The sequence below is a fragment of the Schistocerca gregaria genome, chromosome 3 (genome assembly GCF_023897955.1).
Source record: "Schistocerca gregaria isolate iqSchGreg1 chromosome 3, iqSchGreg1.2, whole genome shotgun sequence".
NCBI lineage: Eukaryota > Metazoa > Arthropoda > Insecta > Orthoptera > Acrididae > Schistocerca > Schistocerca gregaria.
In genome coordinates, this window is record NC_064922.1 from 338,167,661 (window position 1) to 338,239,749 (window position 72,089).

Here is a 72,089-nt window from a genome sequence, read left to right on the forward strand (position 1 = left end):
CTAAATCCTAAAAATACATATGCGATGACCTCTAATACACGACCACTCGCTTCTTCTCCGTCAGGTTGTTTTTCGTCGGCTGTGTGGGTTGAATTATTATCATGACTGGCTTGCGGCAAACTGACTTCATCTGAATCCCCTGTGTCCTCTAATAAATCACCTTTTAGCTCCCGTGGCCCATCTACGCAAAATTACTTGTCCCCCTTGCTTCCTACTAAATTAATTGTACCCTCAGTGCTCCTGCACAGTAATTCATGTGCGGACAACGTCGCCTTTGAATATCCACCTGTAACACAAATGGCCTTGTATACGAGGCCACGTTGTGGCTGGCAAGAATTGTGCTCTGAAAGGTTTTGTAGCTTGCTGGAGATTCTGTTGGGCTGTATGTGACAAATACATTCATGTAAAAACATCGCAACACCGGCTGTATGTGACAAATACATTCATGTAAAAACATCGCAACAGCAAGAAGAAATTGTGTGATATAAGCGAAAGTTCTACATGTAAAAGATAATGTCTATTAATGTTTCGAACCACTTGCGTGATAGTGTGACACTATAAGGATGCAAATCAAGTTTCCTTTACATATGCGTTATCATGGTCGTGAGTGTTAGTTACCTCTGATGTTGGAGGTGATGAGTGATGTTAGTCAAGAATGCCTTTAAGGAGACAAAGAGGGCATTATCAGCACCTCATTGGGTTGGAATGAGGTCGTGCATTAGGAATACGAGAAAATATTGCCGAAAGACTTGGCAGAAATGTAGCCACTGTGCTTGGTTGCTGCAAGCGGTGACCGCTAGAATGCACGGTCGCAAGAAGACAGGTCTTTGCACGGCCACGTGGCACTAGCGAAAGGGAGACCATCGTGTTCGGATTATGGCTCTGGCGCATCGTACTGCATCTGCAGCAGCAATTTAAGCACCAGTTGACACTAAAATGACACAACGAACTGTTACAAACCGATTACTTCGAGGACAACTTGCGAGCCAGACGCCCTGTGGTGTGCAGTCACCCCATGACGCCGCCATTTGCAACCTTAGTGGTGTCAGGAGAGAGATCACTGGAGAGAGGGCGGAGGTTAGGCCGATATTATACTATCAGATTTCTTTGTCAAAGATTTGATCAAAGATGTGATCAAATATTCCGTCAAATATATTTGACGAAGATCTTTGACGTAGGGCTAGCATATTTTTCGTCGAAGTTCAAGATGGCTGACAACAACAACTTGTTATTAACCGCAGCAATTGCATGTACCACAATTGCACTGTGTGCACATGTGGAAGAGAAGCGGGGAAAAAAAAGGAAACACACCTGGGTGAAGCCGTGGGTTTTACGACGACACGATAAAAGCATTCACCTATACTTGTTACGTGAGTATATAGTGGAGGACGTCAAGTCGTACATCAATTACTTAAGAATGGATGAGCATACATTTCTGTATGTGCTCAATGAAGTATATCCTCATATCACAAAGGACAATATTCACTTAAGAACTGCTACATCTGCAGAAAACAGGCTCACTGTAACACTCTGATTCCTTACTACAGGAGAGGGTTGGGTTGGGTTAGGTTAGGGTAGGTCAGGTCCCCAATCTTCGTAATCTATTTTTGTATTCAGCGTGCCTCACGTTGTAAAGCGCCTCATCAGCTTCACACATCTCTATTAATTTTGTAGTTGTCGGCACACACCAATTGTATTTACCGGCAATGTTTATAAAAACACTACAGACGACAGAATGCAGCGATGCTAGCGCTCCATGTGGTAACATGGCACATTGCAGTAAACAGAAGACAAGCGACTTCTTTGATCAAATCTACAGCGAGGCTCTATATTTGGTCAAATATTGGACGACATTTGACAAAGTTCCCTATTACACCATCAAATATCTTTGAAAAAGATATTGGACAAAGATATTTGACAAAGAAATTTGATAGTGTAATACCGGCCTTAGTTATGTTTTGTGATGAAAGCGCAAACCGTACTCATGAAAGCGCGAACCGTACCGTCAACTCAGTGAGTTTGAAAAATTGCTCATCGTTGGCATGAGAGAATATGATACACTAATCAGGAAACTGATGCTTAGTGGGACTAAGTGTTTCGGAAGTGTAACAGATGTGTGCAGAATGGTTCACGGAAGGCCGCAGAACTCGACAAGATGGGTCATGATGCTATAAACAGAACCTGGAATTATCCGATAAAAAATGAAGCGTTGTCATTGTGCTCCCAGGTTCGTCGTTGAGTACACCATCGCAGGCGCTCCTGTCTGGGACAGAGCGTCAAGGGTAACCGCAGCCATGGTCTCCGAGCTGATAGTCCATGCTGCTGCAAACGCCGTCGAACTGTTCGTGCAGATGGTTGTTGTCTTGCAAACGTCCCCACCTGTTGACTCAGGTATCGAAACGTGGCTGCACGATCCGTCACAGCCACGCGGATAAGATGCCTGTCATCTCGACTGCTAGTGATACGAGGCCGTTGGGATCCAGCACGGCGTTCCGTATTATCCTCCTGAACCCACCGATTCCGTATTCTGCTAACAGTCATTGGATCTCGACCAACGCGAGGAGCAATGTCGCCATACGATAAACCGCAATCGCGATAATCTACAATCCGACCTTTATCAAAGTCGGAAACGTGATGGTACGAATATCTCCTCCTCACACGAGGCATCACAACAACGTTTCACCAGGCAATGCCGGTCAACTGCTGTTTGTGTATGAGAAGTCGGTTGGAAACTTTCCTCATGTCTGCACGTTGTAGGTGTCGCCACCGGCAGCAACCTTGTGTGAATGCTCTGAAAAGCTAGTCATTTGCATATCACAGGATCTTCTTCCTGTCGGTTAAATTTCGCGTCTGTAGCACATTATCTTCGTGGTGTAGCAACAATGGCCAGTAGTGTTCTCGTTGGCTTTCTTACCCGGCTGGACGTTCAGTTGGTTTGCAGGTAACATTGAGTGTTTGCTGCAGCGACTCTGGGCGGCTTCTGTCTGGGCACCGTGCTGGGCTGGACGTCGCCCGCAGGCCCCCTCCTGAAGAAAGAGCTGGAGCTGTCAGAAGAGACCGTCTCGTGGTTTGGCGGGATCATGCCGCTGGGCGCACTGGCTGCCATGGTGATGGGGTCCTTCACGCTGGACAGGGTGGGCAGGAGGTTGCCTCTGCTCTGCCTGGCGCCGCCCTTCGTGCTCGGCTGGATGGTGCTCTCCTTCTGCAAGGACGCGTGGGCTCTGCTCGTGGGCCGCTTCATCACCGGCTTCTGTGGCGGCGCCTTCTGCACAGCCTGTCCTGTCTACACTGGAGAGATCTCCGAGAAGGAAATCCGCGGCGCACTAGGCGTCTGTTTCCAGTTCATGGTCACTTCAGGTAAACCTAAACTTTGTAATACTGAAACGTCCCGTTAGAAAAATTATAAATGACTGTGTTGATAAACCCCTTACGTTATTTGAATAAAATGTTCCCGGGTTTCCAACCGCTTCAATTGGTTAAAACTACTCGAGCTTTCGGCCAAGCACTCCTTGGCCATTGTCAAGCGTTATGACTGCCAGTGGGCTGTTGGTGCGCCCTTTTATACACTGGCTGCCGGCTGTGACGTCACTGGTGCCCGTGACATTGCCATATATGGGCATGTTCTGAGTCGGCGTTGGATGTGCCCTCTTCAACTGCGCGATCGCTGGATCCCACGCAGCGCTGAGCTGTAAGCCACCCTCTCTATTCAGGGTGTTTGTTGTAATTTTTATTTTAATAGCTTCCTGTATTAAACTGTCCCAGAAGCCGTTAGTGCGAGCCACGACAGAGGTATCGTCAAATTTTATGTGGTGACCGTTTTCTAACGCATGCTCAGCGAACGCAGATTTCTCTGGATAATACCTCTCATGTTATTTCCTGGGTTGTTCCACAGTGCGTCTGAGTGTTATGTGTTGTCCCTAGGTTAGTTAGGTTTAAGTAGTTCTAAGTTCTAGGGGACTGATGACATCAGATGTTAAGTCCCATAGTGCTCAGAGCCATTTTAACCACAGTGTACACTGTTTGTCTGATGTACTTCTGGCCACACTCACGAGGTATTTCGTAGACTCCAGGTGTTCTGAGACCTACAGCATCTTTAACTGGTCTCAGTAATTGACGTATTTCCGTTGGAGGCCTGAAGATCGATTTGATCTTGTGTCTTTACGATATTTGATTTTCAAACAGCTGAGCAGAACTGAACGTAATCAGACATTTCGATCTTTACTTACTCTGATCATCACTAAACTGACACAATATTTTTTAGCGCAACGGAATCTGACTTTCAAAAATCCCTACAAAAGAATGGCTCTGACTAACATTAACCTATTCCTTTCACAAATCACTTACCTCACAAAAACCTTCGTTACTCGAACTACTGCAATACAGCGAGCGCCACTACTGCCACCTAAATAAAAGATTCAAACTACTGAAGGCACTAACTGCTGATAGGCATAGTTAGCAAATTAATGATTTTGATAAAGAACAAACAATGTATTTACCTTAATACTGTTCAAAAGTCATAATATATACATGGTGTTACAAAAAGGTACGGCCAAACTTTCAGGAAACATTCCTCACACACAAAGAAAGAAAATATATTATGCGGTCATGTGTCCGGAAATGCTTACTTTCCACGTTAGAGCTCATTTTATTACTTATCTTTAAATCACATTAATCATGCAATAGAAACACACAGCAACACAACGTACCGGCGTGAATTCAAATACTTTGTTACAGGAAATGTTCAAAATGTCCTCCATTAGCGAGGATACATGCATCCACCCTCCGTCACATGGAATCCCTGATGCGCTGATGCACCCCTGGAGAATGGCGTATTGTATCACAGCCGTCCACAATACGAGCACTAAGAGTCTCTACATTTGGTACCGGGGTTGCGTAGACAAGAGCTTTCAAATGCCCCCATAAATGAAAGTAAAGAGGCTAGAGGTCAGCAGAGCGTGGAGGCCATGGAATTGGTCCGCCTCTACCAATCCATCGGTCACCGAATCTGTTGTTGAGAAGCGTACGAACACTTCGACTGAAATGTGCAGGAGCTCAATCGTGCATCAACCACATGTTGTGCGTACTTGTAAAGGCACATGTTCTAGCAGCACAGGTAGAGTATCCCGTATGAAATCATGATAACGTGCTCCATTGAGCGTAGGTGGAAGAACATGGGGCCCAATCAAGACATCACCAACAATGCCTGCCCAAACGTTCACAGAACATCTGTGTTGATGACGTTATTGCACAATTGCGTGCGGATTCTCGTAAGCCCACACATGTTGATTGTGAAGATTTACAATTTGATCACGTTGGAATGAAGCCTCATTCGTAAAGACAACATTTGCACTGAAATGAGGATTGACACATTGTTGGATGAACCATTCGCAGAAGTGTACCCATGGAGGCCAGTCAGTTGCTGATAGTGCCTGCACACGCTGTACATGGTACGGAAACAACTGGTTCTCCCGTCGCACTCTCCAAAAAGTGACGTGGTCAACGTTACCTTGTACAACAGCAACTTCTCTGACGCTGACATTAGGGTTATCGTCAACTGCACGAAGAATTGCCTCGTTCATTGCAGGTGTTTTCGTCGTTCTAGGTCTTCCCCAGTCGCGAGTCATAGGCTGCAACGTTCCGTGCTCCCTAAGACGCCGATAAATTGCTTCGAACGTCTTCCTGTCAGGACACCTTCGTTCTGGATATGTCTCGATACAAACGTACCGCGCCACGGCTATTGTCCCGTGCTAATCCATACAGCAAATGGGGATCTGCCAACTCCGCATTTGTAAACATTGCACTGACTGCAAAACCACGTTCGTGATGAACACTAATCTGTTAATGCTACGTACTGATGTGCTTAATGCTAGTACTGTAGAGCAATGAGTCGCATGTCACCACAAGCACCGAAGTCAACATTACCTTCCTTCTATTGGGCCAACTGGCAATGAATCGAGAAAGTACAATACATACAGACGAAACTGAAATGAGCTCTAACATGGAAATTAAGCGTTTCCGGACACATGTCCACATAACATCGTTTCTTTATTTGTGTGTGAGGAATGTTTCCTGAAAGTATGGCCATAGCTTTTTGTAACACCCTGTATATCAGTTCATGACATCCAGTCTTACAAATTTACTGTCTCTGATGGACACATGTCCAGATCATCCACTCTTAAAACTCCGCCATCTCTCTCCCCACATCCACCACTGCTGGCGGCTCACCTCCAACTGCGCAACGCTACGCGCTGTTAACAGCCAACTGCCCAACACTATAATATCAAATTCCAACAATGATAACCAGCCACAGACTGCACACAGCACTGTCAGTGATTTCCATATAGAGCGCTACATGGCGTTACCAACATAAAAACCTAAACAGCCTACTTACATACACTAAGCGTCTCTTTCAAGTTCGTGGTCACTTCATGTAAACCTAAACTTTGTAACACGTGTCGCATACACAACATCCAAAATAGGGGTCCAGTCTGACGAGACGCATCTAGCATCATGTTAGTGTGCCTATCCAAATCTGTATCAATCATTTTAACCAGCGACAAGGAGGAAATCGAATTTCGAAGTAGGAGGTGTGGCTCTAAGATAATGCGACATTTACTGTAAAACATTTTGTTTCAGAAACCTACATATCCGAAGAGATCAGCTGCTGACAGGTGTTAAAATTACCGAACTGTCAGTCTAATAAGTCATTCTTTCAAAATGTTAACACAAATTCCATACGAAAGAATGGAAAAACTGGTAGAAGCCGACCTCGGAGAAAATTGTTTCGGATTTCGGAGGGATGTAGGAACACGTGAGGCAATACTGACCCTACGACATCTACAGCAAATAGGTTAAGGAAAGACAAACCTAAGGTTATAGCATTTGTAGACTTAGAGAAAGCTTTTGGAAATGTTGACTGAAATACTCTCTTTCAAATTCTAAAGGTGGCTGGGATAAACTACAGGGAGCGAAAGGCTATTTACGATTTGTACAGAAAACAGATGGCACTTATATGAGTCGAAGGGCATGAGTGGGAAGCAATGGTTGAGAAGTGAGTGAAACAGAGTTGTAGCCTATTCCGCATGTTATTCAGTATGTATATTGAGCAAGCAGTAAAGGAAACAAAAGAAAAATTTGGAATAGGAGTTAAAGTACAGGGAGAAAAAATAAAAACTTTAAGGGTTGCCGACGACACTGTAATCTGTCAAAGACAGCAACGGACTCGAACGCGCAGAGTGGGCAGTGCCTTGAAAGAAGGATATAAGGTGAACAACAACAAAAACAAAACGAGGATAATGGAATATAGTCGAATTAAATCAGGTGATGTCGAGGGAACTGGATTAGTAAACGAGACACTGAAAGTAGTAGATGAGTTTTGCTATTTGGGCAGTAAAATAAGTGATGCAGGCTGCAGGAGCGAGGACCCAAAATATAGACTGACAATGGCAGAAAGAGAAGAAGAGAAATTTGTTAACATCTAATACAGAGTTAAGCGCGAGGAAGTCTTTTCTCAAGCTATTTGTCTGGAGTGTAGCCATATATGGATGTTAAACACGGACGACCGACAAACAATTTAGAAAAGAAGAGAACAGACGTTTTTGAAGTGTCGCGACAAACAAGAATACTAAAGATGAAATGAGTGGACCACGTAACTACTGAGAAGGTGCTGAACAGAACTGGGGAGACAAGGAATTTCTGGCACGACTTGTTCGAAGAGGGATCGGTAGATGGGATACATTCTGAGATATCAAGGGATCATCCATTTACCGCTGGATGGAAACTCTGGAGCGGTGGGTGGAGAGACAAAGGAATGAATACACTAAGCAGATTCAGAAGGATGTAGGACGCAATAGTTATTCTGAGATGAAGAGGTTTGTTCAGGATAGAGTAACGTGGTGAGCAGCATAAAACCAGTCCATCACCACAACAACAACGTATTTATTTATTGTCACATTCACTATACTCCCCTCCTGTGTCCTTACAACGCTTCACGCGAATTTTTCATTGATGGAAACAGTGCTATGAGTTCCTCGATGGCGCGTGCCGCTTTTCGTTTCACTGTTTCAACGGACTGAAATCTTTTACCTTTTAACCCAGCCGGTGTGGCCGTGCGGTTCTAGGCGCTTCAGTATGGAACCGCGCGACCGCTACGGTCGCAGGTTCGGATCCTGCCTCAGCACTTCAGCACCAAGTGAATTTACACGCTCTCTACCTACGCCACTGAACCTTTAGCGTGGTTCATTTAACCTATTTGCTCCAAATGCTCGCTCACTGACAACCGATTCCTGAGAGTCAGTATCCAACAACATTTTACATAATTTATCCTCCACATAGCTCGTCAGAATAAAATCTGCCACTGCTTTCTTAGATGCGCTAAGTCTTACTGGGAGCCTGGCACAGTGGACAATCCGCTCCTTGCGCCGTTTAACTGTTGCACGTAAGATTTACCCTGAGACTGAAATTTCTGTTGTTGCTGATTTCTGTTACAGCATTGCCGGGCTAAGTGACCAAATTTTTTACAATGGCCGCAACGTTGATGTCTGAAATTTTTTTGTACGTAATCCCTTCGTCCACAGCGAAAACAAATTATGTCCATACTAAACAGTGTCCGGTGACGTAGCCAATGACTCAACTTCCTCTAATGAAAATGCAATATACCCTACTTCACTCAAACACTTAGGAAATTCCAAATGAAACTTTTCGGTTGTAGCCCCCTCAAAAATGCGTTATGAACCCTCTGCTCTGCTTCTCGCAAAATTACCGAGTTTGCCCTATCACCATCCGTGAGCTCATAGGTACCTACACTGACTTTTAGAATGCGGTCGGCGAAACCTTCAGTCGGTTAATTCTGTTTACAAAAACCCCTTGTAAGCTGTTTCCGACAATATCTTACCGTGTTCTTCTTCCGATATCTCTGTATTAACCCTTCCTAAAACTCGTAAAATATTTTAGCCTCCTTCAGATTCTCATTACACATGACATGTGCTCTAGCATCTACCGCTTACTTCAGTCTAGCAGCGCGTAATAAAGGCTCCTTAAACCCGTCCCCCCTCCCCAATTTGGTGACTGTACCCAAATTGTCAAAAAGGTAGCCGGCCGCTGTGGCCGTGCGGTTCTAGGCACTTCAGTCAGGACCCTCGTGACCGCTACGGTCGCAGGTTCGAATCCTGCCTCGGGCATTGGTGTGTGTGATGTCCTTAGGTTAGTTAGGTTTAATTAGTTCTAAGTTCTAGGCGAGTGATGGCCTCAGACATTAAGTCGCATAGTGCTCAGAGCCATTTGAACCATTTTTTCAAAAGGTAAAAACATCTTCCCTTTCCCGAGAACGAGGTAAACAGCAATACCATCCAAGGGGGTGGTTTGGGATGTGACTGTTCCTTCTCTGCCCCTCTGAGTTGATTTATCTCTATCTGTAATTTCTCTCTCTGATGCCTAAGTTATTCTATAGTATTAGCATCTGAAAGTTCCTTCTCCATAAGTACAATTTAATCAAGAGAAAAGTAACCGAAAGAATACAAAAGTGATCCATCAAAAGACAGGAAAAGGGACAACCCACCTGGCTCGAAACGAAAATAACTGTAATCGGCACTTACTTCCTTTGTTTCGTAGCACACCGTTGTTGTAGGTGCTCCAAACTGTTGACTCTTAATTCCTGCGAAGCCCGTCCTCCACGATGCTTCAACAGTTTTCATGATACCAGTGTAAACAGGCTTTGAGACTCCACTGTCCGTCACCAGATTCAAAGGTGGGTCTCTGCCGTCAGGAAATGTGGTTTCAGGATAATGGAGCACCACCTCACTTTTCACTGGCTATCCGGAGACATCTCAACAGACGGTATGGTGAAAGATGGATAGGCCTTGGTGGTCCAACCGCGAGGCCACCACAATTGCCGGATTTAACCCCTATGGACTACTTCTTGTGGTGTCGTATGAAGAGCCTAATTTATGGGACACCTGTAGAGACAGAGGAAGATCTGCTGGCACGAGTTCTGGCCGCTGCACAAGACCTTGATGAGACACCAGGTACTTACTTATTTTCCGTGTCCGGAACTAGACTTTAGACTTCCAAAAATCATCAGCCAATATGGCCGTGTCATTTGCCTCCCAAAAGTCATTCATTGTGCAGGGCTGGTCTAAATATGGACAGATAAGCAGATGTTGAGTATCCTGGTCAGAGAGTGTTCTCATTCCCTTTTAGGAGACCCCATTGCTGCTGGTTTATCTTGCACTTTGGCACTTCTACCCTCATACGGTTTAGGGTTCTCCAGATTGTGTATGGTAGGTGTCCACCGAGCGCCAGTTCTTCTTTTACATCTTTTTGGGGGGTTCTCAGGTCGATTTCCTACCTTTTCAAACGATGCTCTGCAGCCGACCCTTCCAGGACTCGGGTACGTGACAGGAAACTCTTCCTCGAACAAAGCCGTTGGTCAGCAGGCTGGTGTCCATATAAAGGATGACGCATGTCCTTTTTTTGCTTGAATTTTTCGGTTTCGGCAGCGATGTCACGTCGTATGTTGGGCGGTGCGATTCCCATGATTAAGGACATCTTGTGCACTGGGGTTGGCCTCAAGCATCCGGTAAAAATCCGTGTCATTTCATTCACCGCGACATCAAATTTTCTCGCGTGTGTTGATGTAGACCATACTGGAGCGGCGTATTCCGCCCTGAGCGCAAGGGCTGAAGTTCTCAGGACTTTTGGGTTTGCACCCGAGGATCCGCTGGTTAGTTTCCTGATGATGTTGTCTCTAGTTGAGACGTTTTCCCTTGTGGCATTATAATGATGTTTGTAGGTCAGTGTGCGATCCAGCGTGACACCAACATATTTGGGCGTTTTACAATGCTCGAGACGTTCACCTCTCCATATTACATTTAATTCACGATTTGCCTCCCTGTTCTTTAAATGGAATGCACAGGTGGGATGGAGAGAGTGTACCAGAACATGTTTCGGAGGTACAATGTGTGTAACAACGCTGGTGGTCGTCTCATCGAGCCGCTGTTGTAATGCATCGGTACGTTGCGGCTGGTGTCGTAGATGCTGGGTTCTTGTAGTTGTCGACTGATGTAAAGCATAAGGTGTACGGTGTAATGCAAATGCGTAAATAACAACGGAACGAGTCAGTATTCTTTTCAAATGGATTACAACAATTATACTCGATCACGCCTAAGTACATTCCTCACGTGGGTGTGGATGTGATAATCATCTGCATTGAAACTGTCATACAACGGAAACGACACGTTTCCGGACATGGGTTCCTATTCAACATGTTATGTACTCACTACTCTCTACATGTCCTAGAAGTTTGTAACGGGAATTTTCGACCATCCTGTATAAGAGAAAATCAGAAAAACATCATCCACTAAATCACAACGCCGACGGAAGTATATTCATATGGTTCAAATGGCTCTGTGCACTATGGGACTCAACTTCTGAGGTCATCAGTCTCCTAGAACTTAGAACTACTTAAACCTAACTAACCTAAGGACATCACAGATCCATGCCCGAAGCAGGATTCGAACCTGCGACCGTAGCGGTGGCGCGGTTCCGCACTGTAGCGCCTAGAACCGCCGGCTGGAAGTATGTGTTGAATAATACTGACGGATGGTCACGGAAAGGACTCCGACGAAAAATAAGAGGCCGATGGTTGCAAAAGTAATTGCAGAAGTGACTGTCGCTCTCGCCAGCCCTGACAGCACCAAACCAATACAAAAGGAGCTTTAAAAACAAGGAATTTCAGGAGCAGCTGGAATTTCAAAACCAGTCCTCAGTAATTCAACTGCATCTACCAGGAAAATGTGGTGTCGAAGCGATACAACCTGCAATAGGGAGCAAAGGAAGAAAGTGATTTTGTCGGATGAATCGTGTTTCACACACCAATTTCTGGCCGAGTTTGTGTCCCAAGAGTGAAATCTGATGAGGATTCGGTGATTGTTTAGACAGTCATATCGTGGCATTCCATGGGCCCCACTGCTGCTCTGCAAGATCGCATTACATTAAAGGACTTCGTGACCATTTTGACTCATCAGTTCGATGCCTTGGTTCAATGTTTGTCCCCCAGTCGTGATACTGTATGCTAAGACGCCCGCTGCCTGTTCTCACAGCTCGCGTCATTCAGAACTGGTCCTGTGTGCACGAGGATGAAGTTTCACATCTTCCTCGTCCACCATCCCGAGATGGCTAGAAGCTGTTTTAAACGCTAACGGTATTCCTACAGTGTATTGTGCTTTTGGTATTTCCCTATTTTTATGCACCTCCAGTATAATACCTTCCAGGTGCTGCCAGAGTTATACGGAGGGCACTAAAAAATGTATCCACTGTTTAAAAGTCCATAACTGGCAAACTAATTGACGGAATTCTCTCATCTTTGGTAGTGTAATAGTTTGTAGATCCGGCAATCGCCAGATAAGCGTTGTATTGTGTTGTTTTGTTTTGTCAGATGACAGTCGCCAGACAGTCAGTGTTTTGTATTTAGTTGCACCTAGTTACTCGAGTAAACATGGCTGGAACAAGACTTACATTCGATGAAAGGAAGTCAGTTTTGAAGTGGTATTTTAAGTACGAAAAGATTAATGAGTTTCAACGGCAATGGCGAAATGAGTATCAAACAGAGCCATCGACACGTTTAACGATTCGTCGCATTCGAGACAAATTCGAAGCCGAAAGCTGTGTTAAAGATGTACACAAACAACGATCTGGACGACCTGTAACAGTAACAAGTCCAGCTAACTCCCGTCGTGTGTTACAACAATTCACTCGCTCAACACAGAAGTCTGTGAGACAGTGTACCCGTGAAACTGGAGTGAGTCGCTCAAGTGTTCGGCGAATTTTGAAGACAGCAAAGTGGAAGTGCTACATCCCACGGTTGCTACAAGCAATGAACGAGGACGACCCAGATCGTAGAATGGAGTACTGCGAGTGGTTTACTAACATGGTGCGCAACGATGAAGAGTTTGCAAAGATGATTGTGTGGTCTGATGAGGCTCAGTTCAAATTCAATGGTACAGTAATTCGCCACAATTGCATTTACTGGGACGCCGAAAATACGAACGTCCATGTAGACAAAGCCAGGAATTGGCCAGGAGTAAATGTGTGGTGTGAATTGTCTTACCGGAGCTTGATTGGGCCATTCTTCTTTGACGGCACAGTTACCGGTGAGGTGTGCCTACAAAAGCTTCAGACTTCCATTTTACCTGCCATCCGAGACTTGCATGGAGATGAAAGAGTTTACTTTCAACAAGATGGTGCCCCAGCCCACTACCAAAATCGTGTTAGGGCGGATCTGGACGAATATCTACCAGGAAAATGGATAGGCCGTAGAGGTGCTGTCGAGTATCCACTACGTTCCCCAGACCTAACGCCTCTGGACTTTTACCTGTGGGAAACACTAAAGGACCTCGTTTATCGACAAAAGCCACGCGCATTAGATGAACTTCGAGAATTCATCGTACATTCATGTGTAAATATCCAACTGAGCACGTTGCTGTCAGTAGTTCGTGCTGCAGTTCGGTGGCATCGTTTGTGTGGATGTTAATGGTGACCATTTCGTACACCTACAGTGATATCTTTAAGTTGGACTTTAAGCTACACTTTCACCAAAAATGAGACAACTCCGTCAAATAGTTTGCAAGTTATGGACTTTTAAACAGTGGATACATTTTTTTGGACCATTCTGTATATGTATGTTTGGATGACTGTTGATGGAGTATAAAGTTGAAAGACTTTCATTAATGCCATACATCTTACATGAACAGATAAATGTCTAACTTGTAACAGTACCATGTTGACTATCCTGTCTGATTCACATACTAACTGCTCGTACCAGTGCGCAGGTAAGTGCTCTGTGGAGCACGTATTTTATTTCATTTCCCCATTATCGCTCTATATGATCAACGGCCAATAGTCCGTGCACATTCTGTACTCTACATGAAACACATGTTGTAAGCCTGGCAGTGGGCTGCGACTGTTTTCTTCCGTTTCTTTCTAGAGAAGGCGACGGAGAATTTCCATTAACCTTCTCGGCACAACAGCCGGAGGGATTAACCAAAAACATGTGCAAGCGGTATACCTGCACATTCTTAGGTGGCCTACACGGCGACTTCGGCGCACACGAGATGAAGCTTCAGCGGCAAAAGCGAAGTTTCCCACTTATTTGAACAGTGATACGTTACATTGGCTCCTCTAGATCTATTGTAAAAGCTTCGATATTTTCAATTTCTCTCTGTTCAGGAGGGAGGCTACGATGACATTCTTCCGCCCTTTCTCCCATATACTGATTTGGCCTGCGCGCCACTGTTTCGGAGCCAGACCGCGGACTGGCCACATAGTACCCACCAAAAAATTCAGCAGTTCTGTTTCACTGTGATGTAGGGCAGGAATTCTTCGCTCGGTCTCTGACTTTGAGTATTTTATCTGTGACGCTAAGCACTTTGGCCAACATGGCGGCGCCCATGGGCGCACGAGCCTTATTTTGACTATAATACAACATACAGTCACCATTGATCTTTATTTTACAATTGCCATTGCCGACTTTCGCCCATATAAACAGGTACTCATCAGCATTCAACTTATTCTTTCTGTTGGTAGACAAAACAAATGGCATACTAGGAACCCGAGTACCATAAGGCTTTTTAGCCAACAGTCCTGTAGTCTCAGCTATACTCCAGGTCTTCCAAGTAATAATATTTGCATCTGGAAACGGTTTAAGGCGACCATAGTCCTCGTGATTGCCCCAAACAACAGCCAACGTAACCCATGTACTGCCTTCAAACACTGCTTGTGCATCACAGGTGAAGTTCAGACGCAGTCCACAAAAAAAATTTGGTCCACCAATCAATTGCTGTTTATTAAACTGTCCGGCAAAGTCAATATCAATAGCTTTTAAGCTCCGATACACTGGTACACTGCGCCGCCAGTGACGACGGTAACCTAGGCGTCGCAGAGGCATTGTAGAGGCATTTATGAGGCATTGCTGAGGCATGTTTAGTAAACCAAAAGGATTTGATTGCCCTCGCAAAGTTTGGTCAAGTCGTAATCGCATCAGAATCAACTGTGGGAGATGCGCCGACTCCTTACACAGATGGGGTTAACTTCGGCCACTTTAGACTGTGGCGCTGAGAGTCAGACAGTCAAACACATTGTGCAGGAATGCCCACTAAGGCATATGCGGGTGACCCACAGGATTTCCTAATGGCGACCCAAGAGGCAATCGACTATATATTATCTAAGCAGAACGTTTGTTTGTGATTGCTCTTCTGTGAGTGTAAATTTACAATTGGAGGTGTCCTTATATACAAACTGTTATATATTGTTCTGTTTATACATGTGTGTTTTTTTTAATCGTGTTGTTTCTGTAATTTTTACTGTGATGTTATGAGCCATACGCTAAGTAAATAAATAAATTCAGTCGTGGCACGTAGCGTCTGCTGGACATTAGCTGAAGGCTGCTGGGAAGAGGACATAGGATGGAGTGATTGTGAAGAGAACTTCGGATGAAGCGGAAGTCGGGTCATGTGGGATATTATGACGCGCAAATTGCTGACGCCTTCAGTGCTTTCAGGAACAGGGGGTGTTAGTTTGGTATTCAAATTACCTTTGTGTGAGGGCTTAGACTTTCGAGTCAAACTTGATGCCATGACTTCAGTGTTCGAAAGGAGCCAGCGTCACTTGTGTCGAAAATCTTGATTCACGGAAGTCCGTCCTGACCTTAGTAGTAGACAGCTTGTATGATGAAACTCTAGCCTTTCGACTCCAGTTCGGTTCTGGGTTCGTTCTACTGTAAATGCAACCCAGATTAAACTCATCTTTCTTTACTCTGTTTAATGGAGAATTTTTTGCGCCTGACTAGCTAGGAACCGATTCGTTAGCAGATTATCCCTGAAATCACAGGGTATCCCAATGCTCAGCCATAAGCGAACTGTCTACGTTTTCCACAATATAAAGGAACGGGACAGTCATAGTTAAAAAAAAAACGAAAAATGGTATTCTTTAATTTTCTGTTCATCCTACGTTAATCAACTGTCAGCATCACTTTACCTTTATCATTTGTTACACCCATTCAGCTTATTAACATTCCTAACGTACCTTAGAATGTGGTATCTGAGATATTTTAGGTTTTGAACTGAATATATACCAAAGGAAGTCGTCAGCGTAAGGTCGTACCGATTAATCGGGCGTATATAATTTTAACTTCAGGATTAGATGCTTCATGAATATCTTATAGCTTGGCATGGCCATCGTATTTATAGTGAAATAGCAAACAGTGCAGTGCTTCCCAATTCCTTAACATGTATTGCAGTTGGATATGCATCATAATCTCCTTCTCCTCCCCTCTCTCTATCTAGCTCCTCCCCCTTTCTCTCTCTCCATCCCCTCCTCACACTGCCACGTAACCATTTTCTCCTGTCCTATCTCTCTCCTTCCATCTTCTTCCCCCCCCCCCTTCCTTTCCCTGTGCTCCTCCTCCCATCTGTCTCTGCTCGTACCCTCTTTCCCCCTCTGTCCATCTCCCCCCCCCCCCCACTCTCTCTCTGTCTTTGAGCCGTATACTGTTGCTACAGACAAAGCTTTGATTGGGGGCTGAAATCTCGAAAAACAAGTGGCTAAATCGGTTGGGATCATTGGTATGAGAAAGATCTCCCCACTTGCAGTATCTGTGAGGAGAGAAGCTTTCACGAAAATTTTCACACGTTTTTTAAATGTATGAACACGTGGGATTACAAAGTTTCGGATGATACTGATTCCTTAGTAATATTCTGATCATAAGTTGGCGGTCCATGAATATAACTATCCTATTTTCTGTTAAAACCGACTGTGAGGAAGAAAACAAAACAGCACTTTGTGTGAAATTGTATATAAGGAGAAAGAATATTCGGGAGAAACAGTTTGTCAAATGATTAAAATATCCTGCTATCGTAGTTAAAATTGACTTCAAGAAAGGAAGTTAAACCACACGTTTTCGCAGCACAGTGTTATTTTTCACAGTCGGTTTTAGCATAAAACCTTTAAGAGTTCTTGATGAAATATCGTGTCAATCGGTCTCTAACTATTTGAGATTATTGCTTATATATATATATATATATATATATATATATATATATATATATATATATATATATAAAACAGAAAGAAACTTCCACATGGGAAAAATATATTAAAAACAAAGATTCCAAGACTTACCAAGCGGGAAAGCGCCGGCAGACAGGCACATGAACAAAACACACAAACACACACACAGAATTACGAGCTTTCGCAACTGGCAGTTGCTTCGTCAGGAAAGAGGGAAGGAGAGGGAAAAATGAAAGGATGTGGGTTTTAAGGGAGAGGGTAAGGAGTCATTCCAATCCCGGGAGCGGAAAGACTTCCCTTAGGGGAAAAAAAGGACAGGTGTACACTCGCACACACACACACATATCCATCCGCACATACACCGACACAAGCAGACATATGTTGTTTTTAATATATATATATATATATATATATATATATATATATATATATATATATATATATATCCCATGTCCATCCAGATGTTTATTAAAGTATCACGTAAAAGTTTGAAGTAAAGCAATCAAGAACTTCCAGATTTTTGCTAACAACATTTGCCCTTCATGTATTGCATATGTATTTATGTACCCTATATATATTTAAAAAATATGTAGTCTGCGTCCATCCGAAATTTTCGACATTTTTGCTAACGACATTTGCGCTTGATACACCTACGGGGAAAAAAATCACAACACCAAGAACGAGTTGTATGACAGGACAGTTGGCAGCAGTGTTTCTACATCTTAAAGATGAAATTCAAATTTCGCGCTAGTAGCGCCAAAACGAGCGTGCAAATCAGGTTTGCTTTAAATACTCACTGTAATGGTCATGAGCGTTCGTTACCTATGAGAATGGACGTGGAGGGCTGCTATTGGTCGAGAACGCCTTTAAGACGTCAAGGAAGCTATTATCAACACTTCACTGAGTTTGAACGAGGTCGTGTAATAGGGCTACAAGAAGATGGATGTTCCTTCTGCGATACTGCAGAAAGGCTTGGTAGGAATGTAGCCACTATTCACGATTGCTGGCAGCTTTGTTCACGAGAATGTACGGTCACAGAATGGCCTGGCTCTGGCCGGCCACGTGGTATTATCGAGAGGAAAGACCATCATGTTATAGGCTCGCCGGTGGTCCCGGTCGCCTACGGTGGACTGGATGGCCGAGCGGTGACCTCTCCAGTTGTCAGGATGCTAGGAAATGGCTGTAGAAGCGTCAGAAACGCCAAATAAACATTATTAATTCATAAAACCTTTATTCCTGCCGAGTACAATGTGACTTGGTGATATCAACGACCTTCCCGAGTCCTCGCTGAGTCGTAGCGACGACACCAGCTCCGGGCCGCACAGTCTTGCTAGCGCAGCGCCGCATGCTGTGACGTAGTGGAGGAATGTCCTTACTTCGTACTTCGGCCGCGTGTGGCTGGTGGCGCCTGGCTGGCCAGCCGGCTCCGCTGCGGACAGCAAGCCACTGCGCGTAGGGTGTCCGGGTTGGAGTCCCGGCGCTGTCGGCAAGAGACGCATTCTCGTAGTGCAGAGTGTACTCTATCCCATCCCGTCTTCTTCCCTGCTCCTCCTGGTGACTCGACCGTGGTGACGGGCGGAACAGGCTGCAGTCCCCCAGCGTCGTCGGCTCACCCGGTTGTGACGGCGGATTCACAGGGCCTAGGCCCCGCACGATCTCGACGACGGCTCACTGATGAGGTCAGCATTGGCGGCGAGCGAGTCTGCCGCGATCTCTGCTAATCCTGGGTTGATGATTGACAGCGGCAGCACAGAGGACCAGAGCTGGTACTGTCCCCTCACGTCTGCTGCTGGATGGGCCGCCCTTACTGCAACATCTCCTTAATAAAGATTAAAATGTCGTTCACCGAGCTGAGCGCTACGCAGCGACCCAGTACACGTCTAACTGCAAGTCTAACTGTGTGTGTCTTGTTACTATCAAAGCTGGCGTATTTAAAGGAAGCACGAGCGACGTCCTGACGTCATGCTCGTTTGTAATGAACGCATTCGTCCCACTTATACTGCTGATTCATCTGTCGTACTCGCCCATTAGGTGTTCTTGCGACAGAGTAACGTGTTGTTACGGCAGACTTACGCGAAGTTGTGAAATGCAGTACAGCTGACGCTATACCTTTGTCTTGCATTCTACGAAAGTATCTGCCTAACACAAACCTGCGTGATAAGCAATTCTCTCTCGCCTGTTGTGTGTAACCAGGCCATTGCCCCTGCGTGACGACACATTCCGATATATGTGTAATCCTCCTACCTCTTGGCTAACTTACTGCCTCTGGCTCTAGGCATAGGCAACGAAACTTTGACAATACTCCACGTTTCCAACTCTTTACTATTCCGCGTCACTACAAAGTTCTGTATGTGGCTCTGTCGCATCATATTCATCTGCAGCAGCAATTTGGGCGGTAGTTGGCACCAGACAGAAAATGCATTGTTACAAATCGGTTACTTCAAGGATCGCTTCTAGCCAATTGATCTATAGCGTGCGTTCCACTAATCCCAAATTACTTTCATTTGTGACTTCAATGGTGTTAAACGGTAGCTCATTAGAGGGCAGGGGGTCGAGGTTTGTTGTGTTTTCTGGTGAAAGCAGCTGTGCTCAGTGCCAGTGATGGCCGCGTGTTGGTTAAAAGGAGGCAAGCAGAGGGACTGCAACCAACCTGTCTCCGTGATAGGCACACTGGACCTGCACCTGGACTTATGGTATACGATCCGATTTCGTCATACAGCAGGAGCACTCTCGTGATATAACACACACTCTGACTGAAAATTTATACGTCAGTCTGCTGATTCAATCAATTGCGATGCCATTCATGAACACCATTACAGCGGGGTATTTTCCAACAGCATTCCGCTCGCTCACATACCCCTTCTGTAACCCAACATTCACTACAGAGTGTCATCATGTCGCCTTGGCTTGCTCGATTACCAGATCTATAAGCAAATTGAGTACATATGGGACATCATCGAACAACAACTCCAGCGTCATCCACAAACTGCATTAACTGTTACTGTACTGACCGAAGAAATGTAACATGCAATGAGCTCCATACCAGAAACTGATATCCGGCATCTGTACAAAAGTACAACATTATGCATGAGTCTCTGCGTGGCGATCTTGCTGTGTTACAAACTTAAATGTATTCTCGAAATTACATTATTCTTCATTAATTACTTTTTGGTGTTTTTTGTGGCCATTAAAATTGCTACACCAACAAGAAATGCAGATGATAAACGGGTATTCATTCGACAGATATATTATAGTAGAACTGAGTTGTGATTATATTTTTATGCAATTAGGGTGCATAGATCCTGAGAAATCAGTACCAAGAACAACCACCTCTAGCCGTAATAACGGCCTTGATACGCCTGGGCATTGAATCAAAGCTTGGATGACGTGTACAGATACAGATGCCCATGCAGCTTCAACACGATACCAAAGTTCATCTAGAGTAGTGACTGGCGTATTGTGACGAGCCAGTTGCTCGGCCACCATTGACCAGACGTTTTCAATTGGTGAGAGATCTGGAGAATGTGCTGGCCAGGGCAGCAGTCGAACACTTTCCGTATCCAGAATGGCCCGTACAGGACCTGCAACATGCCGTCGTGCATTATACTGCTCAAATGTAGGGTTTCGAAGGTCCGAATGAAGCCTAGAGCCACGGGTCGTAACACATCTGAAATGTAACGTCAACTGCTCAAAGTGCCATCAATGCGAACAAGAGGTGACCGAGACGTGTAACCAATGGCACCCAATACCACCACGCCGGGTGATACGCCAATATGACGATGACGAATACACACTTCCAACGTGCGTTCGTCGCGATGTCGCCAAACACGGATGCGAGCATCATGATGCTGTAAACAGAACCTGGATTCATCCGAAAAAATGACGTTTTGCCATTCGTGCTCCCAGGTTCGTCGTTGAGTACACCATCGCAGGCGCTCCTGTCTCTGATGCAGCGTCAAGGGTAAGCGAGCTCATGGTCCATTCTGCGGCAAACGAGGTCGAACTGTTTGTGCAGATGGTTATTGTCTTGCAAACGTCCCCATCTCTGGACTCAGGGATCGAGACGTGGCTGCACGGTCCGTTACAGCCATGCGGATAAGATGCCTGTCATCTCGACTGCTAGTGATACGAGGGCGTTGGGGTCCATCGCGGCGTTCCGTATTAACTGCCTGGACCCACCGATCCATATTCTGCTAACAGTCATTGGATCTCGACCAACGCGCGCAACAATATCGTGACGCGATAAAACGCAAGATCGACAGGCTACAATCCGACGTTTATCAGAGTCGGAAACGTGATGGTACGCATTTCTCCTCCTTACACGAGGCATCACAACAACGTTTCACCAGGCAACGCCGATTAACTGCTGTTTCTGTATGAGAAATCGATTGGAAACTTTCCTCATGTCAGCACGTTGTAGGAGTCGCCACCGGCGCCAACCTTGTGTGAATGCAATTTTAATGGCCAGTAGTATATATAAAGTTTTGATTCACCACGGCTCCGACAGTTCCGGAACCTGTACAGAAAACTGGAATAGAGATCAAGATAAACATCATTTCCGCCCTTTTTATTGCTCATGAAAACCACACATTGCACGTTGTACCACCATACAGCGTGATCTACAGAGGTGGTGGTCCACATTGCTGTACACACCGGTGCCTCTAACACCCATTTATGTATGCCTGTATTCGTCGTGGCATACTATCCACAAGTTCATCAAGGCACTGTTGGTCTAGATTGTGCCACTCCTCAACGACGATACGGCGTAGATCCCTCAGTGTGGTTGGTGGATCACGTCGTCCATAAACAGCCCTTTTCAACCTATCCCAAGCATAGGGTTCGAGTCTTGTGAACATGCTGGCCACTCTAGTCCAGCGATGTCTTCATCCTGAAGAAAGTCATTAACAAGATCTGCACGATGGAGTGCGAATTATCGTCCATGAAGACGAATGCCTCCCCAATACGCTGCCGATATAGTTGCGCTATCGGTCGGAGAATGACATTCCCGTATCGTACAGCCGTTAAGGCGCTTTCCATCACCACCAGCGGCTTACGTCGGCCCAACATATTGCCGCCTCAAGGCATTAGTAAACCTCCACCTCCTGCACTCGCTGGACAGTGTGTCTAAGGCGTTCAGCCTGACCGGGTTGTCTCCAGACACGTCTCCGACGACTGTCTGATTGAAGGCGAATGCCACACCCATCGGTGAATGGTAGTGGTCATCCACTGCTGTAGTAGCCCTTGGACGGCCTGAGCGAGGCACGTCATCGACAGTTCCTGTCTCTGTGTATATCCTCCATGTCCGAACAACATCTCTTTGGTTCACTCTGAGACGCCTGGATACTTCCCTTGTTGAGAGCCCTTCCTGGCACAGAGTCACAATGCGGACGCGACCGAATCGCGATATTGACCGTCTAGGCATGCTCGAACTACAGATAACACGAGCCGTGTACCTCCTTCCTGGTGGAATGATTCGAAATGATCGGCTGTCGGACCCCCTCCGTCTTATAGGCGCTCCTCATGCATGGTTGTTTGTGTCGTTTAGTGACATCTCTGAACAGTCGAAGGGACTTTGTATGTCCACAGTCAACGTCTATCTTCGGGAGTTCTGGGAAATGGGATGATGCAAAACTTTTTTTGATATATATAATACAGGGTGGCCCATAGATAGTGACCGGGCCAAATATCTCACGAAATAAGCACCAAACGAAAAAACTACAAAGAACGAAACTCGTCTAGCTTGAAGGGGGAAACCAGATGGCGCTATGGTTGGCCCGCTGGATGGCACTTCCATCGGTCCAATGGATATCAACTGCTTTTTTTTAAAATGGGAATCCCCATTTTTATTACATATTCCTGTAGTACGTAAAGAAATATGAATGTTTTAGTTGGACCACTATTTTTCGCTTTGTGATAGATGGGGCTATAATAGTGATAAACGTATAAGTACGTGGTATCACGTAACATTCCGCCAGTGCGGACGGTATTTGCTTCGAGATGCATACCCGTGCGAAAATAGATCGTTTACCAATTGCGGAAAAGGTCGTTATCGTGTTGATGCATGGCTATTGTGATAGAAATGCCCAAGAGGCGTGTGCTATGTATGCTGCTCGGTATCCTGGACGACATCATCCAAGTGTCCGGACCGTTCGCTGGATAGTTACGTTATTTAAGGAAACAGGAGGTGTTCAGCCACATGAGAAACGTCAACCACGACCTGAAACAAACGATGATGCCCAAGTAAGTGTTTTAGCTGCTTTTGCGGCTAATCCGCACATCAGTAGCATAAAAATTGCTCGAGAATCGGGAATCTCAATAACGTCGGTGTTGAGAATGCTACATCAACATCGATTGTAACCGTACCATATTTCTACCCGGAATTACATGGGGACGACTTTGAACGTCGTGTACAGTTCTGCCACTGGGCACAAGAGAAATTACGGGACGATGACAGGTTTTTTGCACGCGTTCTACTTAGCGTCGAAGCTTCATTCACCAACAGCGGTAACGTAACCCGGCATAATATGCACTATTGGGCAACGGAAAATCCACGATGGTTGCGACACGTGGAACATAGCGATCTTGGGGGTTTAATGTATGGTGTGGCATTATGGGAGGAAGGATAATTGGCCCCCATTTTATCGACGGCAATCTAAATGGTGCAATGGGTGCTAATTTTGTACGTAATGTTCTACCGATGTTACTACAAGATGTTTCACCGCATGGCAAAACGGCAATGTACTTCCAACATGATGGATGTCCGGCATATAGCTCGCGTGCGGTTGAAGCGGTATTGAATCGCTATTTCATGACAGGTGGATTGGTCGTCGAAGCACCATACCATGGCCCGCACGTTCACCGGATCTGACGTCCCCGGATTTCTTTCTGTGGAGAAAGTTGAAGGATATTTGCTATCGTGATCCACAGACAACGCCTGATAACATGCGTCAGCGCATTGTCAATGTATGTGCGAACATTACGGAAGGCGAACTACTCGCTGTTGAGAGGAATGTCGTTACATGTATTGCCAAATGCATTGAGGTTGACGGACATAATTTTGAGCATTTATTGCATTAATGTGGTATTTACAGGCAATCACGCTGTAACAGTATGCGTTCTCAGAATATGTAAGTTCACAAAGGTACATGTATCACAGTGGAACAACCGAAATAAAATGTTCAAACGTACCTAGGTTATGTATTTCAATTTAAAAAAAAAAATACCTGTTACCAACTGTTCCTCTACAATTGAGAGCCATATGTTTGTGGCGCCATCTATCACAAAGCGAAAAAAGTGGCCCAACTAATACATTCATATTTATTTACGTACTACACGACTAAGTAATAAAATGGGGGTTCCTATTTAAAAAACGCAGTTGATTTCCGTTTGACCTATGTCAGTGTCATCTAGCGGGCCAACCATAGCGCCTCTGGTTTCCCCCTTCAAGCTGCACAATGGCTCTAGGTACTATGGGACTTAACATCGGAGGTCACCAGCCCCTAGACTTAGAACTACGTAAAGCTAAGGACATCACACATCCATGCACGAGGCAGGATTCGAACCTGCCACCGTAGCAGCCGCGTGGTTCCAGATTGAAGCGCCTAGAACCGCTCAGCCACCGCGGCCGGCTCAAGCTCGACAAGTTTCGTTCTTTGTAGTTTTTTCGTTTGACGCTTATTTCGTGAGATATTTGACCCAGTAACGATTGAGGGCCACCATATATATATATGTGTCCGGAAACGCTTAATTTCCATGTTAGAGCTCATTTTAGTTTCGTCAGTATGTACTGTACTTCCTCGATTCACCGCCAGTTGTCCCTATTGAAGGAGGGTAATGTTGACTTCCGTGCTTGTGGTGACATGCGACTCATTGCTCTACAGTACTAGCTTCAAGCACATCAGTACGTAGCATTAACAGGTTAGTGTTCATCACGAACGTGGTTTTGCAGTCAGTGCAATGTTTACAAATGCGGAGTTGGCAGATGCCCATTTGATGTATGGATTAGCACGGGGCATTAGCCGTGGCGCGGTACTTTTGTATCGAGACAGATTTCCAAAACGAAAGTGTCCCAACAGGAAGACGATCTGCGTCTTAGGGAGCACGGAACGTTCCAGCCTATGACTCGCGACTGGGGAAGACCTAGAACAACGAGGACACCTGCAATGAACGAGGCAATTCTTCGTACAGTTGACGATAACCCTAATGTCAGCGTCAGAGAAATTGCTGCTGTACAAGGTAACGTTGACCACGTCACTTTTGGAGAGTATGACGGGAGAACCAGTTGTTTCCGTACCATGTACTGTGTGTGCGGGCACTATCAGCAGCTGATTGGCCTCCACGGGTACACTTCTGCGAATGGTTTATCCAACAATGTGTCGGTCCTCATTTCAGTGCAAATGTTCAGTTTGCGGATGAGGCTTCATTCCAACGTGATCAAATTGTAAATTTTCACAATCAACTTGTGTGGGCCGACGAGAATCCGCACGCACTTGCGCAATCACGTCATCAACACAGATTTTCTGTGACATTTGGGCAGGCATTGTTGGTGATGTCTTGATTGGGCCCCATGTTCTTCCACCTACGCTCAATGGAGCACGTTATCATGATTTCATACGGGATCCTCTACCTGTGCTGCTAGAATACGTGCCTTTAGAAGTACGCACAACATGTGGTTGATGCACGATTGAGCTCCTGCACATTTCAGTCGAACTGTTCGTACGCTTCTCAACAACAGATTCGGTGACCGATGGATTGGTAGAGGCGGACCAATTCCATGGCCTCCACGCTCTGCTGACCTCAAGCCTCTTTACTTTCATTTATGGGGGCATTTGAAAGCTCTTTTCTACGCAACCCCGGTACCAAATGTAGTGACTCTAAGTGCTCGAATTGTGGACGGCTGTGATGCAACAAGCCATTCTCCAGGGCTGCATTAGAGCATCAGGGATTCCATGCGACGGAGAGTGGATGCAAGTATCCTTGCTAACGGAGGAGAGTTTGAACATTTCCTGTAACAAAGTGTTTAAAGTCACGCTGGTACGTTCTGTTGCTGTGTGTTTCCATTCCATGATTAATGTGATTTGAAGAGAAGTAATAAAATTAGCTCTAACATGGAAAGTAAGCGTTTCCGGACACATGTCCAATGTATATATATATATATATATATATATATATATATATATATATATATATATATATATATATAGAGAGAGAGAGAGAGAGAGAGAGAGGTCGATGTTCTTCCGCATGCTTATTAGAGCATCGTGTCAAAGTTTTATATTTAGGCCCTACTGCTCAACAACTTTTTGAAATTTTTGGCAACTGCGTCAAATAATGTTTTGAAACGACATAGTACCATAGATGAACACCCACGTATAGAAGAGAAAACATTTTTTGCAGGAATACCAATGCAATAAGGCAGAAATCATAATTGGTATATGGCCTCTCCATTCTTTAACAAGTCCTCTCACAGTAAGGTAAACAAAACCAACAGACATTTCTGAAAGTAATATCGTTCCTCCGTAGGAAAAGTGGTATTATGTAGGTAAAACTAAAGCTGTGGCCTTCTAGAGCTTATAATAAGATAAGCGTGGTATTCTGATGAAGATGGGTGGAGGGCTACATGTTTTGGACCACCTGCAGGCATCCTGTACGTTTACGTGGTGGGTAAATGGTCGAACCTGATGTGGCTGTCGCTGCTGTGCTCCATCCCGCCCATCATATTCTTCGTGCTGTTCTTCTTCGTGCCGGAGTCTCCGATATTCCTGCTGAGCCAGGACAAGACGGAGAACGCGACGGTGGCGCTGCGGTGGCTGCGTGGTGGCGCCAACGCCGATATCACTGCTGACCTCGCTGAGATGACCGAGGTAAGCAGACTTTCCACCGTACTATGTAACGGATCATCCCCACTGTGTTTCATGTTAACCGTTCACGTTAGTAAAATGTAGGCTCTCATGGCCTTATCACAATATTCTGGTCAACTTTGTTGCATTCCAATGAATTGCTCGAGCTAGCCCAAAGTTCCGTCTCCATATGAACAGCATATTTTCGTCGCAGATAGTACCTTACGGTTTTATCTTTGTCAGTCTTGTGACTCGTTTGCTGCTGGTTCTACGACTTCCTCTGCTGTACCAGCTTTTTCATCTCCCTATATCAATTAACACCTGCAGTCCTCAGTTTGATATATTCCAATCTCTGTCTCCCCTACAGGTTTTACCTTCTGTAGCTCTCTCTAGAAACATAAAAGGTATTCATTAATTTTGTAACAGATCAAGAGCACAGAAAAAGGCTGTGCTTTGCCTACATGAACAAGTTTTTCAAGACAGAAATAGCAAAGGTTGAAAGAGGAATTCACGGGCACTAATGGATTAAATTAAGTTGTTTGGAAGGGTGATTATATGCATTAAAGTTAATACAAACTGATAACTTAAATATTAAAATAGTAGTTTTATTGGCGTATTGCTTAAAGTAAAGTCATGCCTAATAAAAGACGAATGTGCTACTTGTATATAGCAGAAAAGAAGATATTGCAAGTAAAAGTCTACTTTCCTTAAACATTAGGTGTAAGAATATTTTGTAATGCAATACGATGTTTCTTTTTAAATAATTTGTCTTTGCTGTTTTAACGTCATGTGATAAAGTGGTAATGAGAATTAAGTATAATATCACTTTGTCCCTATATGTAATTGTAAGCCTAGTGTAAGAGGTTTGTGTAAAACTCTCTTCCTCTTGTCCTTAATATTCCTTCAAAATCTCGAGGTCCTGACGCTTTTCTTTCGATATTGTTAGAGGACCTGTAAAGACAAATGATTATTACTATTATTATAAAAAATATTCTAAACAATATTTTATAATATTTTCAAATTTTACCGCTGTAAACACGTTATGTACTCATATTCTCTAGTCTGCTGCTCCTGAAGTCACTGTGAACCCCTCACCATCTATGAAATCCAAACTCCATTATAAATTTTCACGATACTGAATGAAGGAGAGCTGTGTTTTTTGTGTTGACTACCGCTCTGAAAGAGTCTTTTCAGCATTTTTTCAAATATTCTGTCTTCATAAATGATTCCGTTTTCTTTCAAATCCTGACTGACCAGCGCAGCATAAAATGGTTTAGGTTTACATAGGGCTTCAACCAATGATCCGCACCCAATCCACTGGAACATTTGCTTTATGTTAATTAGCCCGATACGCTTATCGTACCACATAAAAAGATCCCGCAAGAGGGAAAATATTTAGTTCATTCACTAGGCAATTAAGATAACTTAGAACAGTTATTCTTCTTTTGACCTGAACTCGAATCACAAAAAACTTAAAAGTGTTTGAATTCCCAGCTCAATAACTTTGTTACAAGGTGATTTAGAAAGGAAACAACTTCATTCGGCGCTTTTCTTCCAGTACCTTAAGTGCAAGTACAGAACACTGAACTTGCACTTGGAAGCTCATGAATGTTGAAAAAGTAAACAGGCAACTGCCTTTTGTACTAGATGTCATTAGTACTTACTGTAGTACTTGATAAACATAAAGTTTTGAGGTAGTCCATTCAATTTGTCTCGGTATCATTAGAATTTCGGCTTCTTAAACGAGCATTTCTGTTTCTGGAATAAAATGTTTCATCTTTGACTTTGTGTATCATGTGGTCACTGATGATCTTAGCAGTTTACATCAAGACTTAGTTTTTCACGTCATAAATCCAAATTTTCAGATAATCTTGCATTCAGAATTTCATCTCAGCAATGTATTTATCACAGGGTGAGTATGTACCACTCCTTGGATACCAATAGCTATATTAAATTTCGTGTTGAGTACTGTTCTAAGCGTTCCATATGAATGGTCAAGTTTTGGATATTTGTCCTGGAATATTTCATACATTTTATTCCCCGAAAGTTCCTCTAGAAGGTAAAAATTCTAGGTCTTTTCATTGCTGTAATGCCGTGATCTACCTTTAAGTAGATCAGTGTGGTCATAAACTGCCTTTTCTACTTCTTTCTTAATTTTCCATGGCCTACGGCCATATTTACACCTTTCATCACGAGGAAACTTGCACAACTTCATATATTTCTAAACTGGCATCAAACATCACTTTGTTGTTATGCCATGAACGCTTTTATGCATTTAACAACTTATCGTATAATGTCGTCACATTTCGCTCTTGCGTTGTACTTCAAATTATACTCTCGAAGGTGTGCTTCATCTTCGTCCTTCCTTGTTCACCTTCTGTGAACCTCGGGTATTGTAATGAAGCCTGTGAGACGCAATTATTGCTCATTCTAGTCTTCCAGACCATTAAATTTTCTTATAAAATTTGATATTTCTTCATCACTTGCATCCTCAAAGTATTTTGGTTTACAGCTGTCGTTTTCTCCTAATTCTTGCGAATTAACGTGTAATTTCTTTATGGCGGTGCACATTCACCCTCGTACTTTCCTTTTCCTAACACTGTTAGTACATGAAGGCCTGTCTTTCAAGCTAAAATTAAGTACTCGTCATTCAGAATAAAGTGAAATCACTTCCAACATATGCATTAATAAACAAAATGTCCGAAACTAAAGCAACGGATCTCACTAGTACCAACAATACACAGAAATGGAAAATTCTCTATTCCCTACTATGACACCGTTAACCAATACACAAGGAATCTAAAACATAATATACAATACTGGTCAAAGCACATTTATTCCCTGTAGTGAAAGACATTAGAGCGCTGCTAATGCCTGACTTAAAATGGGTTGCACAATGTGGACTATTCATATTATCACACTGGTCGATTAAAAACGTTAAACAACAATGAATACTGCATTTTATAGCATACATAACACATTTTTGGAAAAAACGTGGACAAAGCACGTTCTTCTCCTGTACTATTCACATGTCATATCATCATTCCCATTCATCTTCGATGTTTGCAAGAGCTTGAAAACTATTTTTGCGGTCAGCCAGAAAGCGATGGAGAACACACTGACCATAATTTCCAGTCTGCAAGTCGGCATTACTCGTTGTATTCACTGAAAGAAAATGTTCCTGTTTGCTATTTACTCAGTGCGATCAGGGAGCATGACTATAAATAAAAGTTTAGAGTTGTAACTGATTAATATATTCAGTAAAAGTTCAGACACACAAACATTATAACATTCTTGGTAATAATAATAACGTCCTATCGGAAACAGCACTCTTAGCAGTTCAGGGGCTACCTCTGCGTAAGTTACAAGTAAAATGGTCTATCGTCTGGCTTCTGATCACCAAAAGTTAGTTGCTGGCCTTAAAATTGGGAAATAATCTCGCCACTTACCACGTGGTTTTGTCAACACTAAGGGCAGCATACAAACAGTTACTTTAGTGAAATCTAAGCGATCCAGGACGGTGTACAGTCCTCATGGGTTCTTTTCCTACTTTTACCATAAACGTATCTGGCGGCTCTCCGGCTGTGACATCATGCAAGGCACAGTGCTAACAAGCATTTAACTGACGCGGACAGATTGATGTCTCAGTCCGATGTGCCTCCTCTTACTCCCACTCTGGCCATATTTATATATGGGCGCAGCAGATCATCAGACGTAACAGTTGGTGTCAACCTGTCTTGGCACAGGCAGGAATATCTAAATGGCCCCTTTCTCGGAAACGTATTAATTACTATATCTGTCATTTAATAGTTCACAATTTTCTTAATTTTTATGTGAATGGAGTGAAGCTGGTTTTAGTTACTGAAAAGGTTTTAGCCCGAATACATTTAAACTTTGCTAGCTAGAATTTTTAGAACGGACCTGGCAGTAGAACGTGACCTCTGAGCTGCCTCATTAAGATTCCTTGTAGTGATTTTTATTTACAATACAGTGTTGAAAGCAGGCCGTGTGGTCGAGCGGTTCTAGGCGCTTCAGTCTGGAACCGCGCGAACGCTACGGTCGAAGGTTCGAATCCTACCTCGGTCATGGATGTGTATGATGTCCTTAGGTTAGTTATGTTTAAGTAGTTCTAAGTTCTAGGCGACTGATGACCTCAGATGTTAAGTCCCATAGTGCTCAGAGCCATTTGAACCATTTTTGAACAGTCTTGAATCTTGGTACAGCTGCATTATTTAATGAAAGTAATCAAGTGCTGTAATTAGAACTTTCTATTAATAAATACAAATAATACTTAAGCTAATATGAATAGGGACGTTTTCGTCCCAAATTTAGTTTTTAGTGAATAACTTGAATACTAATAGAGGTAGCTTATTGGTGTTACATATTTAATGGTTTTATATCAAACTGAGACTATGTATGAATTTTTATCTTTCTGAGTCTAATATTTAGTGTCTTCAATTTTTCGTAAAAATACCAATTGTGACCAAAATATTGAACCGATCAACTTGAAATTCGCAACGTGTGATTCTGACATAAATTTTTAGATTCTGAAAAAATTGTTAGACTTCTATCTTTATTATTAAGCGCCACTTATTTTTTTCTTAAAATAACGCATTTAGCGAAACATATTGATTAGATTATCCTGAGACTTCACAATGTTTGAAAGAGGTATTTTAATTTTTAATTTCACTCTCAGATTATGGCGCAATACTTTGTACTCTATGCACGGGAACATAATGACAATGTGGCGTTGGTAGTAGTTAACTGGGGTAAGTTGCAGCACACTCACTCTCCTCTGTACCTCTCACAATGATACAGCGCTTCATTCGCCACATCACGCCTACTTTTTGTGAAAAAAGTGCTTTTGAACAAAATAAAATATTAGATACAAGTGATATTACTACAGCTGACCTCTTTTAAATTAAGTTGATTTTAGATAAATTTTCCTTAGTACTAAATCCACAAAAAAATGACATAATGGACTTTTGTTAATCATATAATGAAATAACGTAGAAACAATAAATAAAATTTTCACTTATTACAAAATTAATTTTGTGATTTAGAGATTTTAGGCCTTACCTGAAGGAGAAACACATAAAACATTTTACTCTTTCACAGCTTTTCACTACTCATTTAATCACAATCTTAGGCACTGTGATGTGCATCCATGCAAACTACTTTCACTAAAACATTTAAGATAGGGTGTGGGCAGTCACTATATACGTTGTTCTTCACGATACTCTATTCATAAAGGGAATGGGAGGGGGGGGGGGGGCGAGTCACATTTGTATGTGTCCTCCTGTGTTCCTTCTCCAATACACCTTGTAGGCTGCCTTTAAGGATGCCTCCAGGTCTGTGAGAAACATATAACATAACCTAAGCTTCTGTTCTCAACTTACATCTAAATGAGAACGAAACACATTCTATATTCTTTTTTCCTTCCATAATTTGAATAAACATAGAGAAGTTACTAGAAAGAATTTTTAAAATTTTTCTTAAAATTTATTAGTTGAAAAACTATTATTAACTTTTTCAGAACGATTATTGGCAATACGCTACTTCACGAAATAGTGACATTTTATTTCATTATTAAGTTTGAATCACAAAACTTAAAATTGTAGATATCATATTCTGTTAGTGAACGTTGGTTTTAAATAGTCGCACTTATGATAGTCTGCAATTTATTTCATTAGATGTTGCTTTACTTAGAAAATCGAGTAAACATTGTATATTCTATCTTTATATGGTTCATTATTGCATGGATTAAAATGCTAAGGAAGTCATTTGCTTAACAGCAATTACTTAGGTTTCTGACACACATAATATTACTCTACCATCTGCATTTCTTAACACATTTGCTTACCTGTATTGTTGTTTGTATGTGTCAATCTTTATCTGTTAAATGACCATCTGCCTTAAGCAAAATTAAGCATTTATCAACCTTTCCACGAGGTGTGAGGGAATTCCTCATACATTTTCCCTCCATTTTACTACATAAGTCATCCTACAGACTTCATTTCTCCTGTTTCTCCCTATTTTGATTTATTCATGTATTCTGACTCTTCTTTCTCCCTGTTATCTTCGTAAGCTTACTCACCTCATTATTTACATGTATTTTGGTGTGATCATCATACCACCCCCACCCATCTCGTTTAATTAATATCGAAACGCTTTGGCTTACCACTAGTGGCACCACTTTATTACTCTTTCTTATCTATAGTCAATCTTACTTCCAATTGAAGATTATTAACCTATGCAGCGTTTACTGTTTCAGATTCTAGAAATTTTCATCTTCAATTACTTCTCTAAGCGGAAAGTATCTGTATTTTACTGCTACTAATCCTTTTTGTGGATATCATTTTTTATTTATCTACTTCAGCCATTATTTTTCTATCATTGGTGCACATACTGCCATTTCAACATTTAGAATTTACTATTGCAGACAACCTCTCATACTCTCTTGCAACTCATCATAAGGGTATAGTCATTTATGGAAATAAGTTATTACTTACTATGAAGATGCTAAAACTAACGGCATATGTACAAGGTGAAGACATATATTCCTTACTTACTATAGAGGGAACAGAAGAAGAGAATGAAACTTGAAAGGAATATAAAGATTCATCCCTCATAGAATTATTTGTTTTCGCTGAAATTTTCTCAGTTTTTTCTTTAGTTTTGACTAACACTAGTTCACCAATGTTAAACCTAGTGGGCGAAGATATTGAGTCACGCCGTCTTTTTCTGTCCAAAGCTCTTCTAACCGAAATTTGATTTGTTGATTGTACTTTAGCCTCTATTTATTACAGGATTAAGTTCTCTTCCACATTAGCATCTTGCACATTATTACCAAATTCAGTATTTTCGTGCAAATATCCCTTACTCCTCATTACTCTAATAGGTAGTTCCCATGCTTCATTATTAGTACTCACATAGTTTGCAATGAAAGTCCCCGTAATCACCCGAGAATCTGGTAAAGTTAATATTAAGTGGCTCTCATCAGAGTAAATTTTTCCTTGATATGTCGTTAAAAGATCTGTGCCAGTCTACACACTTAAACCGTGCATGATTATTATTTTACCTATACCAATCGGCATCAAAGGTTCGTGCTGTAATGGTCTAGAAACTTTTCCAGTAGCAACTTTTACTCTTAAACCACTTACTTTCACGACAGTTAGTTCATTCTTCTGAGAAATAGAATCAAAGAATGCATGGGACAAAGCATTTGTTTCACTGTCACTATCAAGAACACAACGCACTGTTACCCCAGGATGTTGGTTTTTATAATGGGTGAGTTATTCTAGGCTGAACGCGTTCCTCATTAAAGTCTTTCCACCTGGTGAGCGCCAGTTTTCTCATAGACGGGACATAGTTTCCCAAGCGCGGCCTATTTTGTTCATTCGATTCCGAATCAGATAGGGTAGAGTTCGGCTCTCCGCCTTGTCTCAACGGCACATTATTTAGATTTCTTTTTCGCAGTAATAATTACTGCTAAGGCACGGTGGCTGTCTATCTCATTTTCGTCTACCACAGCCTTGACAACGATAATCAGATTGTGTGTTCTAAGCCTCTATACTTCTAACATCCACATGTACACTGCCATTATTTCTGTTGTTTACATGACTGCTAGAAGACATATTACTATTCTGTATCTGCTCCTCAACAGCAGCTACTCTTTCCACTCACTTCAGATATTCGAAGAACCTATCCACATTATCTGTATGAGCGAAATGATTCTTTTGTGCTAATAGCAAGACAGTTTACCTACTGGTCCCATGATAATCATTTCCCGCTTCATCTTTTCTGTCAGATGTATCTGCCGCGAGGCCCTCTTTCTAGAGAACTCTTTTACTGATTCACGACCTGTAGCAATCTTTTCACCACTCCAAAATTCTCTCAGAACATCGTTTTGTTTGATATGTGACCAGTACTCATTAATAAATGCACTTCAAAATTAAGAAAGAAATTTGCATCTAATCATTGCGTCAGCTGACCATCATAAAGCATCTCCTGACAAATTACTTCTTATGGAAGAAATTTTCTCTCTTTCTGGCCATGCCTTTGGCTAAACATTCTCCAAATCATTCCAGAACTCTGATTGGAGAATAACTCTAATTGCTGAATTTGTTTGTCTGTACCAAACGTAAGAACTGACGACATTTGAGGAAAGCGGAGTCAACTGAAACAGCACGCTGTACAGTAGTATTTCAAGAGCTACCAGACGTTGCTCTATTTCCTATGTTAGTATTTCCTCTACCTGTAGTTCTACTGAATCCACTCTGTCAGAAAACTTTAATCCTCATATAATTTCAAACAGTCAGACTTTATTTTCTTAATATCCTTCTGACAAGCATTTGAAACATCCCCTTGGTAAACTTCTACGTTATTTGATTTTCAAACAGCTGAGCAAAACTCGACGTATTCAAATAGTTTTCTCTTTACTTATTCTGATCATCACTAAACTGACACATATATTTTTAGCGCAACGCAATCTCACTTTCAATAATCCCTACAAAAGAATGGCCCTCACTAACAATAACCTATACCTTTCATGAATCACTTACCTCGCAAAAATCTTCGTTACTCGAACTACTGCAATACAGCGGGTGCCAATACTGCCAGCTAAATAAAAGATTCTAACTACTGAAAGCACTAACTACCGATAGGCATAGTTGGCAAATGAAAGATTTTGATGAAGAACAAACAATGTATTTACCTTAACAATGTTCAAAAGTCATGATATATATCTCTCCCTTCATGACAACCATCTTTACAAATTTCCTTTTTCTGGCGGACACATGTCCAGATCGTCCGCTTATAGTAACCTCTCAAAACTCTGGCTTCTCTCTCTCCACAAACACCAGTGCTGGCGGCTCACCTCCATCTGTCCAACGCGACGTGCTGTTCACACCCAACTGCCCAACACTACGCAAGCGAATATTCCAACAATGAGTCCAACCAGCCACAGATTGCACACAGCACAGTCAGTGATTTTCATATAGAGAGCTACGTGGCTTTACCAACATAAAAACCTAAACAGCCTACTTACACATTTACTTTATTACTTATTTCCTCAAATCGATAAGAGCAAAGCCTGGATACACTGTCGATTCTTTCTCACACTGTTCCTCCATGAGATCACCTGCATCTTTGAAAACTTTGCGAACTACTTTAATTTAGGTTTTGAAAATACTATGCAGTTTAGTTAGCTGTTGCCCTGCTTTGACTTGCATATCATGATCGTTTTCAGATCATGATAATTTAAGTCGTTCATTTTTGAGGTCATTTCATCCTAAAGTGGTAGGAATAGGTCGTAATAAACAACTAAACATTAAGACTGAATCTAGTAGTAAAGAACACTGTTTACTGCTGGATTCCGTCTTATTTTTCAGTTCTTTACAATGCAATTCAAGTTTTGAAAACAGTAATGGAATCCAGTTTGATGCGTCTACCTTGCCACTTGGCATTTCAACCAATTTTATAGCCATTTCTAGCATTCTCTGACTTGTTCTAATTTCAGAAGTATTGAAGTCAGTTTCATTATTTGATAACTCTATTAATTCTACTTTTTTTTTTTTGAGCTCAACTTCAATTACCTCATCATCAGAAATTGGTTCTAACTTCTCAGTAACATTGAAATTTACCTCCGATTTTACTTTGGACAAATCACCTTCATATTTCTGATTTGTTGCTTTCACTACTTGCTACAATACACACATCTCACGCAGGTCGTTTGGAAACATTAGAGTTTGCAGAGAAGCATCCCACTGGTCGCAACTCCTGGTCCACTCATTTTACAAACAATTGAAAAGGTATGTATATAGCGCCTCCAAAACTCTTAATGACGAATAATTCAGCCAGGAAAGTTAGCCCTATTCAATTTGGAAAACTGCTAATCTGAGCGTGGACTAAATGAATTACAGCTGAAAATGGTACGAGTGGCCCAAAGACACGAAGTAACCCCACTGAATAGGGCCACAGTCCCAGACTATGCTTATCTGTTGGAACATAGTCTGTTCCAACAAATGGGGAAGCAGAATCTCACACATAGGCAGACCAATCATTTCATGCTTTTTAAACGACCTAGTGATCCCAATCAGAGTTATCTGCACAACTCAGATTCTTTCAGGGATACAATTTCGGACTCAACTCCCAGTAAAAGTAAGACTTTCACGATTACCAATTCAAAAGTTTCTAATCTTGAGCTAAGTCGACAAATCTGTTTGAATAAATATCGCCTGTTCGTTTTGTTAATTAAAAAACGAATTTTAAGGGGAAAGTGAAAATTGATTATAAAATGCTAAACATTCCAGAAAAATAGTGAAACTGTAAAGAAAAAGAGTGATGAAAAAGAAAGGAAACAGAGAAAACGAACAACAGTGAAGAGAAAAACAGACCGAAAAAGCTGTAAAAGAAAAATACTTGAAACAGCTCAACTTGTTAATCAGTTACAGAAAACAACAACACTGATGACATTGTAGAAGATTACGAAAGTAGCTTTGATGAAACTAATAACAAAGACAAGGATTCAGTGCGTTTCCTATTGACGACAATCACATGAATGCTGTTCGAATCTGGAAGTGAGTGCAGCTGGTGTGGTAAAAGGATAACAGGCTAATGCTTGAATAAAATCAACGTCTAATTAGAGATCTGAGGTTCAATCAATATTTATAATAAAGTGAGAAATTGTTTTAGACTAAAATATTTAATAGTATGATTGTCTATTCATCACAACACATTCGAAATAAAAACATATAATTTTAACTGACTTTTTTCTTCATGTTTAGCTATTTTTACATGGTTCATCTCTCGCAGTAGACTGGACCACTCTTGATTATTTTCATTCCATCATATCTCTTGTGTTATAAGTGGCAGTGCCTAAGTAATATCCTGTACTTAAGTATAGATGACACTATGTGCGAACACGCTGACAGAAGTAAAAAAGTTTTAAAAAAATACACAAATTTAATGCTGAAGTGATTCAAAACCCAAGGACTTACCATAAAAAAGTACAATTTTTACGATGACAGACTGTGTGGTAGAATAAATTTAGAGTGTATCTGACGAATGAGTGCTAAAATTGTAAGTAATTAAGCTGAACGAGCGTATTTTTAGCACTGTCCAATCGTTGGATAGCTGTCCATAAAGACTGTATGAATGTAACGCTCTCGCCCCGACTGCTATCCCGTGACGAATAGCGCCGCTTTTCGTTGGACCTTCTCCGACTCTTCTGTCAGTGATACCTGGTAATTATCACAGACTGATGAACAATAACCAAAAATCGGTCGAACACGAGCTTTATTAGTATCCAGGGCGTCGAACGGTCCTAGTTTCAATTTCATTTTTTCTGTCAGTCCTACCTGGTAATAATCCCAGGTTGCTGAATAATACTCAAGAATCGGTCGAACAACAGCTTTATAAGTACCCTGTTGTCGACCACACGTCAAGTCCTAGTTCTCCTTTCATTTTTTTCTTTTTTTAGTTTTCAGTCAATGTTATTGTAGGCATTCTGTATACATCGCAAAAATCACAGTTCTGGTCATGGTGGACTGAACTTCAAATTAAAGATAATAGTTCAGTGTCTTTATCCATTCACATGGGCCAAAAATCAATTTCCATATGCCTATAGTATCTCGTAGTGCCCTCTTGATCCCTCTGCGAGGTATTTGGTGAATACAATAGAACAGCCAATCCCTCTTCTTCGAACACCTAATCCCCAAATTTTGCAAGAACAATGTAAAACTTTCTCGCAAATATTTCCGTTTAAATTGTCTTGTCATATCCGTTATATTTTCGCATCCGCAGTGCCGGTTTGTTATATTCCTATCAGCTTCTCTCTGAATTCGTTCGAAATCTGCTGCGATGCTTACCTTCTGAGGGCGTGAATCACTGAAGCAGTGATCTAGAAATTGTCGCACTAGTGCTTCGTACTGGACGTCTTTCACAACCACACTACACTTTCCCAGAGCCAACCCAAAACACTTAAGCCTTCCGTTTCGCTCGCCGCTACTGCTTTAACGAAAGAGTCCCATTTCATACTACTTGTAAGTATTATCCATAATTACGTAGCCGTCCGCTGTGTCCGAGCGGTTCTAGGCGCCTCAGTCAGGAATCGCACTGCTGCTATGGTCGCAGGTTCGAATCCTGCCTCGGGCATGGATGCGTGTGATGACCTTAGGTTAGTTGGGTTTAAGTAGTTCTAAGTTTAGGGGACTGATGACCTCAGATATTAAGTCCCATAGTGCTTAGAGCCATTTGAACCATAATTACATAAAGGATGTGATGGGCTCGAGAAGGTTAGCTGTAATCTTGGAAACGTGTACTGCCAAATACTTTCCCTTTATGGGAATCATATTTAATAGCATAACAGCAGACATTAAAGACGCAAAGTGGAAATTTTGCCCACGGTATTAACATTTTAGGGGCCGAGCCTCTATATGTAAAAATGGAGCCCTTACAGGATCAAGTTGGTTGACATCTGTCTGCCTGTCTGTGTGTATCTATGTCTGTCTGTCCGACTGTTAGAAACGCATTTTCTCAAGAACCGGTAGACGTATAAAGTTGGAATTTTTGTCACATACTAAGGTCTATGGTCCCTTGGTACTACAAAAAGCTAAAGGTTCTTGGCGGTGTTAAAAATATAAGCTACTAAGTCAATTCGATGAAAATATTCCTCCATTCATGTTACATATTTTCAAACGCGCAAACTCACTCTGTAAAACTTAACATTCGCTAACAAGCAAGGCTTCACAGCACAGATAAAATAAAAAATCTGAACCCTGTTAAATTGTAATTATATCACAGAAAAATATCATTTTGCCATTTGAAGATACATTGCATTCATCATATGCTGAAATCGTATTAAATGGACGTTACTGGATGCAAATGTAAACTGTAAGAAGTTATAAAAGATGTATTATTAAACTTTGTCTTTGTGCATGTATAAACAAAAGTCTCTTGCTCGCTTCTTTTTTTATGTCTGAGCTAGTCTGACGGACTACTGTAGAGATTTTTATTCCGTCTTGGAATTTCCGCTACTAATGTCTTGCCAATACTGATATACTAGCTTCTTTTTTATGTCTGAGCTACTCTGACGGACTACTGTAGAGATTTTTATGCCGTCTTGGAATTCCCGGGACTAATGTCTTTCCAATACTGATATCGACAGCAGGCAAAACTCCTTTATATTCTCGATTCCCAGGACGAACTATAGACGTAATTAATTTTGTGTGGAACACTCAGTGCGCGAGTTCTGCTCGAATTTGGCTAATTTTTCTAATTTTACATCCTTTCGAGCGTTCAGCGATGATACTTTTGCGTGGTCGAAGGCATCGTCAGATTTCCATTCGAGAGTATTGGTAATTCTGTCAAATAAATCACGAATGTATACTGGGAGCCTTAGCAGCCTTCTTGCACTTCCTTCGGGAACAGTCACATCCCCGTGTGTTGTACTGGTTTCTGTTAGTCAAAAACTCGTCAACTCTCATTGTAGAGATGTCGTCCCTGATAAAAGTGAACTGCGTCTTATGTAAGTTAAAGGCAGTGTTCTTGTTGGCTTACGATTATGTTAAAAATATCGAATTTCAAGTCTGTATGTAATCCGTTTCCCTCCAAGAGCACCAATCACGACATCGTCACTCTGGGTGTAGCGATCACATTTCTGATAGAAATAAAAAAAATTTCCTCGGTCGATTGTAAAATAGTTTCTTAAAGAAATGACCGTTTTCATTGTCTTATACAAGCCGTGTGAACATCCGTATCATAAGCAGGAGAGAAACTTAAGAAAAAAATTGTTACCAGACTGACGTTTGGTCATCAATAGTGCTTTACGACCTCAAAGCGTTTACGCGGGTAATGACACTTAGCAAAAGGCATTTGTATTGATGGTGATGATCAATTATTATAACAAGCACCCTCTTCCGTGGTTTTCTTGAATCACTCATGATGAATAACGGTATGGTTTGGCCACCAGACCACAGCCACGGCTCGTACTTCCCATCATACAAAAGAACACCGACGAGAAATTAAATTAAAAATTTGTAGTAATAGTAACTTTGTCCACGAATGTGAGATTTCTTGGAAACGACATCTATATCTTAATCCATAAGTTTCTTAATAATCATCATTTTTTGGTTTCCTGCAGACAGTGGCCCACGCAAGGGCGCGTAAGGGGAAGTTGAAGGATATGTTCGTCTCACACGCAGCAGGGCGTTGCCTGGGCATCGGCTTGGGACTACAGTTTTCCCAGCAACTGTCCGGTATCAACATCATTATCTTCTATTCTGTGTCCATATTTGTATCTGCGGGCAGCGGCATGGACCCCAGCGACTGTGCCATCATAGTCGGCGTCGTACAGGTAAGCACAAGCTGTATCCCTTACAAATATCACAGGTGTATGTCTTGTTACTTTGTATGTGAGAAGGCTGTGTCATGACCACATGCCCCTATGGCTGGCAATGCAACGGCCGTCGTTCGGTACCGTTAGACCTTCAAGGCCTGATCGGATGGAGTATGATGAAGTGTAGAAAAATGATGAGGAAATTGTTTCATGCCCACTTTTAGTATTTGATAAATCTGCCAAATGCTTTAAAAAAACATTGTGTTCTACCTTACGGCAGGGGGGAAGCCTCGTCAGAGAGGTCCACCGCATGAGCGTCTAGGGAAGTGATTCCAGGTGTAGTTTTCCGTTGCCTTCCACTGATGATGATGAAATGATAATGAGGACAAAACAACACCCAGTCCCTGAGCGGAGAAAATCTCCGACACAGCCGGGAATCGAACTCAGCCCCTTGGCGTGACAGACCGACGCTCTGACCACTCAGTGCTTTAAAGACGAGCATTATCTGTAACTCATGCAGGCCGTCCGAGCAATCGTACTCCACTTTTATTCTGCTCGAGCACAAAGTTCAGATTTATTGTAGCTGATTAAAACATCAAGAATGACTATTTCCACTTTTTTCTCTCTGCCGCTCCCTCTGTTACCATGGAAATTATTCGCCGATATTCCTTTCCTAGCCGCTTCTCTCCAGAACCTCCTCATCCCTTCCGTTATCAGTCCACCTTACTTTCAATATTCTTCTGTAGCACCACATCTCAAATTCTTCGATTCACTTCTGCTCTGGTTTTCACATAGTCCATGCTTCATTACCGTACGTTTCTGTGTTCCCAACGTCTTAGAACTTTCTGCCTGATATCAAAGCCGATGTTTGGTACTGGTAGGCTTCTCCTGGTACGGAATGCCCTTTTTTCTGGGGCTAGTCTCCTTTTTATGTCATCTCCGCTGCGTCCGTAATGGGTTAGTTTGTTGCCTATGTAGCAGAATTCCTTGACTTAATCTACTTCATGATCACCAATTCTGATGTAATTTTTTCGCTGTTTTCATTTCTGCTACTTGTCATGACTTTGGTCTTTCTTGGATTTATTCTCAGTCCATATCCTATACTCATTAGACTCAACATTCCATTCAACAGATCCTGTAATTCTTCTTCACTTTTACTGAGGATACCGTCAGCGAATCTTATGTTTGATAATCTTTCACCATGAATGTTAATACTTCTTTTGGACCATTCTTTAATTTCGGTCATTGCTTCTTTGGTGTATAGATTGAACAGTAGGCAGTAGGGGTGAAAGACTATATCTCGGTCTTACACCACTTTTTATGCGCACTTCGTTCTTGTTTTTCCATTCTTACTGTCGCCTGTTCATCATTGTATATATTGCGAATTACTCGTCTTTTCCAATTACTTATCCCTATTTTCATCACAATTTCGAAAACCTTGCACCACTTTACATTGTCACACGCATTTTCCCGGTCGACAAATCCTATGAATGAGTCTTGATTTTTCTTCCGTCTTGCTTCCATATTAACCGCAACGTCTCTCTGGTGCCTTTACCTCCTAAAGTCTGTTTCCAGCTATTTGGACACATAAGTTGTTGAACTGATGGTGCGGTAATCCTTGCTATCTTCAGATATTGGCTTTAGGGAATATTGTAATGTAAGCAGTAATAAAACAGATTTTGATTCTCATTTTAAAACATGGACATACAGTATGACGCACAGATCAACACGATGACGTTTGTCATTATATTCTTAAAACCTGTAATCTGGATGTACTAAAGAGCTTGAAAGTCTTACGAATTTAAGAAAATAACCGAATCAGCTGTAAAATGGACAATGCGATTTCCTTGAAGTCTTTTTCGAAGTACGCTAATTTTGGAAAAAGTGGAACATCAAGACCGAGAATGTGATAATGAAACTTATTCTACCGATTAGCAACATGACACAAACACAAATCATTAGCATTACAGACCTGTACATGCACCTTGACTTTGGAAATTCAGTACAGAGCAATGTCACCACGTGCTGCAACCAGAATCACTAGACGCCGTAGCATGGAATCAAAGAGCGTCTGAATATTCTGCTGGGGAGTAACCTGCTAAGTGGTTAGTAGCCGCGTCCACAAAGCGTCATATGTGGCTGGCTGCAAGAGACCTGAACGAACAAGTTGCCGACCGACCGTATCCCAGGCACGTTCGATGGGTGACATGTCAGGCGAACGGCAGGCTAGGGAAGCAGTGGTACCCGTCGCTCTTATCGAGAAGCCTTACACAGGTCTCGACACACGCAAATGTGGGACTGCATTCCCACCCCCTGAACCGAATCGTGAGTGGTAACAACTGACTTTCGCAGTGGAAAGTGAGCGGCTGCGTATTCTCACTGAATGATAGCGTCGTGACTGGTGATTGGAACGCTGTGTCTTCAAGGCAGGAACTGATGGAACAAGTTCAGCAATCTGTGCTCGCAATGCAGCAGGAGTATTATCTACTTGAGGCTGTGGACTAACAGCTGCAACACTAATGGACGGGTACATTTACACAATGCGATCTACAGTCAGTGCGAACGCGTCGAGATCACCAGTGCATACCTTCAGAATCTTCTACACATCAGATGGAAAGCACGGAAATGAGGTATTCTGTATCTAGAGTGAAATTTTCACTCTACAGCGGAGTGTGCGCTGATATGAAACTTCCTGGCAGATTAAAACTGTGTGCCGGACCGAGACTCGAACTCGGGACCTTTGTCTTTCGCGGACTAGCGCTCTACCAACTGAGCTACCTAAGCACGACTCACGCCCCGTCCTCACAGCTTTAATTCCGCCAGTACCTAGTCTCCTACCTTCCAAACTTCACAGAAGCTCTCCTGCGAACCTTGCAGAACTAGCACTCCTGAAAGAAAGGATATTGCGGAGACATGGCTTAGCCATGGGGGTTTTTCCTAGAATGAAATTTTCACTCTACAGCAGAGTGAGTGCTGATATGAAACTTCCTGGCAGATTAAAACAGTGTGCCGGACCGATACTCGAACTCGGGACCTTTGCCTTTCGCGGGCAAATGCTCTACCAACTGAGCTACCCATGCTCTACTCACGCCCCATCCTCACAGCTTTACTTCTGCCAGTACCTCAAGTCCTACCTTCCAAACTTCATAGAAGCTCTCCTGCGAACCTTGCAGAACTAGCACACCTGGAAGAAAGGATATTGCGGAGACATGGCTTAGCCACAGCCTGGGGGATGTTTCTAGAGTTTCTGTGAAGTTTGGAAGGTAGGAGACGAGGTAATGGCGTAATTGGAGCTGTGAGCACGGGGCGTGAGTCATGCTTGGGTAGCTCAGTTGGTAGAGCACTTGCCCGCGAAAGGCAAAGGTCTCGAGTTCGAGTCTCGGTCCGCACACTGTTTTAATCTGCCAGGAAGTTTCAGGTATTCTGTAATATGTCCCCGTTGACCGTGTTGCTCACTAGAGTCCACAGGAGGCGTAGTAACTACAAAGGAGTGTGATCGCCTAGCTCGTCAGTAACTTTTCTAGCCGTTTTGTATCAGACTGCGACAGGGGGATGATCAAGGTATCCTTGAAGGACATCTAACGATCGGTGTTCGGTGGCGATGCTGAAATGTCCTGCACCTCAGCAGCCATGCCTTCATTTAGCTGAGAGCCTACGTAGCTGTATTTTGTGTCGCTGGCAGTTACGTGAGCAAGCATGAACAGACCCTCCAGCTGCGCAAACCGTGAAACCGGTCTCTGTTGCCAGAATAGTGACGGCTTAAATATAACGCGGTTGATGCTTATAGGCAGGTCAGCAGCCGGTGGCTGATCTTGGATAGCGAAGTTATGGAGGTGAAATGTGCAGAAGATGCGCGGCGTGGTTTCTTGCGGATATTCCGTGTCTAGCGCGCGACGCGGCACCGTACGAGGTGTCGGCTAGCATTGGGTATCACGTGGGGGTCCACTAAACGTAGTGGTTCAAACAGATTTCCTTTATTGCAACATTAATCACCGAAACTGTCCAAGAAATTATGTACAAAAAAACTACGGGATACCAATAAAACATTAATAAATGCATGTCAGAAGTTATATGTTAACACGTGGGGATCATTTGCTGTGGAGCCCAATATTTAACAATTTATGGTGAACGTCGTGCCCGAAATACAGGGCGATTGTAATTAAAGTTAAATTTACAAAACGCTGTAGAAATAATAACACTGGTCAGAATGACGTCAAATTCCAGAGGAATATTATCGGAGAAGGAGGAAAACGTATGGCAGAAGAAAAATTAATAGGTACAAAATGTAGCAGTAGATGGCGCTGAAAGCATCATAATTTAGTAGTGGTCGACTACAAATGACAAATGAATCATACAAAAATGCCTAAGGTGTAGGTTTGACGTTAAACAAACTGTACTACTCAGTGTGCATGGGAGTACAGGTGTGATATGTTAGTTACGTAAGCCCATGCACCACGGCAAGGTCATATCACATGGGATGGGAAAAATCGGTTTCTAATTGTACTGAGACCAAACACCGCATAAAAAGCATCAATCACATCAGTTTTTAATTGTCCTGGTGACAAAGACCGCATAAAATCATCAATCAGAGTCAAGTCGTATTATTAATTTCCGTGTGACTGGCATGTTCAATATGCACTCCACCGTTTTCAGCAACAAGTTGAAATCGAGAAACAGCATGTCCCACAACTGATCGAAGTGTCTACGAGGTCACGTTCATTATGTGTTCCGCAATGTGTGCCTTCAGTGCGGCTAAGTTTGCAATCGGAACACTGAACACAACGTGTTTCAGATAGACCCACAGCCAAAAGTCACACGGATTAAGATCAAGTGATCGGAACGGTCAGGCTGTAGAGAAAAGGCGGCTGGTAAGTCAAGCATTTTCGAAATGGTGCTTCAGGAGCTGCTTAACTGGATTTGCAATGTGCGGACGTGCGCCTGTCTTGCGTAAAAATGATCCCATCCACACATCCACGCTGTTGGAGAGCTGAAATGACGTGGTTGCGCAAAAGACACTCATAGCGCTTACCAGAAACGCTACAGCAGCATCTGCTCATTCGAAAGAATGTGGCCCTGTGCTAAATGATGCCATAAACCCCTCATCCCGCAGTGACCTCTTCAGGATGAAGTGGTACTGGTTGATTTGAGTGTGAATTTCCCGTTGCCCATATTCGACAGTTCTGTCTATTGACATAACCTGCCAGATGGAAGTGTGCTTCGTCTGTCCACAAAATCTTCCACGGCCAATCATTGTCCACTTCCATGCGAACAAGAAATTCTAAGGCAAAGGTCTCTCTTCCTGGCAGGTCAACAGGAAGCAACTGGTGCACAATGATGTTTCGTAGGATTTTACCCACCGTCCTCACGAGTTTGTCCAACGTTCGGGCAATTCTCCGTCAATTACACGTTTGCACACCATTCGTGTCCTCCTGCATTGCTGTGACCACTGCTTCCACTGACGTCGAATCAATTCGTTTCTTCCCTCTACTAGGTTGCACACCGAAAGAACCCGTCTTTTCGAATTTCCGAGTCATTTTCTCCTGACCCAACGCCTTCAAACCCTTCAGCATCCGGAACTGCTGCAGAGCTACGTGCATACAGTCATCATTCTTGTAATACAACTTTACAAGCAGAACTCGATCCTGCATTGAGACAGTCATGACGAACGTTGCTGGCACGAAAGAAGGAAAAGCCGTGACCCAGCGTGTTTATACCAATTTCAATGGGTCGTGCGCATGGCAAGTGTTTTCATTTACGTACTTTGACACATACAGCGCCATTTATTGATCAATTTTCACACTATTTTCTTCTTCTGCCATACGTTTTCCCCCTTCTCTGATAATACTCCGTTGCAATTTGAAGTGATTCTGACTAGTGGTGTTATTTATACAGCGTTTTGAAAGTTTAACTTTAATTACACTACTGGCCCTTAAGATTGCTAAACCAAGAAGAAATGCAGATGATAAACGGGTATTCATTGGACAAATATATTATACTAGAACTGACATGAGATTACATTTTCACGAACTTTGGGTGCATAGATCCTGAGAAATCAGTACCCAGAACAACCACCTCTGGCCGAAATAACGGCCTCGATACGCCTGGGCAAACAGAGCTTGGATGGCGTGTACAGGTACATTTACTCATCAAGAGTAGTGACTGGCGTATTGTGACGAGCCATTTGCTCGGTCATCATTGTCCAGACATTTTCAATTGGTGAGAGATCTCGAGATTGTGCTGGCCAGGGCAGCAGTCGAACTTTTTCTGTATCCAAAAAGTCCCGTACAGGACCTGCAACATGCCGTCGTGCATTATCCTGCTGAAGTGTAGGTTTTCGCACGTCCGAATGAAGGCTAGAGCCACGGGTAGTAACACATCTGAAATGTGACGTCCACTGTTCAAAGTGCCGTCAATGCGAACAAGAGGTGACCGAGACGTGTAACCAATGGCACCCATACCATCACTCCGGGTGATACGCCAGTATGGCGATGACGAATATACGCTCCGAATGTGCGTTCACCGCGATGTCGCTCTAACACCGATGTGACCATCACGATGCTCTAAACAGAACATAATTCATCCGAAAAAATGACATTTTGCCATTTGTGCACCCAGGTTCGTCGTTGAATACACCATCGCAGGCGCTCCTGTGTGTGATGCAGCGTCAAGGAAAACCGCAGCCATGGTCTCCGAGCTGATAGTCCATGCTGCTCCAAACGTCGTCGAACTGTTCGTGCAGATGGTTGTTGTCTTGCAAACGTCCCCATCTGTTGACTCAGGTATCGAGACGTGGCTGCACGATCCGTTACAGCCATGCGGGTAAGATGCCTGTCATCTCGACTGCTAGTGATACGAGACCGTTGTGATCCAGCACGGCTTTCCGTATTACTCTCCTGAACCCACCGATTCCATATTCTGCTGACAGTCATTGGGTCTCGACAAACGCGAGTAGCAATGTCGCGATAGGTGAGGCATCACAACAACGTATCACCAGGCAACGCCGTTCAACTGCTCTTTGTGTATGAGAAATCGGTTGGAAACTTCCCTCATGTCAGCACGTTGCAGGTGTCGCCACCGCCACTAACCTTGTGCGAACGCTCTGAAAAGCTAATCATTTGCATATCACTTCTTCCTGTCTGTTAAATTTCGCGTCTGTAGCACATCATCTTCGTGGTGTAGCAATTTTAATGGCCAGTAGTGTATAATCACGCTGTAATTGTGCATGCCCAGCATTATATTCTGCCGTCAAGTATGGCATAGACGGCTGCACATCCTAATTTACAGAGCGGGCAAGCGTCCGAATAACCACGTTCTGTGGTAAGCTTCATGTCGTCTTCTCTTAGTTTCACCATGCTACAACTTGGACGCTCACGACAGTAGCTCGTGAGATACTGACTATCTTCGGTGTCTCCGATGTGTTCGTTCCGAAGAGGCGGGCCATAACATGTGCCCTTCGTGGAAGTCTCTCATGTCTGAGGATTTCCATATTTGCGAACCCCATCGTCGTTAGAATAATTCACCATTCGTTTATGCTCCTCTTATAAACTTTCCTTACAGCGTTACCACCAAGGCGGCACTGGATCTCACGGTGAGATTGGTTTAGCAGTGTACACTGGAGGGGAAAAAAGTAATTGGATAATAATATACTCATATACAGATGCTGGTAGTATCACGTACACAAGGTATAAAACTACAGTGTATTGTCGGAGCTGTCATTTGTACTTAGGTGATTTATGTAAAAAGGTTTGGTCTAAGGCGCTGCAATCATGGACTGTGCGGCTGGTCCGCTACGGTCGCAGGTTCGAATCCTGTCTCGGGCATGGGTGTGTGTGATGTCCTTAGGTTAGTTAGGTTTAAGTAGTCCTAAGTTCTAGGGGACTGATGACCTCAGAAGTTAAGTTCCATAGTGCTCAGAGCCATTTGATCAGAAGTTCGAAAACAACAGAACATTGATGTAATGAAAAATTACTAGAAAAACCGGAAGTTAAATCAGGATATTGTTAATTGGATGGCAAATGAGGTAAAAAATGTTAAAAGACGATGAAAGTATTATTAGTGCTTTTAATATATGAATTTTTTCTTCGCTACAGTAAACTGTCTTCTGTTAGTTGCACTAACGGACGTCTCCACGCACTGCGCTGTAGCTTTACGTGTTCACATTTAGATATGTGTGTAGACAATTATGATGACTCATTGCGTTGCAGGTGCTGGCGACCTTTTTGTCTACAGTGCTGGTGGAGTGTGCAGGCCGGCGAATATGGATGATGCTGTCCATGAGTGGCATGGGCATATGTCTCCTCTTAATGGGAGTGTACTTCTACATGAAGAACAGCGATCCAGAGACCGCAGACAACATCGGCTGGCTCCCTCTGCTGTCCATGTGCCTCTACCTGCTCTTTTTCTCTCTAGGGGCCGGCCCCCTACCCTGGGTCGTCATAGGGGAGATCTTCCCAGGAGAGATCAAAGGTATCGCCGCCTCCATTTGTGGCGGCACCAACTGGACACTCGCCTTCATCGTCTCAAAGACATTTGTCAACTTGGTAGACGCCATCGGGACTGACGCCACTTTCTGGCTGTATTCTGGCATCTGCTTCCTCGCCACAGTTTGGATCTTTTTCCGCGTTATTGAGACGAGAAACAAGACACTGGATGAAATTACGAAGGAAATTATTGGCGAATAGATTAGTTGGTTTCTTTTCACTATAAGAAAGTCAGTTCGCTATTGCATCAAATAAAGTTCATTTCCCGTGGACATCCTGTGGCATTCTTCTTCTTAATAATCAAATACAAGAAGAATTCCAATCTATCCTCCATTACCATATTTCAGTATACGTTGCCTTACCTCTGTTTTTTCCTCTTTTCATTTCTTCCGAATTTCTTTTCGAAAATTGTCATCAAATATAAACTTTTCATCTCCATCTGTTCTCACAGCTTCTTTTATTGTAATCACAATAGCTTCTTGAAATTGTTTACTACAACTTTTTCTCTGAAATCCTATACATGTAACTGTTTTGTCTGTTTTTCGTTCTGTGGTTTCATTTATTTCTGCCACTCTACTGCAGGTCTGGACTAAACAGTTTTTATAGTACTGGAATATTGCTGTTAGAAGATTCAGTGATTCTTCAATCACATACAGTGAAATGTTGTAATGACTGTTGTATTTAACACTTTAAATAGAATAAATACCTAATAACATTGGTGTATGTAGTCCACAACTCTCATTGCTCTGTAACTGTGGAATATTTCGATTTTTATAACTGTGACTGGAACTGACTGAAAGTAAGAATCATGAATTTTATGAGCAACTTAATGGCGTAGCAATGGGTAACCCATTTAGTCCTGCAGTAGCTAATTTCTACATGGAGAAATTCGAACAGTCAGCTTTGGAAAAAGCAGATAAGAAACCATCTCGCTGGTATCGGTATGTAGACGATACATTTGTGGTCTGGCCTCATGGTAGAGAAGCCTTAGACGAACTTTTTGATTACATTAATACTATAAATCCAAGAATCCAGTTTACTGTGGAGATAGAAAATGACAACAAAATACTGTTTTTGGTTGTTTTAGTTATGAGACAGACAGATGGAAGATTGAAACAATAGATTTTTAGAAAAATAACACACACAGACAGATACTTACATAAAAACTCTAACCACCATCCACAACAAAAGAGAGGTGTGATTAAAAGTCTCGTTGACAGAGCCAGACGGATTTGCACGCCGGAGTATCTAGACGCCGAATTAAAACATCTGAAGCACGCTTTTGAGAAAAATGGCTACTCAAAGAAAGAAGAAAGCAGAATTCTGCACCCAAACAACAGAAAGCCTAAAGCCAAACCCGAAAAACGATGGAAGAATACAGTCTCTCTCCCTTTTATAAAGAAAGTAAGGGATCAGATTGGAAAGATTTTAAGTAAACCTGATATTAGACCTGTTTTTAGACCAACGAAGAATATTTGCCATGTTCTCCGGTCGGTAAAAGATAAACGCGCACCTCTATCAGCCAGTGGCGTATATAAAATTCCGTGTACATGTGGTAAAGTTTATATTGGAACAACGAAGAGAAGCGTAAATACACGGTTAAAAGAACACAGAAGTCTTTCCCGATTAGGGAAAACAGGCAAATCGGCTGTAGCAGAACACGCTTTTCAGTCAGGATATCATCAAGTGAAGTTTTCCGAAACAAAACGACGACGAACTATTACCCACGACTTTGTAGAGAAGCAGTTGAAATATATAAACATAGGGATAATTTTAATCGGAAAGAAGAGACCATGAAACTTAGTGATATTTGGACAGTAGGACTACAGTATTGCTAGACCGTTTTATCAGTGACGAGATTTCGATCGATAGCTAAGTCTTATCCTTGACAAAGATTATCTCTGCATATCACGTGTAACTCTGGCCACGCCCACTTTCTACGATATATAAGTCGCTCTCAGACGTCCGACCCGTCAGTCGGCAAGATTCACCGGAGGAGAAACACCCCTCTGAAGATGTCCAGCGCAGCTCTGGACGAAACGTTAGGAGCTGAAGAGTTACATGGACCACGACCTTACATCCCGGAAGGTTTACCAGAAGAAACCTCATCTTAATCTTGGTCATCCATATACACTCCTGGAAATTGAAATAAGAACACCCTGAATTCATTGTCCCAGGAAGGGGAAACTTTATTGACACATTCCTGGGGTCAGATACATCACATGATCACACTGACAGAACCACAGGCACATAGACACAGGCAACAGAGCATGCACAATGTCGGCACTAGTACAGTGTATATCCAACTTTCGCAGCAATGCAGGCTGCTATTCTCCCATGGAGACCATCGTAGAGATGCTGGATGTAGTCCTGTGGAACGGCTTGCCATGCCATTTCCACCTGGCGCCTCAGTTGGACCAGCATTCGTGCTGGACGTGCAGACCGCGTGAGACGACGCTCCATCCAGTCCCCAACATGATCAATGGGGGACAGATGCGGAGATCTTGCTGGCCAGGGTAGTGGACTTACACATTCTAGAGCACGTTGAGTGGCACGGGATACATGCGGGCGTGCATTGTCCTGTTGGAACAGCAAGTTCCCTTGCCGGTCTAGGAATGGTAGAACGATGGGTTCGATGACGGTTTGGATGTACTGCGCACTATTCAGTGTCCCCTCGACGATCACCAGAGGTGTACAGCCAGTGTAGGAGATCGCTCCCCACACCATGATGCCGGGTGTTGGCCCTGTGTGCCTCGGTCGTATGCAGTCCTGATTGTGGCGCTCACCTGCACGGCGCCAAACACGCATACGACCATCATTGGCACCAAGGCAGAAGCGACTCTCATCGCTGAAGACGACACGTCTCCATTCGTCCCTCCATTCACGCCTGTCGCGACACCACTGGAGGCGGGCTGCACGATGTTGGGGCGTGAGCGGAAGACGGCCTAACGGTGTGCGGGACCGTAGTCCAGCTTCATGGAGACGGTTGCGAATGGTCCTCGCCGATACCCCAGGAGCAACAGTGTCCCTAATTTGCTGGGAAGTGGCGGTGCGGTCCCCTACGGCACTGCGTAGGATCCTACGGTCTTGGCGTGCATCCGTACGTCGCTGCGGTCCGGTCCAAGGTTGACGGGCACGTGCACCTTCCGCCGACCACTGGCGACAACATCGATGTACTGTGGAGACTTCACGCCCCACGTGTTGAGCAATTCGGCGGTAAGTCCACCCGGCCTCCCGCATGCCCACTATACGCCCTCGCTCAAAGTCCGTCAACTGCACATACGTTTCACGTCCACGCTGTCGCGGTATGCTACCAGTGTCAAAGACTGCGATGGAGCTCCGTATGCCACGGCAAACTGACTGACACTGACGGCGGGGGTGCACAAATGCTGCGCAGCTAGCGCCATTCGACGGCCAACACCGCGGTTCCTGGTGTGTCTGCTGTGCCGTGCGTGTGATCATTGCTTGTACAGCCCTCTTGCAGTGTCCGGAGCAAGTATGGTGGGTCTGACACACCGGTGTCAATGTGTTCTTTTTTCCATTTCCAGGAGTGTAGTTCAAAAACCGTTTTGCACCACCCTCACCGATTGAACAGTTGTGTTTTTAATATTGAAAAGGTAGTTACAGAGTTCCACAGTTCATGTTTCCACTGTTAATCGGCACTGCTGTCACGGTCCTGCAGTTGTAGGAGGTGATGAGAAATACTGCAAGATGGTGGCCACCTCCCTCTTACTCCCTACCTATCACATGACAAGTAACATCCTCAAATTCCAGTCACAGTCTTACATTCCCACCATTTCCCTCCCGTTCCCTCTTCAGGCCATATCAGCGTAACATTAAAATGAAACAACCATTCACAGCATAGTATTTTAACGAATATTAAAATGAAATCATAATGTAGCCCATGAGCAGCAGTAAATATTAGATGTACTCAAATGTGTCTGAACGATCGAAACATAAACCTACACACACACACACACACACACACACACACACACACACACACACAGTGGCAGGCACACATTGTTTATGCCACGAATTTACAGGTTAAGCAGCACTAGTGAACCTGAAAAGTGCGAATTCTGTGCCTCACATGTCTTAGGGAACACTGGAGTCTCAAATTAATTATTTCTCATACCTAAATTATCCTATGATGCTTGTCAGGTGTCATGATGTTCTTTCCAAGCCAAAACGTATGCAAAAAAATTTTAAGTTTGAAGAAATGCAGTGTTTATACTAAATGTCATATTGTCCCCTAAATATATTTCACATCTAAATTGTTCGACGGAAGTTTATTACGTGCTACAATTGTATCACAACATCTAAAATACGTAAAACCTGACATCATTTCAATCTCAATTTATGTTACTGATGGTTTCGTAGAACGAACTGACATCGCCTAGCGTTTTACAAGTTTGTTAACAATTTATCATCTTAGCAAGGTACACATCTCCTCCTGATCACAGGGTCAGGTTTCTATTCCTAGCAGTGTTGATCTTCTGTCAGGGACTAGTGGTTTGTCCAACCCTAATTATTTCATCTCATCTTCATCAACGCCGGAAATGCGTCGGATAGAATGATGGTAGCAGGTTGCCAAAAAACACAGATGAAGGTTTTCCAGCCAATAATGATTTTCCAGAATAAGGTTTTCACTCTGCAGCGGACTGTGCGCTGATATGAAACTTCCTGGCAGTTTAAAACTGTGTGCTGGACCGAAACTCGAAGTCGGGACCTTGCCTTTCGCGGGCAAGTGCTCTACCCACTGAGCTACCCAAGCACGACTCACACCCCGTCCTAACAGCTTTACTTCTGCCAGTATCTCCGCAGGCTGTGACTAAGCCATGTCTCCGCAATATACTTTCTTTCAGGAGTGGTAGTTCTGCAAGGTTCGTAGGAGAACGAGGTACAGGCAGAAGTGAAGCTGTGACGACGGCGCGTGAGTCGTGCTTGGCTAGCTCAGTTGGTAGAGCACTTGCCAGCGAAAGGCAAAGGTCCCGAGTTCGAGTCTCGGTCCTGCACACAGTTTTAATCTGCCAGGAAGTTTCAATAATGTTTTTACTTTATCAAGTGCCACTTTGGGGGTGGGTGGCACATATGTAATGCATGATATTCTACCCTTGGAAATATAATTGATGTTATTAACAGCCTAATAATGAAACTTCTGGAAGATTAAAACTGTGTGCCGGACCGAGACTCGAACTCGGGGCCTTTGCCTTCGCAGGAGAGCTTCTGTAAAGTTTGGAGGGTAGGAGACGAGGTACTGGCAGAAGTGAGTGAGGACTGGGCGTGAGTCGTGCTTGGGTAGCTCAGACGGACTGCCGGCACGGTAGCTCAGCGTGTTCGGTCAGAGGGTTAGCTACCCTGTGTAATAAAAAAACAGAGTGAACGGATCAATGAAGAATCTGAAGGGGTGTCATCGGACGTCAGCCCCAAACAAATTCAACGAACAATATACAAAAAAAAAATGAGATCAACTAAAAAAATAAGAAAAGACGGTAGAGCACTTGCCGGCGAAAGGCAAAGGTCGCGAATCCGTGTCTTGGTCCGGCACACAGTTTTAATCTGCCAGGAAGTTTCGTATCAGCGCACACTCGGCTGCAGAGTGAAAATCCCATTCTAGAGCCTAATAATGCCCTTCATTCACCTATGATTTATATTTACTAGCTGTTATGTTGAAAATAAACTTCCAGGGACTGCTGCAATATTTACCGATCGGAAACACGGTCCCAAGGTTCTCTAAAACATTTACAAACCGTATTTCCTACAATCATCCACTAAGTAACACCAAAATACAATCAAAACACGCAATTTAAAATCACACATACACTCCTGGAAATGGAAAAAAGAACACATTGACACCGGTGTGTCAGACCCACCATACTTGCTCCGGACACTGCAAGAGGGCTGTACAAGCAATTATCACACGCACGGCACAGCGGACACACCAGGAACCGCGGTGTTGGCCGTCGAATGGCGCTAGCTGCGCAGCATTTGTGCACCGCCGCCGTCAGTGTCAGCCAGTTTGCCGTGGCATACGGAGCTCCATCGCAGTCTTTAACACTGGTAGCATGCCGCGACAGCGTGGACGTGAAACGTATGTGCAGTTGACGGACTTTGAGCGAGGGCGTATAGTGGGCATGCGGGAGGCCGGGTGGACGTACCGCCGAATTGCTCAACACGTGGGGCGTGAGGTCTCCACAGTACATCGATGTTGTCTGTTGTCGCCAGTGGTCGGCGGAAGGTGCACGTGCCCGTCGACCTAGGACCGGACCGCAGCGACGCACGGATGCACGCCAAGACCGTAGGATCCTACGCAGTGCCGTAGGGGACCGCACCGCCACTTCCCAGCAAATTAGGGACACTGTTGCTCCTGGGGTATCGGCGAGGACCATTCGCAACCGTCTCCATGAAGCTGGGCTACGGTCCCGCACACCGTTAGGCCGTCTTCCGCTCACGCCCCAACATCGTGCAGCCCGCCTCCAGTGGTGTCGCGACAGGCTTGAATGGAGGGACGAATGGAGACGTGTCGTCTTCAGCGATGAGAGTCGCTTCTGCTTTGGTGCCAATGATGGTCGTATGCGTGTTTGGCGCCTTGCAGGTGAGCGCCACAATCAGGACTGCATACGACCGAGGCACACAGGGCCAACACCCGGCATCATGGTGTGGGGAGCGATCTCCTACACTGGCCGTACACCTCTGGTGATCGTCGAGGGGACACTGAATAGTGCACGGTACATCCAAACCGTCATCGAACCCATCGTTCTACCATTCCTAGACCGGCAAGGGAACTTGCTGTTCCAACACGACAATGCACGTCCGCATGTATCCCGTGCCACCCAACGTGCTCTAGAAGGTGTAAGTCAACTACCCTGGCCAGCAAGATCTCCGGATCTGTCCCCCGTTGAGCATGTTTGGGACTGGATGAAGCGTCGTCTCACGCGGTCTGCACGTCCAGCACGAACGCTGGTCCAACTGAGGCGCCAGGTGGAAATGGCATGGCAAGCCGTTCCACAGAACTACATCCAGCATCTCTACGATCGTCTCCATGGGAAAATAGCAGCCTGCATTGCTGCGAAAGGTGGATATACACTGTACTAGTGCCGACATTGTGCATGCTCTGTTGCCTGTGTCTATGTGCCTGTGGTTCTGTCAGTGTGATCATGTGATGTATCTGACCCCAGGAATGTGTCAATAAAGTTTCCCCTTCCTGGGACAATGAATTCACGGTGTTCTTATTTCAATTTCCAGGAATGTACATAAAGTAGCGAAAACAAAAACGAACTGATGAAACATGATTTTAGAAAAAAAGGAAGAAAGTGTTTTGACGACATTTCATTGCGATGTTCCTCTTAAACTGCATATTTTCGTTAAACATTAAGAGAACTTCAGCACCATTAACTTGCATCACAACATATGGTGCTGGAGCAAGACAGGGATCAAACATAGCCAAAGACAGTGGAGCAACAAGACAGATGAAATGTGTCCAGGGCTCTAGGGTGTCCAGCCGGATGCAATCGTTGAAGTCCCAAGATATTTCGGCGAATACTCTTTTCTCCATCATTAGGTGGCTTTGATGGAATGGTCTGCCCGCACTACTCAGTGCACAAAAGAGCGGACTGGCAAGTGGTCCGATTATGACGGAGGGTAAGCACCATGGCTGCTGTTCCTTATAATGGTCGCCTAGTCGTAGATATTGCTATAGCCGCACTATTTCACTCCTATTTACGGAGCTTGTTAGCACTTGATGTTAGGTTGGCGCCATTAAAATGCATTGTGGTAATCGCTGCTGCTTTCTGGTTCGCTGCTGTGTCTCGATGCTAATGCTGGCTCTAAATCTGGTTGTCTAAGGGTAAAAAGATGAGGTCCCGTGTTTTAGATGTGCTTTTGATGATAAATAATGAGCGAAACCATTAAATATTTAAACTTCAAATATTTATTATTCTGGTGGCCATCTTAATTCCACTGTCCACCAAAGACAATGACTTACATGTTCTTTGCAATGTTTATCCACCTCGAACAATAACACACTCCGCTCCCGACCCTTCTTACTGCTTATATGTATAACCTTGTCAAAGAACTACTAAAACGAGATATAGTTTATAAGTCACATGGGCATCTGTTATCGTAATTTGTGCAGAAAAGTTATTAATTTATATCGAGTGACATAATTTAACAGGTTATTAGAATGACAGACAGATTTGTTAACTTGACAGAACAATTCCTTGATACAAAAAGGCCGTTTTTTAGAAGTTTGTCAATTGACTTCTCTAATTGGCATAAATAAGTAAATAACATGAATGATTAAGAATTACATTGGTTTTCGTCTAAAATAGGAGTGTTTGCGTGAATACTGAGTGAAAACGCTCCTAGTGAACAAATAGGTTTCACTGGGTGATTTTTATTTAAGGAGATCCAAAATACGTAAGTTGGACACTATTATTCGTACTTCATATTAATTATTTAAGATGAACTTAGTGTTTTTACATGATGACATTTGGTGTATCAGTGATCAAGTGATTTAACTTTTGTGTAATTTAATAAATTGATTGTTTATGGGGACATGTTATGCAATCATTGTTAACATACACAATAACTTTTCTATAATCATAAATACTCGTTAAACTGGTTGGATTTGGAGGGTATCGCATACTTCGGTAAAGTAAAGCCATTAATATGTTCCGTTACACCCTACTTTATCCTCTTGGGTGATTCGGTGACCTCGCGTTCGGATGAGCATACTCACTGTCGGTGTTATTTATGTCCGTCAGTCGGGCTTCGATTCCCTGCACCGACGATCCGGTTGCGGCCGCGCTTCTGCTGCAGTTGCCAACAATCCGTTTGCGGGAGCGACCTAGGTGCGCGCCGCCCTCGGCGTCGCGCAGGGTGGTGGAAGATGCAGAATCCCCTGGAGTGTCCTCGGCGGCCGTCGTGGCAGGAACTTGTTTCCGCTTGAGGTGTGACTCCTGGATGGACCTAAGTAATGATTTCCCTGTCTTGCTGAGTTGAAAATCTGTGCCTCGGCTTATGAGATTGTCCGTGACGCGAATTTCAATGGCCTCCTTGAAGATGCTGTCGCAGTAGAAGCTGATGGGGGCCAGAATCTTGGTGTCTTCGTATTTCTCATTGCGTCTATTTTACCAACCAGTGTTATGCCAGTGCTGATTTGTTGGGCTGGCCAAGGCGCCTGTGGCATTGGTATTCTTTACCTGACTATCCAGGGATTTGTTGTAAGATCCGTTGAGCAGATGAGCAAAAATGGGGCAGAGAGTAAGTGGCCATTGTTCCAAGTCACTCTGCCAGACATACCCCAGAACAGGCGTGAGATCAAGGTTGTTCTAGCAGTCCCTGTCACCAAGGAGCCGCTCCACTGCAAGAACAAGGTAGTACAATGTTTCAGGTGTCAGAGACTGTATCACATTGCCGCCCATTGCAAAATGCCCGTGCGCTGCAGAAAATGCGCCAAACCCCATGACACAAGGACTTGTACAACGAAACACATGGACTCGCAGATAAGGTGCGCGCTGTGCGGGAAGAACCACACAGCAGGGTACCAAGACTCTGAAGTCCACATCAAAGACACATAGAAGGTAAAGGGTGCGAAGGCCACTCCCCCACACATGAAAACAAGACACCACCAAACCACAGAGAGACAAAACAGGATAACTCACGCAAACAAAAATTGGGTTAAAACCAAGGGCTACGTACATGGTAGTGGTATCTCCACCAAAAAGCCACGGAAATGTCGAGAAATCGAAACAATCACAGTCACTACAACATCAGATGCATGCACAAGAGCAACACTGGGAAAAACAGAACAAGGACCAGGTCCACCAAGAAAGAGGAAATTCTAGGGAACCCCACACTCAGTCCACCCGTCGGATCAGTTGTTAGGCATTATGGTCCAGACCATGAACCTTGTCATGGAAGTGATGAAGGAAGTCAGATAGACCTAGAGGCAGAATACTCAGATTGTCATTGCCCTTCAGGTAGCATTCCAGCAGTCGCTCCCCTCTGCGACTTCCTCAGTAGTTTCAAAACCCCATAATGGATAGGCGAGCACATACCCAAGGCCTGATAATGTGCATCTTTAACGCAGACAGCACTGTTAATCAAGACGTCGAGTTCAGAGAACTCATGAAGGAGTTCTCCATCGACATATGCATGATTGGTGAAACCCACCTAAAACTGGGAAAAAGGCGACAGTTCCAAAATACATTAGCTACGATAAAGACAGGCAACCCAAGTTGGTAGAGAGGCCATATACATAAAAAGAGGGATTTCCCATCACCAGGTATACTTACCAGCTACCATTAAATTGAAGCAGTGGTGGTGGAAGTAACCACTGCCACCGGACCCCTAACAGTTGTTGCAATCTACCGACACCCACAAGACGAGATAGACGAGGGAGACATAGCTGCTCTAGAAAAAATTGAAGACAAACTCCTAAAACGAGCAACTTCAGTGCCAAACACCCCGATTGTAACTCTAAAGTAACCTCCAGAGCAGGAGGCAAACTGCAACAACTAGTGCGTGATCACCACTTCGAAACATGGGGTACGGTCGAGCCCACACATTTTCCAAAATATGGAGGTAGGAACGACATGTTAGACATAGCCATCACTAGAGGGATCACAGGGTTTGTGGCCGCAAGGACAATCAACAGAATGTCCTCCGACCACAACCCAGTGATTCCAGTAGTCGAAGTGGGAGAATGGGTAGCACTCCAACGGTACCAGACGTCTTACAAACTTACAGATTGGGAGTGATACCGAGAAAGTGTCGCCTCTAATATCGCTCGCGGTTAGTGGTCGTGATACACAAACAAGGGAAAAACCCATTATTCCCGCAGCGCTACATGCCGATTACCCTCTTGCCAACTCTCAGCGGGATCTGTGAGCGCCTCCTGCTAATACCCATACGAGGTCACATCACCAACGAGCGACTTCGACTGATTTCCAACTCGGATTCCGACAGAAGCATTGACCCCACAACAGACCATGAGACTTGTGGAAGCAGCCACAGGGGGCTTCAACTGCAGAGGCTACTGTGGGATAGTGCTACTCGATGTAGCCAAAGCCTATTATACAAGTTATACACGCAGGGGTTTCCCAGGAGCATAATCAGGTTAATTCAAAGCTCTATCATGAACACAACTTTCTCTGTCAAGGTAGAAACAGTCACCTCCACCAAAAGGCGTATTAGTGCTGGGGTGCCACAGGTATCGGTCCTGGGTCCCGTTTTGTACAGTCTGTACACTGCATACACCCCCACTGGCCCCCTGATGCACACCGCACAGCACACTGACAAGACAGCCTTTTACACTCATAATACAAATAAGGACCTGGTCTTTCGTAGGCTACAATGTGTTTTGGATGACACAGAAGCCTGGGCCTGTTGCTGGCACATCACGATGAACCCTGAAAAGATACAGGTTATGCTGATCACCTGGAGGCTCGGAAGACACAGATCCCCTCAATGTCCTCCCCCCCCCCCCCCCCCCCTGCCCCGCTTCACCTACACCTACACCTTTGTTGTCACATTGAAAAGTGTGTAAAAGCGTGTATTTTTGTGCTAATATTGCGACATTAAACATGTCATTTCGACTTACACAGTGTCTTGAATCCTTAATAAGTAAACCACAGAATATTGCACCTTACAAATGGCGACCCTGCCAGGATGGCAATTGGTCTGCCTGGATGGCAATTAGTCAAATTAGTAAGAAAAATAAAAAGTTATATGTTCCTTTATGACGAGGTTGCCCAATGTATGTAAATGTATAGTGGACAGAATACAGTAAATGTGTGATCCAGAGTGTAGAAAAGTTATATTAACAAGTAGAAGAAGACTTGTCATTGTGTAGAAGTAGCTCGTGCATGAGATTGCTGGCATGCACGAAGTTATTCACAGCGTTGTTGTGTTGGGTTTGAAAATCCACAAACAGTGAATGGTGTTGCTAACGATGTGTAAATAAGCGCAATTCGAGAAAGAAGTTAGCGAGATGATCAGACATGGTGGAAGAACGGAGAGTGTAGCAGGTAGGTCAAACTGAAGATCTTGACAAGATAAAGATAGACCTAGAACAAAAAGAATCGAGTGCGAGTCACGAAACGGAACGTAGTGATAGTGCAGAGGGAATGGTAGCAGCTTCACGATTGGTATCACAGACAGAGAATGCACGAAAGCAAACAAATGACGGGTCTAGTGGGTCAAAAATACAACCAGAGGACGAGCAACTTCGGTATGTTGAATCAAACATAGTAATTTTGAACCAAGCGGGACAGTTTCCAACACAAAGAATGTGTGTAAGTGCTTCCGCGCTGTGCACAGAAGTCGGTAAGACGCTACGCGAAAGACTCGAATGGCAAAATTTTCATCAAATGGTGACAGGTGACGATGGCGAAGAGTCAGACAGTGTGTTTTCAATATTGAAGCAACTCACTATGATCGTAAAGTAGACAAATGCAGGGTTAGCAGACTTAAAAACAGAAACAGTAGATTTAAAATTTGAAACAAATGCAGGGTTAACGAATTTAAAGATAGCAACAGATGCAGGATTAGCAGACTTAAAAGCAGAAACAAATGCAGGGTTAGAAATTTTTAAAACAGAGACAAATGATGCCATAAGTAGTCTCCAATTTGAAACTTACGCTGGGTTCGAAAAAGTCCGCGAAAATCAGCAAAAACTACCAACGAAAGTTAATGAACAGTTCTCATGAAATTCGGAGAGGGGCGAGAGATTCGCGGGAGGCTATACAATCGTTAATGGCTGACCAGAAAAAGATGCGTTCTGGCGTTGACCAGGTGCAGGATGCAGTGTCTAACGTTAATCAAAGAGTGGATAAGTTAGCACGTAAGACGTCTAGTAAGGCGCAAGTAATCGTGGAAGAGCTCAGTGTCAGAAAACGTGTCAAGCGAGCCGCTTTTAAAAAGTTTCAACACACGCATTGAAAACGTAGTCGCGAAAAATCAGAAACAGTATGAAGACCTTCGTACAGAATTGAAACAGTGCATAGAGAATCGTACGGAAAGCAATAGTGAGGCAACGAAATCGGTGGTATCATCCGACAAAGTGGTGGACAGAAATTCGGAAGTAAACAAGTCAGGTGTGCAATCTTCCGTAGTAGTAGCGGAAACACAAAAACGTCATGAAATTACAATCGTATAATCACAAAAGGTTGCGTCTGTAATTACGGAGTGAAACAAAATCAAATAGGAAAAGGGCAGTTAACACAGCTGAGATAAGCAGGTGATGTGCAATCACAGCAGACAAGGGAGCCAGAAATGGTACACGAACGCATTCCAACAGAGCAGCAGCCGACCCTCTGAACGTACGCGAGACCAGATCAAGTTACGGCGATACATGTACCAATTTAGCGATTTCCAAGTTGCAGTAAAATAGGTTATGCACCCCAAGACAATATGAATATAATAGAATGGCAAAATACTGAACCATTAACAGGAAATGTAAACGAATCTTTCAGGCCGATACACGAGGAACGGTATGGTGTAGATAACTGCACACCACTGCGTAGATACGATGCTAGATGGGACATAAATACGTCATGTGGTAGAACGAGTATGACACTGTCTAAGGGAACCAGTAATGTTGTGAAAACACAAACGTCGTGACGATGATCACTTTTTGACAGTCAGAAAATTCCAACATCACAAAGAAATCGGGAAAGGCTTACATCCAAACACATTTATAAACCATTTTATGATCGGTTTACCAGAGCATTGGCCACTTAGCCATAGACTTTGCTTCATTTGTGGGCATATGGACGCCGCAATAGCAGAATACGTGCAAAGATTACCTGTAAACTGTCAATCGCATGACCAATTTAAATCCGAATTCTTGGAGCGATACTGGTCCACATAAACGCAAAATAGAATAAACTATGGGTTATTAAAGAAAGAGTTGTTCGAAAATTCAGGAAAAGAGAAACCTGTTAGATTTTTCGAGGAAGTGACAGAATCAGTGATGGGGAACTGGTACGGATGTGCACAATGAAGTAGCCGTTACGTTATCACCAGTTATTGGTTGGTAGGACAGGAGATAATATACGAGAATTTAAAAGAATGTTGAGAGAACTTGAATTCATACTCAGTGAAGATGACGCAAAGGAACAACATACAGTCAGAGAAAACAATAATAGGGGGCATAACAGCAAGCGATCCGGTTTTAATAATAATAATTCCAATGGCAATAATATGCTAGAAAAAAGTAATGGTTTTGGAAGGAGTGGTAATTGCCCTTGGGCTAACAATAATAATAATGGATTTGGAAACGCACAGAGGGCAAATAACAATTATGGTTTTGTTAGGCCATTGAATTACAATGGTGAATTCGATCCTAGAAACTACGGCGGTAACTATGATCTGAGATACAGTCCCCTTGCGAAAGAAGGCGGAAGGTTTAGAGGTTGTCAGCAGCAAAATCCAGGTTATTCAGGTGGTAATGGAATGACCAGAACGCAGAAAGTTTGAGAAAATCAAGCTTCAGCGGAACAAAACACGCGAAATGAACCGGTAGAAGAAGTCGAGTTGAGGCCATCTAACCTAGGTATAAGAATTGATGACATGAGCAGTACGAAGACCATTAGTAATACCCAAGTTAGAAGTGAAGTCTCTCCAGTACCTAATGTAAAACATCGACATTTTGTAAAATTAGCACCAAGCAATAGGGAGGTTACAGCATTGAAAACAAATTCTTATCTATATACAAAAGCCCCATGGAAGTAAGTAAAGTAGTCCATGAAAACACAATAGAACTGACTAATCCAGAAACAGGGAAATCATTAGGTTTGCACCATCTGAGTCATTTAAGAGTCTATAAAGGTTAAACAAAAGAAAAAAGAGTAACTCCACAGAATAATTTAGTTGTATTAAATGTCAAGAAATCAACGAATATGAAAGATAGCAAAATGCACACACATAAAACTTTTAACTCGTACTTATCTCAGTTAAATAAATAAAATGTTGTCTGGAAGGTAAATGGAGAATGATGAAGAAATGACAGAAAAATAATAACTAAAGCAAATCTTCTACAGACGAAATGTGTTCTTAGGAAGGAGTGAAAAGTAAGGAGAAAAATAGAGATCAGCATGTGGATGGTTTGACGAAATAGTAGTAGATTCTCTCTTAAAGTCGTGGTGTGAAGGAGGAGGAAGTTGATTTTTGAGGATGAATGGAAGTGAAGAAGTAGGAAGGAAATAGATAACTAGGTGGGAAGGAGATAGGCACTTTTAATTTGTTCCGTGAACAAATAATTGAGGAGCTATTTTGGGGGAATATGAGAAGCATATATGATTTCTGGAAAGTACCACAATCTGATATTGAAAGAGAGATAGGAGGGAAATAAATATTAGAAGTCGTAAGGATGTAATAATTAGGAGAGAGAATTGAAGTATGCAGTTAAGCAATAAATATTTTGTTTCATGGAAGGAAGTAATCACTGGGTAGAAAAACTAACCCAGAAAAGATTTCAATAAGAAAGAGTATGATGAAGGAAGGAAGGGGTATAATAGTTTACTATCGAGTAGGATGGAGAAAGGGATAAGTACAAATGATAAAAAGAAATTTTAAGCTTTAAAAACAATGCAGTAGATCAATAGAGAAGATTTTTGAAAGACAAAAGAACAATAGCAGAGATAAAGTGTATTTTGAAGTTCCGTTACAGCTAAATACAAAAAGAAGAGATTGCAGAGAAAACGACGCTGGAGTCGGAGTTAAGATGCGAAGTTTTCAAAATAACATAATACATTTGTAGTTAGAAAACTAAAAAGAAATAAAATTTGAAACTCACTTATTAACGTCATAACCATGAATTCCACTCTTGCTAAACATCGTGATGAAGGTGAGGAAACGATGACCTTTATATTAAGGTAAAACAATGGGGAAAGAATGAAAATAAAACTTATATTGGTATAAGAAAAACTGTTTCGGACAGAGTTATAACACTTTTTGTAAAGTCATGAAAAGTTTAATGTTTGTAAAGTTTTAGCGTAATTTAAGAGAGAGACATTATATTAGATTGAAATCAGCAGACAAGGTGCGGCATCATTGCGGCTAGATCGACGACAAGACTGAGGAGAGCGGTTAGGTGTGAGAGGAAGGGACACAGAGTGTGAGTGCCTGGTACGTCAGCTACGAGATGACGAAAGAACAATCCTTGGTGGAAGCAATGTTCATAGACGCTAACTTCTCTGTGGAAAAGTTTGGAGAGCTACAACGTATCCTGGATACAATTAACATGTACCATGACGTGAGCTTTATTCATATAAAAGCCACACAAAGCAGCACATGAATAGATAATGGATGTCCACCGAACCAGAATGGAGGCGGACATATTAGGGCGAGTAATAGAAGCGATTTATATCCAGCACAGAAAGAAGAAGATACACATTTCTATAACTCAATGTGTAGAATAGCGGAAACTGTTATCGGACCATACGACATTTGACAACTGCAAAACAATCCCTGAACACTCAGGGGACGGAACAAGAAAACTATGGAAGCCTGTGCAACTTATCTAGATGAACAACCAACTACAATGAAAAGTACACAACAATTGTAAAGAAGACGCCATAAGAATAGATTAAACGAGAACAAGGTTAAATAGGTCTTCAATCCTAATTACCAGTCCAGAGAAGAGCAAACATACAAGTGAGAAGACAGCAAGATGCACCAAGAACAGAAGATGAAACGCAGAAGATTTGGAAGAAGGAAGAACCTGAACCAGAAGAGATCAAAAAACCTTTTCAAATCCTTTCCCATACAAGACCATTGTTGCATTTAACTACCAACGAGAATCCAATTTAACTGTTCTAGCGATATAAACATCCAATATTCTTTATGGCAAACTGCAACTTCAGATGTCATACCGAAAAATGGAATATAACAAATCGTATGGAAACCTAGAGACGAAGTGACCAACAATGAACCAGAATAAAGACGAAACAGAAGATAAAGAAAAGTTTATGCTACCGAAAAGGGACCCCCAATACAACATCACCATGTTCATACGCGATATGAAACAAAAGAAACCACACACTCATGACACTCTCAGACCGTCAGCAGCCTTTCTCTCTGTCAACCATCATTCCATAAGGGATGGAAATGTGGCGACACGCATACCAACAGTCGTTCCATGCTCAGCACAGACACAGTGAGGCACATGACCAACCGTCCTTCCATGTTCGATAGTGACACGTCGAAACACTCGGAAAGAAGTGACAATTTTTAATAAACCATGTTAAAGATGTAGGAGAAAGAACTGTCAGTGACAAACTACTATACCAAAAAACGGAAATTTTTTACTATGTTTAAAATATTTGAATCTGAAGATTTTTAGGTGTTAGCAATAGATCTTTATGAAAGACGTTTTTCTATTTTATCTAAACATATCACTAATATTTTCTTATATTGCAATTCTTTATATGATTAACTTAAGAAAATCTAATATTAACATTTCTGGAGGGTTAAGATTCTAGTGTGATGTGTTCATTAAAATTATAGGATAGATAAATATTAACAGGTTTAGCTATTCCATGATATCAATTTAAAATTTTGTAAAGTAATCAGTAGGATTAGAAATTTAATATGTTTTTGAAAGTCAAATTTGAAAAACTTTGTAAAGCTATAATACATAGCGTTAAGAATTTTGGGGAATATAAATTCTTTGACAACATGGTTGTGGACAGAAGAAGCGATTCATATGATTAATCAATAATTCAAAAACAGTCTTATTCGTGGTGTAATATTAATAATAAATGCTATTAAGACTGTTTTTGAATTATTGAATATAAATTTGTTCATGTACATGATTATGCCTGTAAAGGCATGGGAATGGTTGAGTTATGGATCAAAAGCTTTATTGTAAGTGATTCAACTGAATAAATTATAATTATTGGAAAAAATTATTATAAAAGTGGAGAATAATGTGAAATGAAAGTCTCCTCAACTTCAATACACATCCATTATCATTTAACATAAATCAAGCAAGAAACAGATCACTCTGAAAGTAGAAGAACTGTAGGTGTGATACAGTTTTATACATCAACTCAAATTGCTTGATTTTCCAATTACATTTAAAATGAGCACAACGATTCTGAAAACAAAATACTTTAGGTTAGTTAAACAGAATTGTATAAAAAGCAAAAATTTAATAAGAATTTTAAAGTTTAACATGGAAGGAGGAGGATATGTAAGGTGGCAGAATGAATAAAGGTCAGATTCGTATCTTACATGAAAGCTTTACACATCGAAACAGGAAGGTGAATATGGCAACTAATTTAATTTGGTGATAATGAGCAAATTTTTCTAGCAGTATATAATGAAAAATGGTATGACTTTCAATTGACAGTAATTAACATGCCGTTCCTATAATGCATGCTTGAGTGGAAGGCGAAACAGGCAAGGAGATGCGTTTTAGTTTGGAATTCAGAGGGACAAACAGAGGCAAGGCCACATTACAGGGGGTACCACTAAAACCATTTAAAGGGGTCTCCCATGCAGAAAGTCAACGACCGACCAGATGATTCAGATGGGGAGAGTGAGTATAACAGCCCATCTGAGAGAGGACAGGAAAGAAAGCTTTTCGAAAACTGCATTTTGGAATTCCAAATTAATACGAAACAAGATCAGTGACGCATTTTCGAGCATATGTCCAGTGAGTGGTAGACACGTGAGAGAGTCAATGTATGCATTTAGAGGTCTGGAACGGTCACAAAACGTCCGATTGGCTGAAACCCGCTAGGAAGGAGAAAAGAGCCAAAGTATCGACGCAATTTAATGGTAGGGACCTTGTGATTGTTAGAGAGTTTCCACAAAATAAGAGGAACTCTCCTATTGGTCGAAAAAAGCCGTGACGTGAAGAATGAAAGAACCCAGGTGGGGAGAGAGTTTGACCATGAGTAAGAGAAGATGGAAATTTTTGGAGACTCTTCTCTGAAGTGGCATCAAGTGCAGAATGGACTGTATGATGCAGTGGAATAATTTGGGTGAACACTGCGTTCACAGCAGCTGATATCCAGCTAGAAATTAGCTGTAGCATTGTATAGCAGCAACTGTGGAGAAGCAAACCATTAGTTAATTGTTCTTGCAAGAATGGAGAGGGCATTATAATATGCATGCTCCTCCAACCATGTGTGTGTATGTCGCCACATTCTAAGACTAGGAAGAGTAGTCTACCTGTTCTCTCGCATAAGCAGAAACATAGGGAAAGTTTCTGCTGGAAAATTCAGCAAAGGTGTAATTACTTTTACAGGAATTTCATCGAAAGAGAGCTGCCTAGGAGATGAGAGCTCATCACAGCTTAAGGTAAATACCACGTGAAGAGGCATAAACTTGTTTGTCAAAAGCTTGCATCCACTGTAAACTCCAGCGACCTTGGGTAATATTTTGCTTAATGTGTCACATAACTAACCATCTGCCGTGTACTTGATTGTCATCCTCAAATTAATACCGAATTTTGGACAGGAATCGGACGATTTTCGTAGTACCAACCATCATAACGTAAGTGTAGGAACAATTTTGTAAAGAAACTTCTAGTTGAACATTAATACTGTTGTGTTTAGGATAATTTAACCTTCTGAGAGTTAATATTTAATATTGTTGTGTTTATGATTATTTCACAGTTTGATGTTGCCGAAATGCGTTATCCTGACAATTGTTTTTTGTTGTCACACTGAAAACTTTATAAAAACATATATTTTTGTGCTAATATTGCGACAATAAACATGTCATTTCAACTTACACAGTTGTCTTCAATCCTAGAATAAGTAAACCACAAAATATTGTATCTTACAATCTACATGGATACCAACTCCCCTGGCGCAGATCCGCCAAGTATCTCGGCATAACCTTGGACTCGAAACTAACTTGGAACCCCACATAGACGATGTACATAGTAAGGTGTGTGCCACAGTGTCTGTTCTACACCCAATCCTCAATACAACCAGCTCCCTCTCCTGCTCGACGGACGTGAATGTATGAATAACACTCAAATGTCCAATAACTTAATATGAGTGTCTTACCTGGGGGTGTGTGGCGAAGCAGTGCCTGGTCAAGCTCCAGAGGCTGCAGAACTACACCCTCAGGAGGGCTGTGCATCTACACCATTGGTTTCCAACAGACTACTTGCACACCACTGCTGAAATCCCATTCCTCAAAGAAAAATTCCAAATACAGGAAGGGTTTTCTATGAGCGCTCTGCCAGATGTGGAAATAACCTCATCCCATCCCTAGGTCGGTATGACATGTCCTGTGATAAGCACAAACGCCCTATGACGATCTTCAAAAACAGAGTCAAGGAGAAAAATCCCAAAATCTCTGAGTCCTAATACCAATCCTTATCCTAAAAATACCCAATGTCTCGCCTACCTCAGGCAAGAACAAGACACAACCCATACACCATCACAATGCACAGACAGCCAAAACTATCAAAGATAACCACACACAGAAGCATACCATGTTGAGCAAAAGCCAACAGGCTACAGACCCTACCATGTGCTTCCACAAAGAGGGGAAAGTAAAAGGTAAGAGAGAGAGTATGCCCATCTGAAAGTGAGGTCATCGAATCACCAAAGAAGATTAAGGGGGAACAGCAGCCATGTCCTTACCCTCTTATCACACTCACATCACATGCCAGTCCACTCCTTTGTGCACTCTGCAGTGCTGACAGACCATTCCATCAGAACCACCTAATGATGGTGGTAAGGTTATTCGCCAAAATATCATGGGATATCAACATAAAAGTATAATTATTGATCTGAGATTGTACACGAAAATTCGTACTTTGTTTCAAAATAAAACTGTAATATCGATTTTTGTACCATACTTTGCAAGCACAATGGACTTTCAAAGAAAATAGTCCCACTTATAAATTTGTAATTTTTAAAAATAACATATGAAATTTATTTATTAGTTTAAATTATTTGATCCTTTGTTAATAATTTTTCTACACATTGGACAATTAATTTATACTTCTAATCACTGGTCAATACACTCTTTATGAAAAATATGATTGCCATTTATTTTCACAAATTGATTATTTTTATTACTTAAGGATATAGAATGTTCATTACCTTCAGATTGCTCAAGTAATTCATAAGGTTTCAATACTTCTTCTAAGAATTATTCAGAGAGATTTTGGTATTGTAAAATATACCCCTATTTAACTTTATCTTTAAATTCTATTATAAAATATTTGGATAATTTTTGATCACCTGAACTAACATCGCAATTTATAATATCTTGAAAATCTGTTATAAAATTTTCAGATAAAATTTAGTGTAAAGACATATACTAACAGTTTACTTTATATCGAAATTCTCTGATGAAATTTTCAGAGAAATTCAGCCTTGTTGATATTACAACCCAATTTACTTTATCTTGGAATTCTCTTATAAAGCTTTTGGATAATTTTTGATTTAATTAATGATATAATATTCCAGTTTATTTTACCTTTACATTTTCGAAAAAATTTTCAGATATAATTTCTCGTGTTGATATTTCACCCCTGTTTAAATTGTCTTGGTATTCTCAATTAAAATCTACAGATAAATTTCTTTTTTATTAATATTCATGTCTACTTTACTCTGAAATTCTCTTATAAATTTTTCAGGTTAATTTTCTTTATTTGATTTACTATTCCAATCTACTTTGTTTTGAAACTCTTTTATGACCATTTTAGATAAGTTGTATATATTTCATATAATATTTTGAGTGAAGTTGTGTTTTGCAATTGTATTTCAGTTTATTTTATCTTTAAAATCTCTTATAAAATCTTCAGATAACTGTTGTCTGATTGACTATATATCCCATTTTATTTTGTGTTGGAATTCTAATATGAACTTATTAGTTAATGTATCATAAGTAACTGCATTTCAATTCAATTTGTCTTGAAATTCTCTCATAAAATATTCAATTAATACAATACATCTAGATCATATATCCCAATTAATTTTATCTTGAATTCCTATAACAAAATCATCATGCAAATTTCAGTCTACACTATATAGCTCCCCAAGTTAATTTTTTTATATTATTATATAAAATCTAAAGAAAATGTATAATGTCCTGATACATATTTCCATAGATTTCACATAGAAGAAGGTGTAATTTGATGAATGACGAACAGTAACTTCACTTAATGAAGGTTTATTCAGCTCTTGCACATACAAGACCATGGAGCTAACTGCCTCTGGCCAGAACACATACGGTGTATATACAGATATAGAACATTCCAGTACAATGATTCTTGACATTTGTGGATACTTCTAGAATGTACTCAAACTGAAAATAGAAATTAAATTTGTACAGATCAGGTGATTTTTAACTCATGAACCTCCAGGCAAGATTCTAATATCA

General features: G+C 42.5%; 1 protein-coding gene across 1 annotated transcript; it reads left to right on the plus strand.

Moving 5' to 3' along the window:
* The first annotated feature begins 3,104 nt into the window (after window positions 1-3,104).
* Window positions 3,105-50,441, plus strand: LOC126355365 (facilitated trehalose transporter Tret1-like). The gene is made up of 4 exons (XM_050005658.1): window positions 3,105-3,357; window positions 26,665-26,924; window positions 41,044-41,256; window positions 49,443-50,441. Exons 1-4 carry the CDS (start codon window positions 3,105-3,107, stop codon window positions 49,917-49,919), a joined length of 1,203 nt encoding a protein of 400 aa, XP_049861615.1. The 3' UTR covers window positions 49,920-50,441.
* The last annotated feature ends 21,648 nt before the right edge of the window (window positions 50,442-72,089 follow it).

Bases quoted from the DNA above. Each gene is read 5' to 3' on its own strand.
- LOC126355365 (XM_050005658.1), top strand. From the start codon at position 3,105: ATGGTGATGGGGTCCTTCACGCTGGACAGGGTGGGCAGGAGGTTGCCT. The intron at 26,925-41,043 runs GTAAGCAGACTT...GGTTTCCTGCAG, and splicing joins ACCTCGCTGAGATGACCGAG to ACAGTGGCCCACGCAAGGGC. The intron at 41,257-49,442 runs GTAAGCACAAGC...ATTGCGTTGCAG, and splicing joins TCATAGTCGGCGTCGTACAG to GTGCTGGCGACCTTTTTGTC.